The following is a 60,948-nucleotide window of genomic DNA, read 5'->3' on the forward strand; positions in this document are numbered from 1 at the left end:
GTAAAGGCAGTAACTAAATCACCATTAAGAACTCTATTGGGGTGCCATATGCTGTGGGTAGAATATTCAGACTCTGTGGTATCGGGATGCTACAGAAAGTTCAGTAATACAATGCCATGTTATCCTTTTCCTTCTCAAAGGTTTAGCTGTACATTCAGTCTCCAATGTGCTAGAGGATCCATTAATCTCACTCTCCTAGGAAAGAAAGCTTCAGGAAGTCTGGCTGGAAAGGCAGCACATAAGTAGTCCAAGCTTTTTAGGCTACAATTAATCTGAATAGCTTAATAACTTGGGTTATTCCAAGCACTGCGGCAACAAGTTCTTGCTTTAAACAGTTGTTTCCAGGCTTAGTAGCTGAAGCAATCTGAGGCAATCCAGGATAGTGTCACTGACGTTTGAGGGGACTAAAATGTTGCCAGTTGCCAGTGAAACAGGGATTAGCATTTCAGTAAGATTTCCATCTGGTAGCTCATTTTGGTTCTATCCCATGGATCTGTTGAATTATTAGGGGTTCAGGTTTCAAAGTATTTGTAAATTGCTGTAACATACAGCATGACATTCTGCCAGTCTGGACGCTCAGTTCGCACCATTTCATTGATGTCCTGTCACAGAAAACAGATTGGTCAAAATCAGGAATGATAAGCTTGTGAGAAATGTGGCAGTGTTTTTACAAATTTCTGGGAATGGTAAACCTGTAAAGTTTCCACAATTTAAAGTATTGATGAAGAAAGCTCTGTTTTCTGTCATACATCTTTGTATTACTTACAAAATATAAACAGCTGTGAATAGCGTATCTGTAGATAGTTATTTTGTTGACTTAAGATCGGAATGTGTAATGCTGTGCATACTTGAGTTGTCCCCCACTTAGTACAACTGGTATAGTAGTCAAGAATTTAGTGTTCACATACCCCTACGTCAGCCTTGCAAGTCAATGCAACCTATCCACGTACTGTGAGTCACAGAATCCAGGCCCAGATATTAATTGAAGCTAAAGCTGAAACTTCATATCTGGGCAAGAGTCAGCGTCAATAAATAATTGAATCTCATTTTACAGGAGACTACTGAACTTCAGATTACTTTATATGTATTTTTGAGCAAAGAGGCAAGGAAGAGGGAAGTTTACTACCAATTTGGGTATATACAAAAGACAAAGCAATCAGTTCCTGTCTAACTGATAGACCAGTTCACACAGTAACAGTACATCAGACTGTGAATAAGTAGGGTAAACAAAGCCTGATCTACCCTTTTCAACACATTTACAAAGGAAAACAAAATGATGTAGTTTTAAATAATTTTTGTTTACTGTAAGGGTCTATTTTGTAAGCTTTGGGTTCAGGAACCTCCAGAACTCAAGAAAATAGAAAGCAATTTTTTAAAATTCTCCACATGAAAGTAGCTGAACACTTTCTTATTCAGGGAACAAATAACTTCCCCTTACACTACCACTACTATTTACATACAGTAGTTTTCACACCCTTTTTCAGCTTCTTCCCATGCAATATGAACAAGGAAAAAAATCCACAAACATCATACACACTGCGTATGTAGGTATGTAAATAGATACTAAACCCTTAAGATGGATACAATTGCACTTGGAAGATATAATTCCATTCAATTTGCCTTTTTAGAGTATCTGTAATTAAGTACATCATAAAATGAAAGGACAGACAGCAACCATTTAGACTAAACTTGAATTACGTAAGAATTACTGCAGTCATTTTCGACAATCTAGTTCTTACATCAGCACTTGGTAAGAAACTTCCATGTTTCAAATCACTGAAAAGTCAAAGTACTAAAGCCCAACAGCTGCATTGCAATTGTCAGCAAATACAATGCTGGGGGGGGAAAGGCTCTGATAAGGATCAGGGAAAGTGTCATTTTAAAAATGTCTGATTTTGTTTTATTAGTTGCTAACTATAGCAGCTTTGTTAGAATTTAAGTTACAAAAGTATCACTTAAGCATAATTTCTGATACTGGCAATTTTAGCTTAATTTTTGTCATTATTCACAAAGGCTTGGGATTCTCCCAATTCTACACTTTCAGAAATCTTCCTTTTCTAGTAAATACTATACTATTGAAAACTAATTCTTCTAAGCTAAAATTTGTATAAGAAAGCTTAACCTTAACATAAACAATGATTTAAAACCCCCTTTCAATTATTTATAATGATGACCAATTAAAAGTCTAAACTTGAGTTAAAATCTTGACTCTCATATTATACTGAGCAAAAGAACAAATTACATAGTTTGATTTCTACATTCAGAATTCCAAAAAGCCCAAATAATTTGAAAGTAGGTCAGAAACAGGAGAGAATTAATGAATTCTTGAACATTTAATCATGTAACTATTTCTTAAATTATTCTCAAGCAAATCCATTGCCTTTATTATTATTTCTTATGATATTGGGAGATGAGTTTTGGTGAATCTTCCTTTTATAGCTTAGGAGTTTATCTGCTATAGGCTATCATGCTGTTGCCTTTGTTGCAGTGGCTGGAGTACAGGTCTGTATCTCAGTCACTATTTAATGCAAAAACCATGTAAGCTTAAGTTGTTGATGATAGTGGGTTTATTAAACAAAGCCACTAATTTATGTTTCTCAGTCAAGTATGATACATGGTCAATAGCCTCAAGCTGAGCTCATCTGCTGCTATTTTTAAGTATAAAGCACTAAAATCTTTCAAAAGTACAAAATAGGATAATTTGATTTTTATAAATGGGACATAATTAATTTAGTATGCATTTAACTTACCAGAGTAGATTTGATGCCAACACTTTCAGCTGCCTGAAAAGCCAAAGTGAAATTTCTTCTCTGCATGAGATATAAAAACATGTTAGAATCCAAGGAAATACTACTGCAAACATAATGAAGTGGTGTCAGGAATGTTCATAGTAATGCTGCTACTTTTGCTTCAAATGGAGTCTATAATTTGACCATAGTAATTTAAAAAGAGCCGTAGGAGTTAACATGTCTTAATATAATCCAAAAATATATGGAAAATTTTTATTAATTCCTCATTTAGAAGGTAATGCTGAGAAATCATTGTCAGTGAAGAATGACTGAGTTAGAAAATGCTAAAGAATAAACTATTTATTCTTTAAAAAGCATAAATAAAAAATCTCTTCATGTGTTAACGAAATTTCCCCATCTTTTTTTTTAGGAATTATCGTTAATAATACATCTCCAGATAACATGCCAGTAGGTATTAACTATAGCACACTAGAATACATACAGACTCTGCAGTCATGACATCTTCTAGTTTACCTTTATTTGATATGTATCACTTGAGAAGAGTATCACAGTCGCTTATCAGTATGAGCAAGTAGGATGAAACAACATCCTTGCGATATTGAAAAGCGATGAACAAAACATGTCAAGATACAAAATCGATGGATTGAAAATCTTTAAGCTTAAACACTCCTTGTTTCCAAAACCCAAACTGAAAACACTTCCCAGCTGTTTGGGTTAAATGCCTCACACTTAAATTTATGACCTTCTGTTATTTTAAATTTTTTTTTATATCTGTTCCAAATCCTGTTTAACCCAATGATCTCATAATATTAAAATGTTATAGTAAGAATAGCAGCAAGGTAGTTTGAAGTGTTTCAATTAAAATTCCTGGTAAGATTGGGTTTTTTTAGAACTCAAATTTGTTCATTCTTCTTTATTAACTCATATTAATTATATAGTCTCACAGTCCCAGGAATGGGATTTTTAATATCATACCTTGTCCTGGCTGTTTAGTTCTTGATAGGGAATATGGGCTGGGAGGTAAGTATGGAGGACTGCACAGAAAGCCAAGCCATCATTCCAGCTACTGCTGAAGTTTGTTATGTCTATATTCTTGAAGGGAAAAAAAACATAAAAAATACTAAAATCTTAATCTAACAAGTATTAGTTCTACCAATACGTATGGTTTTTTTGTGTTTTGTTTTTTTTCTTTTTTAATACCTTTAAAGAAATCAGCAGAGAAAGCGAGCAGCCTAATACTAGAGCTCTGTGGAAAGAAGCCAAAACCCACTACTACAGAGAACAACAGAAAAATTTAGTGAGAAGAAAGTCTGTCATCTTGTATATGAATTCCAGGTATGATTAAGCTCCATCCCCAAGTGCAAAATGTGTGTGTTAAAAGGTGTAAAATACTGTGCTAGGGATGGTAATAGTATAGATTGGGTACAACTGTACACACCAAGACAGAAAAGCAAATGAGTTAGAGATGTATGCCAAAAATCCCTGAAACAGACCATGTGGTAGTAGCTCTGTTAATGTCAGATTTTACTTTTCTGCTTCTGCTGCATTACTATCCAGATAAAATTTCCAACTGATGAGGACAAGTATTTTCTTTTCTAAACTAACCATTTCTATACAGAAACTTATGTGAACAAGATCACAAACAAAAATTAAGTTTCAGTTGGAAACAAAGATGTTCCAACAGATTTAACACTGATGGTGGCAAGGAATCGTTATCTTTGGGATTGGAACTTAAGTTGAAAAATGCAGTCTTGCACTCTTGATTTTTTAGTTCCAGTAGGAAACTCAGTGGCACTGGTAAAAGCATCTCCTGAGACTGTATATATTATTGTAAAAAGAGTCAGCCCTGTCCAAAAGAGTTATGAACAAGTCGCCTCAGTGACTTTTTAAATTACTGTACACTTGGCTGTTGGCAGTCAAACAACGGTAAAGAGGCTAAGTGGATAGCAGTCAGTTTAAACTTTAATTAAAAAACAACCAGTAACAACAACTCACAGTTTATCTTTTAGACCTTTATGGAGAAATATAAATACGCTTTAATATCTAACTCACTTAACTGGGCTTAAGCAGAAGCTAACCAGCTCCACTACTTAGTTTTAAAAATTTTAATGTAGCAGGAACTATAACCTCCAGTCACAGAGTTGCAGAAACACAATCACACAAGTCAAACTTTCACCTGACAGCAATTTAATAGTCATCACCTGCCTTTGACAAGACACTAGGACTTCTCACTCCTAATGCAGAAAAATCTACCCAGAATCAGTGTTACTGTGCCACACAGGCTGAGAACGAAGGCAGTTTTATTTCTTGTCAAACCAATGATTTGGATTACAAATGGAAAACAACTGCAATCCCTTCCAACAGAGGAAAAAACAAAACTAAAGGCAATTTCTGGAAGAATGAGAGGGAAATCTCCACTTCCTGCTCAGCTTTAGCACTTTTTATACAAAGTCCACCAAACGCAGGTTCAAGCTCTGGTGACGTAAGCGTACGTGCTCAGGCTCACAATGCCCAAGGCAGTGGTCTGAGCCTCGCCTGCCGTCCCGCTGCCTGGCTGCAAACGGAAATGTCATTGTTAGAGACCCCCAGTCTGTGGGAACATGTTCTTCACACAGCTTCCTCAAGCCACAGGGGTGGGAAAATTTAAAAGCAAATGAAAAAAAATTAAGGTCTCACTCCTTTCTCCTCAAGAGAGGCAGGAAATTGGATTTAAATTAATGCTTGGTTAAAACTTTTTCGATGTTACTTAAATTAGGCAAACAAATGCAACACAGTACAAGGCTTTAAGGAAAAAAAGGAAAAAATATCAGATTGTTAAAGGCAATAAATTCCTATTTGTGTCTGTTTACAAAGTTACTTTTTGAAAAGTTCTTTCTCCCTACCCTGTAACCAGTAATGCCTCAAATCACATCCATATCAATAAGATGGATAAAAGAAGGGAGAGGGACTTTCTCTTGTCACAGTCATCTGTGGCAAGCTAGTTACAAAAATCAAATCTGAATGATCATGTTTCCCTTGCTACAGAATCTCGAGGGAGAAAAACTCCGTCCTAGTTTTCACCCCTTGGCTGAAATATTCTCCCTCCTTCCCCAGGATGGCCAAGTGACGTGGGAAGGGGAAAAGAAAGATGTACATTGCATTATCACAGTTAAGTGAAACACAGATTTGCTCAGACATACATGCATGTATTGAGCCAGACTATTAAAAAAATTTGTATTAGTTAAAGCTACTGAAGAGCAATAGCAAATTTTTAACTCTCGGGACTATAAGGGTAGATATGACATTCCTTGTAAGGAGGAATGCTGAAGCATTGCTGAATCTGATCAACAGTGTCTAACACAGCAGTTTCCAACTTAGTGACTTACTGCTGGATATAGTTTCAATAAGAACCTGCTGAATTGGTATTATCACAGAATATACTCCATTTACCATAGACCAGGAGTCCATTAAAGCCAGCCACCAGTCACTGTACAAAGAAAATAAAGTTTGATACTACCTTGCCTCACAGAGCTTACAATCTCTTTTTTCTCTCCCAGGTTGCTCCACACATTTCAGAGGAAGCACAGCAATATTTATTTCAAAATTTAAGAGTTTGAGCCTAAACACCAGTATTACTGAAGTACAGATGAGATCTCAGTACTGAAAGAGGGATGGAAGGGTACACAGCCTTCAAAGTGAGAACAGTAAGCTTATACTGGAAATGACAGAGCAAAGAGAAAGGAGAAGCAAACAATGCAATACACTGTTAAAGCAATGAGCTGGAATAGTCATCTTTGCAACAGTCAGGATGGACATCAACAGGCAAGAATGCATTCATCAGAATTAGAAAATAGGATGCTACAGTGATGTGTATGAGATCATCTGAACCTATACCTGAGGTTTGACCCTGTGGATGAAGAAGGAAGACTTGTGCTCAGAATACATGAAGACAGAAATTGCAAGGTATCAAAACAGTCTGAATGCACTGGAAAATAGACCTATAGAACAACTGGGGCTGAAGAAAGAACTCTTCACATGATTTAAAAACCATGAGGAATGCTCACCTCCAAAATCTAGAGGCATTTTTCATCGTTTTATAAGTATATTCCCTCACCCCAACATGTGAGCAAGAAAAACAGGATAAAGTTGTACTGCAAATGGTAAATAAAACTAAAACAAGAAAAAGTCCTCTTCCCTTAAACATTACAGTTGTATAAACTAAAAATTTCACTTCGAATTTTAATAGCATCCATAGAATGTTGAATTTTTAATACAAACATTGGGAAAAAAGGGCCACTTATAAAAGTTCACCTACAAGTTTGGTTCATTCTTAAAAAGAACTTGGAATAACCTATTTTTCTAAATCTTCCTGTAGGGTCCAGCTTTTATTATTAAGACAACAAGCAGAAAACAAACCCATCATCCAAGAATCTTAATGTAGCCAGAGAAGCTGAATTAAATACAACGGAAGGAAACAATTAAAAGGGACTGGTTTCTGTTTCCAATTGCTCTGAGCATTATGAATTATTATTACCTCTCAGACTAAGAAAGTATAATATTGGTAAGACACTAAAAAACAAATCTAGAAACTGGGCAGATTGTCATGTAAACTGAAAATTTAATTTTTTATGTAGGGCTTTGAGCACATAATTGGCACATTTAAATGCAGCACAATTTTATTTCCTAAATGCTTTTAACTACTTGTGGTTTTTTGAAAAAGCTTGGTCACTGTAATGAAATCAATCCTGCTTTAAGCTCTTATTTATCAAAGAATTGACGGTAAACAGAACATCAGCCTAAAATCTCTGACATAATTTCTTCTTTGTTACTGCTTTTATTAAGTAATTGGCTCTATTAAGATAATTCTGCTGGAATCTAATCTGGAATTTTTCTTCAAGCCATTTCGGACCACAAAGTACTAAAGCAATTGAAGGACATACATTCAGATAAATTGTCAAATGAGGAATAAGGCTTTCTAGAGATAGTTGAAGTACAATGAGATTTGTCAGTCCTTGTCTATTAATGATTAATCCTTAGGGTGGGAGTGAAGTCACTTCTGGTATTTGGGAGAGATTTTTTTAAAAAAGGCAATTCTAACAAAAGGTGTTAAGCAACAGGCTATTGTCATAAAAAGATCTGTGGACGACACTTTGCAACCAGGAATAAAAACCAAGGGTTAAAAAATTTGTAAGACTTTTCTAGAGACAGAGCATAAGAATATTACATTTTACATAATCAACAGACCAAATTCTATAGTCCATTCTACAGCAATGACAAAGAGGGAGAAAAAAGATGGTAGGGGAATAACCAGGTGGATCCACAACCAAAAAGCATTTCAAGCATGACTCAAGCTCCTATTAAACTGCAAAGAGCAGAGCAGGAGCAGTCACCACAAAATTATTATTCCCTTGTGCTCCCGTAGGAAAAAAAGAGTAAGAAGATTCTTCTTGAAACAGCATTGAAATGTAATAGGAACAAAGCAATCCATCAGCTTTAGGCTGAAATACAGTAGTGGTTAAACAGCAAATGAACTGGATTTGAACATGAATCAGAAGTGCATCCTTGTAGTAAAGGTGGCAAACTATCCTGAGCTGCATCACTGAGAGTACTGCCAAGCAGTTTGAGGGATGGGACTCTTAGAGGCTACTGGGCCCTTATCCTGGAATACTGTATAGAGCTTTGGTCCCCCCAGTTCAAAGTAGTCATTGAAGAATAAAAAAGGGTCCAGCAGAGAGTTAACCAAGATGATTAGATGGTTGGAGAACTTGACAGATGAAGAAAGGTTGAAGGAATTTGATTTATTCAGCCTAAAGAAGATTCAGGAGAGATGTAATCGGAGTCTTCCAATGCCTAAAAGGCAGTTACAGAAAAGATGGAGGTACTCTCTTCACAAGGACACATGGTGACAGGACAAGACACAACAGCCACAATTTCTTTCCAGCGAAATTCTGTCTGGATTTAAGAAGAAAAGTCTTCACCAGGAAAAAATTAAGCATTGGAATAGGTTGCCCAGAGAAGTGGAGTAATCACCCTCACTAGAAACACTCTAGAGTGCTTAACAGGGCTCTGCATAACATCAGTCTATTGCCCAAGCTATGACTTTTCTAGAATTCACAAATTTAAAGTGTTTTTAACCAGTGTAGTGCTAATTTTCAAGTTGTCTTGTATTGTTTTTTGCAATAATCCTAAAGTAACTGAGGGTCCTCTATAATCAGCAAAAATACCTTTTTTAAAAAAGCAAGGAACAGATATTAACTATTATAACCCAGTGATTCCTTTCCCCACCCCACCCCCCTACAAACTCCACAGCTGAAAAAAACTGCTAACACCAAAAAAACCCAACTATAGAAACCATGGTTTCTAAATCAGAGTTACAAACTAATAACAAAGTTATTTCAACTATCTTTTCATCAGACATATCCACAGCTGTCTTCAATCTCCCTGAATTACATATATTACAATTTGAGCAGAGGAGCATACTTCATAGCAGCTATTTCTCCATCCCTTGCTCTGCACAAGGAGAGGTTCCCACATCCTCAGTTTGGCTCACAAAAGAATTAGGACATGGAGAAAATAAAAACATGTGTCTATGTGTCCGTTGTATTAGTTAATGGAATAAGTGGGCTGAGAAAGCAAAAGAATTAATATGATTCTGTACTGTAATATATTAAACCATTAAAAGAAGATTTGAGGTTTAAGTGTACAGACCTTGGCAGGCTTCTTCCCATGGCAGAAAATTACTATTAAAAAGCTTTTAAAAGCTTTTAAAGACACATACACACACAAAAGAAAAGAGTATCCATTAAAAAATTTAGAAAGGTAAACTACAAAATAACTGCTATCCATGCTCCACTGAATCAGGATTCACTAATTCTCAAATCACAGATTAAAGATGAGGCTATCAGTACTTCTGGCAGTAGGTAAGAATGTAGAAGTATTTCTGGAATACACTTAACAGCAGTTCCAACTACCACCTCTTCAATCCCAGCCTCTGAAAAGGCAGTAAATGGCAAATATAAACCATCAAAACCCTTAAATATTGACTGCTAATGTTTCTTTTCATAACAAAGAAATACTATTTTTCAGGTTTGGCACCAAAAAAACACCATAAAAGGGGCAGTCATTCCCCAAAAAACCCAATAATGGCTTCAGACATTTACATTGTAAGCACTTACAGAGATACACACAGCTTCATAATTTATTCTAAATTTTGTTGTAATTAAGTCTAACAAGTTGACATTTCTCTTGTATCAGAATCCAATCCAAACAGAAAAAGGAAGCATGTCCTTCCTTAACTAAATAATTTTTGGTTAAAGCATCACAGCTTAAACCAAGGAGAGAAGTGTTTTGGCAGCCTGACTACTTCGATGAATCAAATCAGACAGCACTAGGGAAAGCATGCACACCCTGGAATCATTATTTGAACACAGGCTTACAAAAGCACAGTCTTATTACTTGAGTACAAATGAAAGCATTGCTTGATTTCAAGGTGCAGTCAGCACTGCATTAGGTACACTTACGTTCATACTCAGTCACTAAACAATTTTATTGTTTATTACCACCACATAGATAACAAGTTTTCATTTTTTGTAAGATGTGTAGCTTTGATCTATATGGAAGGTAAATATTAGGTGGCTTTTCCGGAAAAATGCAGCATTGCATGAATTAGAGGGCAGGTACTACAAGGCTACATTAAGGAGGTCTTCCAGTGCATCTGTAACTAGGAAGCATGGAAAGCTTAAAGAAGCTTAAAAAAAAAAAAGTAGTCTATTTTTTTTTCTATCTTGTGACAATTGCTTTTTTGGTGTCAGACTTCTGGAAGTGAATTATCTCTCAGAATGCTGACAAAACATGGAAAATAAATTGAAATATTGCTGTAGATAAGAATGGGCAAGGCTGTGTGTATCCTGTTTCTTGGTCCCCTTCTTAACATGAAATATGCATGCTCACATCCTTTTTTGGACTTCTATTAGTTGTGTACTCAAAATGAAAGTAGCTGTGTTCCAGCTAGGGTAAATGCTCCATAACAGCTGGACGGGATTACTTTATGCTTTGAAGATATTTGGAATTTATGACAGTTTTATGACACTGCACATATTTTAGAGAAGCCGGGAGGATTCTCTTCTCTCTGGAAAATGCAGCACTTGGCACCGTACTCTGAATCAGTATGTCAGATCCTGAGTACATACCACATGATCAAGTTTCAACTATTTTGTGCCTGTTAATCTGAAAACTAAAGGTGATTTGCTCCTCCTTTATCTAAAAGCTTAAAAAACCCCCCTTATCTTAAGAGAGCAGCTCTCCTCTTTCATGGCTTAGGGATCTGTTCAGCCTTGAATATAATTAAACTCAGTAACTCAGTGAGTGCAATACTGTCTAGACTGAACAGGCTCTAGATGAAAGTTAATACAGAATCTGCCTGCTGCTAGTTCTGCAATGACCTTCTGCAGATTGCCATTCTCCAAACCAGAGCTTCAAGGAGAAATTCTACTTGCAACCAATATTCAAACAGCATGTATATTAAAAGTAACAATAAAGGAAGAGAAAAAGCCATACAGTTTTTTTACATCAGTAAGAATTTATCTTATTTTTATTGGCTATTTAAACCTCTCTTCTTTTTTTGAGGTACTCTTTAAAAAATACCAGAATTGGAACACAGCTATATATTGTTCCACAACTACATTTCAAGAAATCTGTTCATTTATTCTGTCCCAAATATGCCTGAGTAAATCAAGAAAACTGTACAATGAAGTAATTTATCATAGTTTTTTTAACAGGGTTAGTTACTAGCTTGTTTATCATAATGCACTGACAAAAGAGAAAGTCTTAAGATTCCTTTAAAAATTCTGCTATATGGAACTACATATTTGTCAAAGGTGGAAAGCGCGGTTTGGTGTAAATGTCTGTGAATGTGTGTGCAGGACTTTAAAATCCTTCCACTATAAGGGGCTGGAATTAGAGCTTCACCACACTATCATCTTTGAATTATTTATCATTCAAAAATTGTAAGCTTCTAAAGCAGAGATAGTTAAGACTTTTAATCAAAAGCTTGCAAGTTACTTCCTAGAGAGGGTAGGAGAGCAGAAGTTGTTCTCCCATTTTATTTGAGCAGACAAAAAAACCCCACAAAAAAACCTACTTGTAGCCAGTGATTAAGTAGCACTGTATTCTCCACAAGGATCATGTGAATAAAGGAAACCTTCTCTCTGCAAAACAGTACAGACCTTGGTGTGTTGGGTTTTTTTCTTCTTTAGTATTTTCAACACATGGAATAAAAAGCAGCTCAAGAACTATAGGTGGCCTCCAAGGAGAATAACAGTCAATCCTAGGCTGCTGCTCATTATTGTGGGCAAGCCAACAATATCATACCTTGTTTTTAATATTTTAACCCACTAGCAGCTTACCTTTAACTCTGTACACTTTAAATAAATTTTTTGAAATTAAGATTTGTATCTGACTATTTGTGTGATTACTATTTATTAGTCTACACATAAACCAGAAATTCAACTATTCTCCAATACCCAGTGCAAAATAGAATCCCAGAAATGAAAGGTAAAGCAATGCCAGGAGCAAACATGGGTCTGTTAGAAATGGGGCTTTAGCTGAATGTGCATGGTTCCATCTTCTCTAGGAAATTATTTCAGCTGTTGATATTTCATATAAATATTTTACATACAATCTTCTATAAATATTTATGTATGTATAAAAAGCTACAGCTGTGAGTAGTTTTTTATAAACTCCAGGTGAGAGGGAGAAAACAAGACCAAAAAAGTAATTGTTATTGGCAACTGATGAAGAAGTAAACATCTTTCCATGTTGGCAGACATACTTGAATAATACTGTCTTATAGTGCTTAGTTTTACTTAGATATTGGTAGTTTAATTAGATTTGCATTAGAAAAATTTATATAATATCAATAGGACAAAATTTGACAAAATAATTATTCTGAAACAAAAGCCTTCTAAGACTTCCTTTTTCTTTTCCTTGTTTCCAAATCATGGTTAAACTCTTCCAGGTCCTTTAGAACTTATTACAGAATCAATTGGCACGTATTTTTCCTTTAACCTGCTGTGTTTGTAACTAAAAAAAAATAATAGCTAACATCTTATTTAAATACATAACGGGACAGACATTGGTGACTAGATAGAAGGCGGACCTACTGCTATTCCTGCAGTGGAAAAGGCTGGGATATTTAGAACTCCTCTGCTCTATGTGGCTCATGCAGCAGCTCAGAGACAGCGGACTGCTGGCCAGTCTGCATGTGGCTAGTTTTAAAAAAAGCACGTGCTGGCTCTTGCCCAGACGCTAAGCCAAACAAAAGAAAACAGTGGTATAGAAGAAAAGTATAAGTTATAATGATGGGAAATGCTGGGGATAAAAGGGAACTGTGTCAGAGTATAAGACACTAGGAGGAACTGGAGGTAAGAAAAGGTATCCTATCAATATTTGGGTGAAAGGGAAGTAGGAAGTGAGCTAGAATACCTTAAGTAGGATTCAATGAGGAAGGGAAAGGTTCATTATTCTGATGCTTGTTTACTGTTTGTCAGTTTTAAATCCATGTAGTTTTAAAATAAAACTAAAACTAACCAAAGCTTCAATTAAAAAAAAAAAAGAAAATCAATCCTTATCTGGTATCGATAACGTTGTTGAGATGCCAGAAAGCTGGATAAGCACTATTCACAATGAATACAATGCTAAATCTATTTAAAACATTAAAACACAACTAACATGGTCTTCTACCAGAACTGAATTTCAGGGGATGCTGAAAATAATCAAATTCTGTATAGTGAACAAATGAAAAATGAGCGTGCCTAAAGCAAAAGGCATTCTTCTCCAAAAACTAACTTTAAACATAACCTCCTGTTATTATCTTACTCTTTCAAAAGAAGGCAGGCTCTTTCAAAAGAAGTTCTACAGACGCTGTATGGTATCGTTTCTCAGTAGCAACACAAGCAGAGAACCATACTACAGTTGTTGAAGCAAGTAAAATAAGTCTCAAAACCTCCTCTTCTACTAGTGTTTATAAAACTCAAGCAATTATGAGCAGCAATCTATATAAACAAAAGCATGCTCTTGCATGTGTATACAACTACAGAATGAAAGGTTTGGAATATTTTCTATTACTTTTCCTAACCACATAAGGAAGCTGTCAAATTCATCTTTCATTTCAAGACAATATGGGAAAACATTTTTGCATACAGTTTTAGAGGATTTATAAAGAAATATAACATCCTGCCCTTTTCAAAATGTGGGGAAGGAGAAAGGCTCTTTCCACAACGAAGCTTATGCTCAGAAATAGCACAATTTAGTACTAGACGTGCCACAGGAAGAGGGGGGAGGGCTTATATCACAAGCCTGTCCATTGTACTGAAGGACAACTTTTCCTATGGATGGGCGATCATCCTGTTATGCAGCTCTCAACTTCCTCCTGCATTGTGAGTCTCAAGTCATGGAAAGAGTAAAGTTCTTAAACTGAGGATTGTGTTGGGAACTCCAAACACTTTCAATACAAGTTAACCAAACAAATACCTCATGGTCAGACCATTAACATCCTGGTTTAGTTTGCTGAAGCCACTATTCTTTGGAAAAAATAATGTAATCAGGAGAACTCTGGATAGTTATCTTGTTAGTTCTTTTGGCTTCTGATAACATTTGGGCTAAGTGAAAACAAAAAACAAAAAAAAAAAGTCTGGAACTGCAGTAGAAAGCCAAGTTCAAAATGCAAGACAATGCACCTTCACAAAACAAACTGTCCGTAAATACAGAACTAAATGGGAGCACATTGAAAGATCCAAATAAAACTACACTAATTACCTATTAAAAAATCTCTGAAATCCCAGAAATGGTACTTTAACTGCATTTGGGAAACATTAATTTAAACCTTAAGTTGCAAAAGTTTCAGTTAGAGTTTCAAAAGTGCAATCTGTAAAAGGCTGTTTTAAAGTGCCTCCACAGGAGGTCAGCTGCCCCCCTTAAGAAAAGAAAAAAACCACAACTATTATCAACATGGAGCAAAGTGACTAAAGAGCTATTAATGTTAGGTTAGGACTTGTAGCGTGTGTTCCAAGAAGAGAGTACAGTACATACCAGTGCCATTGCAATCTATGCAGTCAACTGTGGAGCAGCCTGGTTTATGCCATTGGCAGATTCTGATATGTTGCAGCTAGAAGTACGCTACGTTAAACAGCTCTACAGTTACCTGATATCCTTCTGTTTTTTTCTGGCACCACTTCAGCAAGGCATTTCTCTTGGATCCTCCATATTCTCTTGCTAGGGCAGACAAGGGATCTTTCCTCTCTTCCCTAGGAACAAGGAAGAAGTGCAACTTCGAGCTTGTAACATATCTTTTGCAACAGAAGTACGTATTGTAAAAGCTTAAAAAAAGGACAAATTATTGTCCCAGTGAAAGTAGTAGTGTATAGCACTACTGACCGAAAAATAGAATGCACACAAATGCCTGCAGAGACTTAAGAGTTATTTCAGAGTAATTCTTTCATTAGCAAATTAGCCTTCTTTTTACTTTAAATCAAACTTTTCTCCTAGGTCTTTCAACCTCCATGACATTTTTTCTAAGAGTTCAGAAAATTAAACTCACAACATGGTAAGTTCCAGCTTGAACCATTAAGCTAACTCAAGTGACTTTATTTTGTATTTAGAGAAAGAATAAACTGATGCTATCTCTTTTGCATCTCATGGCTGACTACAAATGTCACCTTGAAACACCAAGCGTGCATATTAGCAGCATGCTGTTATTAACAGACATTTGCCTGAGATCTGGAGTTCCTGAAAAAGACAGGGGAGATCTAACTAGGTTGACCTGCCATTTGCTATAATGGCACAATAATGATTCAGTCTTTTCAAATAAGAATGTTCAATTGTCAATGAAAGCTATCAACTTCACTTCCAGTCTGTCAAGCTATCAAGACATTTTTTGTTTAAGGAAAAATTGGGGAAGAAAAGAACGAACGTATCCAGATTGGCCAGTTTTTCCACGTGAGTCTTGCATTACAAGCACCTCTTTACCAGGCTTCAGAAATGAGCGCTTCGATTAAAAAATATGTATTATAGAGGTTAATACTTTTGTAGTGGCCCTATTACATGATTCAATATTTCAATAGATACTGTGGTGAACAGTCTCTGACAAAAAGACTAAGTATTACACCATGATGGCGCTTAGTTACTGGAAATAAAGTGTGCTGGCAGTTGTTCTTATTTTTTATAATTTCCATTTGGAAAACTAAAATAACATAGCTATCAGTGAATCCATACTGCAGAGATTCTCTCATCTGCTATTTTTTAAAGAGTTGTATGCAGATGTAAGCAAGATTCTCATAACATCCACAGAGATGATACCCTAAGTTACTCCTTTTGGATATTTCCAAGACGACATATACATTGTATACATTCACTCTCAAATCTTCAACTCTTTGTTCTTTACAACCCATTTGGTGATGGGAAAGAGGGGTGGAATGTGGAAATACATAATATTTTAACTGGATTTTTTGCTGCAGATTTACAGGTAGCAATTTTCCAGGTCCTGCGAGGGGAAAAGAAAGCATCCAGAGAATGTGGATTTCTTCATGCCTGTGTGCTATGAACAGAAGACCAGAGACTGTTCCATGTATCAGCATCTGTCACTCAACGTGTAAAAGAAGAGAACTTGTGCCAACATACAACGAAACATACTAGAGCACTAATCTTAAGTATATGTATTGCAATTTGCTTGGCCAGTCTTCACTGAAATACAGATAGCAAGGTCTCAAAGTTACTTAGAACGAGATAACATTTGAAACATCCATGAAAAATATGCACAGCAGAATAATAAAAAGGAAACAGTAAGTGCCTTTCAGCACAAAAGATAGTAGTATGAGCCTTCAAACCTAACTGCTAATCTCAGAGATTTGACATGACAAGGAAGTTGCTAATTGTGTATTTTAAATATGAAATAAGTTATCAGAGGTTACTGTATCTAAACTTCGTAGGTACCACACAGCCAGAATGATGCTTCAAGAAATTCTGTAGTTTAGTTCTTAAACTGTTACATATTTCAGCAACCCAAATTGGTGTATTTTTTTTCCACTGGTGATTGAGAAATGGTTTGGCATATAAATCTTACAAGTTAGTATATTAGGTCAACTGTATTCCAAAACAAAGAGCCAATGAAGTTTCAACTAGAACAGGGAACAGTAAACTGCAAATATTTGTTTTAGTGAATTATAGCAATAACTGTTTATTTTACAACAACTTTCAGAAAAAGGCAAGGGTAAAAAGTGAAACCTGATCACATAACAAATTGAAGTCCAGCAGCCACATTCTGAGGACTGTTCCAAAGAGCATGCTCATCACTGCACACCCACTGCTGCCTATTCCATTGCTAAATCTTCTTGTAGTGCTTAGCATTGCAGTCAATGGTCAGGCAGTATAGTAATGATTAGCATAATTATAACTGTACAATTTTACCATGAAATGCCAAGCTATTTGCTACAGTCTGCAGGCTGTCATCAATGCAATTTTATACATTACCAGTTCAAAGTTCATATACATGTGTTTTAGTCTATTTTTTATTATTTCTGGATGTACTCAGTCTAAATTTAGGTGCTAACACACACAATATTAATTGCTGCTGGTAAAGTAGTCACAGATCCAAACTCAGTTTAACTTCTGCACAGTGAAAGAAGAGCAGCCCTGAGGCATGCCTCAGCTGATTTCAGGGAAATAATTTTCAATGGCACCCACAGCTGTAATTAACTACACAATGTTATAATGTAATTATTACATTTGGCAAATGTCTCAGAATATTAAGGGTTCAATACTTCTGCTGTACGAAAGCTTTGTCAGGAAGCTCTGTATTAAATGGTCTTGAGAAAGTCATTTAACCTTTCCCTGCCATGTTCCCAATCTATGAAGCAGGGCTAAGTACATACTTCACTTGCATAACATGAGGCTTAAATACTTTGAAGTCCTTTGACTGATAACACTACAGATAGGAAAAGTTTTAAATTTATCACAGACTTGTCTTTTTATCTTACTAATGAAAGGGGGTTGCCTGGCCATTTTTTACTTAGACTTGCATTATGATTTCATCTGTGGGACAAATAACCCAGGCCCATTCACTCATGGCTATTTAGAAGATTTGACAGTGTCTGGAATTAAGACCTAGCCATGCTGCTTTTTTTCTTCAGCTGCAATTACAAAAGTTAAGGTTTATCATGCTGTCTCCCTGGGTCCAAGCTACTCTGAAAGATTTGTTCAACATACTGTAAGCTCATTTCTTGAATTTGGCTTCATGGTCTTTTGAACTGATATATGATGCTATTATTTAGTGACATGACTTAGCTTGGTTTTCTAGTGGAACATAAAGTTTTGGTATTGACCTCATAATCTCTAAAAAGCCTAACTTCTGGTCTGACTTTTAAAACACATACTGAGCTGCAGAAAAGACTTTCTGAAGCTCTCAAAGATTATTGAAGATCATTATTGTATGGGTAGCAGTAGAATCTGCAGTCTTAGTGCCAACATTGCACACTAGATATATGCAGACAGATATCTATGAAATTAATACATTTCAGTGCACCACAAAAAAGGGGTTTTACCTTATTCGACTCCTGGTTGTAGGAGTGACTGATGCTGTCGGAGAAGATGAGAGTGACAGCTGTGGTGAGGTGGTACCCATTGCCATGAGAGATGCTGGAGATGCTCCATCAGGTGCACTGATATCCCGTTTGATTTCTTCACTACTTCTTCGAGACACTAAGTGGGAAAAACGCCCATATATCTATCATTTACAAACATAAAATCTTTCATTCTTGCTTTCTGACAAGCATTAGTTCAGAAACCATGCATGGAAACCCATATAGAGTACTAGACTTCAATATATTGTTTTTATACTTTCCACTTAGGCAATATCAAGGATTTAGATTGCACTACCAACATTTATGATCAAGCCTGTATCTTGAAGCAAAGAAAATTTGATGAATGTATCTTAATGGAATATTGCTACTTCCATTTGAAGGATTTTATGAATGAGAAGGAATTTTAACACCAAACTATTTCATTTTTCTCTACTCCATGTAGTTATGTTGCTAAGCTTTGAGTAGTTAAAAAAGAAAAACAAAACCAAAACAATTTAGAGATGACAGCTGCTTTATTTCCACTTAATTTCAATCAAGAATTGGCATCTATGTGATACTCTGGACATTAATTAAATATCATCAGCAAGCAAAACAAAGATTGACCTGAGAACCTTCAGCGACATTCCACAGAGCTTGTTTCATTTTATCAAAGGACAAACAATTTTTCTTTCGAATGAAAGCACAAGCATTATACTCTGTAAAACCAAATTTGGAATGGTTATGTTTTCTCTACATGGAAGAGTTGCCAGTTAAAAGTATGAGGTTTGCCTTTCATGCCTAAATAGCTACCATTGTTTACATTTATGCAAATCAAAGCTATAACTCTCCACATAAATCAGAGACTTATTTTCTAGTGACTTGGGGCAAATACATTACTTTATGAATACCAGACACAAGAAGATGGGAAAAAACACTTTTGGGTGGATTTTTTTTTTCTTTAAGGACAAATCAAAATTATCTAAAAAACCTTTTCTTCTTGAAACCATTTACTCAAATAAAGGTGTTTTTAAAAAATATTTACCTCAAATTAGTTCTGCCTAGTTTATAAAAAGTATCATTTTCACAGTATCATACTATTTGTGCTATAAATCTTAAAGATTTGATTTTAGAAGCTCCTGCTGATACTGAGACGTCAGCTTGATAGTAATCTAACACTACATAAACTGCTGTTTATTAACTCTATTTTTTAAAAATCCAAAGTTAACATCAAATGTGCAGTAACCACTATGAGTAATACTGAAAAAATATTTGTAGGATATGCCAGTCACAAAATGGGCTTTTTTAAAATGATTCACTGCAAACATTCTTTTGTCCTACAGACTGGGTAGAGGTTTTGCTAGATAATGTGCAAACACATTTATATGCATTAGATAATGTACAATGATGCATTTGTTACCTAAAAAGAACAATCCTCCTATTTTAAACCATTGACAATAATTCTTTCCACAAACAAAATGTAATTGCTTAATTAGAGAAGGGTAATATGCTTCTCTGCCTCACTTAAAAAACCTAATCCTACATGCAAGCAGTAAAAAGTAACAGCCAGGAACAATTTCTTTCCTCACATACACCTTGCACACCAAAATTATTTTTAATACAAGAAAAGATGACATAGACATCAGCTGTTACATGCATGATTCACAGTCATCCATCTGATACATTGGTGCAAGTTTGTATATGCAACAATAAGGACACTAGATGAGCAATCAAAATAAAATCTCTCCAGTTCCACTTGTTGCAATAAAATGGAATATTGTTTTACCATGGGACTTTAGGTTCTTTTCCCAAATACTTCAGTAACTCGAACACTGAAAAATATGTTATTTCAAATATCCAAATAGAGTTTTTTTAATAAGAGCTTGATGGTCTGAAGACCAAAGTTCTCTCTTGAAAAAGTAAAGTAGATCTGCAAGTACAGTGTTGAAACGAGCGTTCCTAATTTTACTAATAATCTAAAAAACGTGATGTTACCAGAAATAGATTTGGCACTTTCCATAGCAGGTACTCTTGGCAAAGATGCTGGCCTGCTAGTAGAAGATGTTCTCAACAAATGTTCTGGACAAAGAAAAAGAAAAGAGAACATAATTAATGAAGATTCCAGCTACACTTAAGACACTTAGGTATGAGTTGTAAATATTATCTACCAGTACCTGAATTTGGCTGCAATCAGTGCAACTGATTTTATCTATATGAAAGAGAAGGCCTAAATTTGCTCATTACCGATAATGAGCACTATGAATACATCATGACCTTCTTAATCCTTTTTCCCTAAGGCCTCTTACTAATCCACTTGTCCTGGTCTAGAAAAAATTAATTGTTAAATCAAAAGGCTGAGCAAGGAATCCCCATTTAGCACATGGCCAAAAATATTCAATATGCCACTCAATGAAGATTGGTAAAGCAGATTGCTTTGTCCCTCGTGTTTTTTTAAATAACAATGTGCTTTTTTTTTTTTTTTACCTCCCCCATGCAGTGAAATCAAAAAGGTGCCTTTATATATTGTAGTGAAAGAATAGTTCTGCCTACTGCCAATGAGTAAAATCAAACTACAACAAAAATAATTTTCTGTAGCATCAAATCAAAACTATTTCCTATTATTGAAATCTTCCTTCAAATAAAACCTTTAGAGGTTTACATACTCCTCAAAAGGTTTATGTACTCCTGTGTAGAAACACTTAGAAGGCAGTAATTTGAAAACAAAAAAACATGACAATGAAGAATTGGGATTAAAAAAGTGAAACCCCATTCAGTAGCTGAAAACGTGACATAAGAAACATACATTGCTACAAAGGTAATTTAAAAATATATACAGTTGTAAACAGGAATTCTGTCTGGCACATTCTCTATTGGAATGCAGTCCTGCTCCTGCATTAACGGTCTATAATGAAAACAGAAAAACTTTATAAAGCATTTTGTGTTTAAGCTTATGTCGACCCATGAACTCTGTAACAATTAAAGAATCCTAAACTATCTTCTTGGAAAGGCATTTCAATATTCCTAAAAATATAAAAGTTTCTAAAATTAAAACTCCAGCTGCATTGTACAAATAACCTCAACATGCATTCAACAAAAGCAAGAAGGAAATCTAGCACATACAGACTATTATGAAGTGCTAAAAAAAAAAAAAAAAAAGAAGACACAAACCAAAACCCAACCCTTTAGAAAGCATCAGACCTCGGGAATACCAAATTAAGAGGAAATATTCAGCCTGGAGTCATATGGGGATTATCTTGAGAAACATCTACAAAAAAACCCTCCCTAAAACAGGCATAAATCAGAGACCTACACCCAACACATGATAGCCATTCATTCTCACAGGAAGAGCACATTGTGAACAGCGTTTTGAGAGACAAAACAAAGTTCACGGGACAGGGAAATGTTGGGAAACAGATAAATCAACACTCAATTCCATTCAATTTTTTAATGTGGCTCCTGAAGATTCAATACTTAAGTTTATATTTTGTTATTCATATGCAATGCAATGCCAGCCATCACCCTTGTTTCATTTTGGGGAGGGAAAAAAACCCCAACCACAGAATACATAATGTAACCCCAGAGATGTGTATTTTTAGTGTCTGGAAGAAAGTTGCAAGACATGACCCCGAAATCATCTTGTCTTGATTTTACAAGTGATCTCAGTTTACATACACATTAAAAACTGTCAGAATAATGCCGAGTTATCAGGATTCAATCACGGGTTTTTTGAAAATTCAAAAAAGTCTCTTTATGATATGCCACCATGTGTGATGGAACACAAGTAATAAAAACTTGAACTTGAAATATTATATGATTCTACGAAAATATTGTGGTAACAAAAAGTATATAATATGACTAACACTTTGGATACTAAATGATATAAAATACCAAAAAATGTATTAATTTTAGCATTATTAAAAAAAAGTTTAAATGAACTTGAATCAATACCTTGAACAGGTATTTCAGCATAGCTTGGTCTTTTGTCTGTCAGTGTAGCAAGGGGTTTTGAAGCTGAGATTGGTCCACTTATAGAATGCCTCTGAAATGGAAAAAATACTTGTGTCAAACATAATCTGAAGATAAAAAAACAAATATGGAATTGCAGAATCAGTTTTAGAAACTCAGATATGACATTATTAGTGATTTAAAAGAACTAAGAAAAAAAATAAAAACCTTCAAAAATACTTAAGTTAAAAAGTCATCTTTACCTATTGCTTTTGCCAATCTGAATGTATATACATATTAAGCATTGATATTGTAACATTTACTTCTTTAAACTTAAACCTGTTCCTCAAACCAATGTTGCAGATGAAGGTTGAGAATTCTCTTGCAGTTTTTGTATTAATTTTCACCTTCATTTATATTCTGTTTGTACAAACCTGTTCTGTTTAAACTTGATGTGTTTTTTTACATTAGTACAATCTCCTCTATGTAGCCAAGATTTTAGTGCTTGATTTGTGTTACTAACATATGCCTTCAGAGTTTTGTGGCTTTTCCTGGAAAATTAGGATAATGGTATATTAGGTGTAGTGACACGAACTACCCTTTGCTAAGAAAAACCCTACTGAAAAAAATATTTTTTATTCAAAATGTCAACAGCTTTTGTTACCACCTATTTAACTGAGATGCTCTGTGAACAACTGAGGAGAGAGAATTTGTTAAGTATTTGTCAAATATGTAACAAAATACAAATACAATTATTTTTTCTTTACAATGTCACCTTAATTTCTGTTCTGCTCTAAACTAGTTACAACATTTTTTTTCAAGTTTTATGTAAAAAATTTAGCAATGCATAGCTTCGAGCAGCTTGAAGTGTAAGTACATGATCACAGATGCGTTAAGTCTTGCACACAATAATTAACCACTAGACAGCACTGAATTAAGCATTTTAGTATCACACAAATGAACTGTACAAAGTAATAATTATCCTTACACTTACTGAAACTTGTATTCAGTTGCTGAAGACTCAGGGAAGACCATTCATAATTATTCTTTTTTAAATTAATCATTTCAAAGAGGCTATTGCAAATTATAGTACATTCTTTATTCACTGTCCTTTTTATTGGATTCCTATATTTAATCACAATCAGTCCAGTAATGTGTTTATCCTGAAAACTCTTTCAGCTTTCCATCTGGCCCAAGATTAGATGAGAAGGTTAAATGAGCCTTATCTTCGTAAGATAATAAAGGTCGGATGTTTCTCATGCCAAATCATGTAGGCAAGACAGACAAATCCAAAAATCGTGATTAAAAAAAGTTAACAGTATATGCCTTGCAGCATTCTGTAGCACAAGCAGGATTACAGGGCTACTTATTCATCATTTAGAGTCAAACTAGAGTAACACTTTTGTGCTAAAAATCAAATGGACAAAAAAATTGCCAACCATCTAAGAATCTAACTCCAAAATGCAGCATGAAGAATTTCATCACTTTATATATCAAGGGTATCAAGCATGTACACTACAAAGATTATTCCTTTAAACATGCAGACGGAAGTGACTGCAACTGTGAGCCATACACAGAAGTGCCTACAAGAGCTTGCCATAAGAGCTGGCATTTCAAACTTGTATTAACTTTACAGTTGATTTCACCCACTTAGGAATTTTGGTTTTGTTTTTTTTTTTTTAAATAAAGGACAAGGACGCTATCAAAGTGAGAGTCTCCCCCCAAAAAAGGAAACCATTATAATAGAGTTAGATAATGAGACTAAAAGAGAAACATTTCATTTTGTAATTTTCTCTACTCTGGGATTGTCGTTACAAAGACAGCGTAGTACAGAACTTCAGCCAGGGAACAAAGGTATGTACAGAGCAGGCACAGTGCTGGATAACCATATACCTTTATCACTTTCTCAGCTTACAGGTACCACTTAAAACCAAACATTCTTTAAGAATATTATCAGAAAGTGGTCATATTACTCAACTGATAACTTGCTGTGGTCTTGTCTCTTTGTTATAAAATGAACTGTTTTGACTTTTTGCTCCTGTTGACACTGCAGACAGGGCTTACCTTCACTGTTGCTAGTTCCTTATTACATATCTTACTATTACAACTACCACTAGTAACGTAGTGACTAATACACAGCAAATTAGAGGAAAATGAACCAACTAATGTTTATCTAGTTCCACTTGGCAACATCTATATAGTAGTAATAGTGCACAAATCTCTTGGAGAATAATTTTTCCTGAAACATTTTACAAGCGTTAGAAACTTTTCTGCTTGACTGAGCTTTTGTTGAATTTGCAAATCAGCCATTCCTCATTTCACTTACAAAACAAAACAGTTTTAATGTGCAGTCAGACACTTATGGATCCTATCAATCCCTTTATAAATACCATTTGTCCTTTACACTAGTGTTCAAACTCCTCAACATGAAATGAAAGGATCAAAAATTCGGAGGACTTGCATGCTTTTGAGGCTATTCATGGACACTGCTAATAGGACATAAATTACTAAAGACGTTTTGCAATCTGTGATCCTTTTATTCATCCTACATTGAGGTCTAGCAGAAGAAAATGCTAGAAACTTTAAGGACTACTTTTGACGGCATGTATAAAGAAAGTTGTTCACAGAGTCAAATAATATGTTTTTATGTAGTAGTCTCTGTATAACATAATTACAGTAACAGATAAAGTTCAAAATGCTAAGATCAACAGTTACTTTCTCACAGCCATTCCTAATGTGAAAATAAAGATTCTGCTAGCTACCTATTACTCTTTCCAGGGTTTTTTTGTTTGGTTTGGTTTTTGTTTGTAAGATGAGTAACAACTCCAGAAGAGTAACCAGCACACAGGTGAGATAAAAAAGTAAGAGGACAAACATCTGACACGTCAAACTTGAGGCAGAACTACAACAGGATGAACTAATCCCTTAAACTCCAAATATTTCGCTTCTGACTCTTCATCCTTGTGTCTGTTGTTGGCTATGGAAGGAAACATGACCTGCAACCACTACCAAGTACCTATTCTTGATCACTTTGCACTTCAGTATGTACTTCAGTGAAGTACTTCACGCCAATGCACCGACACATGGCAGTTTCAAAACACAGTTCTTCACATATTAAGTAGTTAAGATATGCACGTCTCTGACACTGAATTGCTTGGAGCCTGAACGTTTATATGCTCAAAGCAAATCAGGATATTCAGTGGTGACCAGTGAACCTGAAACCACATCTACTTCAGGGAGTCCTCCAGCTATGAAACAGAAAAAGAAAGTACTCAGAAAGTACTCGGCAGATATGCTTCCTTGTCCTTATATTCCTCCCTAGCCATCTGCTTTGGTCACTCCCAGTGGCATACCAGACCGACTAAGCTTTGAGCTAATCCAGCAGGGTTGTTTTTACATTCTGAAGAGCATTCTCTTCATACCTCTCTTCCTAAATTGTTTTGCAGTATTGCTAAGCGCTATGGTAAATAACAGATAGGTTCCACTGCAGGCTTGGACCTGAAGCCAGAGACGAGGTTGGTTGTTTCATTTGTTTTCAGTTGCAAAAATGTATCCAAGAATGCAACTCCTTATACATACACGTATTACTGTAAAGAAAAACAAACAAAGCAAACAAAAACTCCGCGAGACTGAGGGAATTCATGACACAGTCCAACACAAAAATGAAGCGATATGCATCATTCAGAGAGGGCACATGCTGATGCATCTATACTTAGAGAATCGTTTTTGCAACCAATCCATCTTATCATGATATCAAAGTTGTGCCAGTTTCTCAGTAGGTGCCCATGTAAATATTTCTCCTGTGATAGCATTTAAAAGGAACTGTGATTAATGGTAATAAGCACTGCAACACCCATGCAGAGATCAACCCTTCCACCTTTACTCAAGATCTAAAACCACGGATGACTTCTATGAGGTGGGAGCTGATAGGTCAACTCACATAGTGACTATTTATTAAAATCTTGCTTTTCCATTGCAAGAGGGCAAAAACCACAGACAAAAAATATTAAGAAAATGCTTAGAACACAACAGTAGAAAACAAGGTAGTAATATGAAAATAAAGAAAAGACAATGAAAATTGGTTTTGAACCCGAAACCCTTCTCTCTTGAGCAGAAAATATTCTTTAAGTACAATTTACATAACTGAGGTCAAAAAACCCCATTGTCTTCTGGATAATTACAGATACGTTCAAGAAAACCACTTATCTTCAAAAAGACAATAGAAGCTGTTTTCATTTACATGCCCTCCCCTTTCTTTTTCAGGCAATGTTTCCCACTAATGAGTATCCAGCTGTTAATGACTTGGTTTTATACCAGAAGTTGAATTCAAAATTCAAGTAATTCTGGCAGATCGAGAACGTCAAACAAGAGCTGTAAACCTGAGCAGGTTTGCAGTATTCTAAGAGATTACTTTGGTTCACGGTTAATTTACAGGTAAATAAAGTGAAATAAGCCCTCGGCTTCATCAGAAAGTCTTCTGTCTGCCAATGCTCTGGTCTAGCCTTTTAGAACATGAGATTAAGTCTGCCTCTTCCTACAAGAGTACAGAAATAAACAGAAATGTAGAGATAGATCAATAGGAAAAAAGCACCTGTAAGAGAACTTGTCACATTTAACTACGTTAGAAAACTGCTGTCAAGAGTGACTGAGCCACAGGAAGTAGCAGAAGGTCTCATAAAAAACATTTCAGTCTTTCTCCTTGCTTTGAGGCTATCTATTTTTTTTTTTTTTTTTTTTTCCACGAAATTCACTTTAAATGGATAAAAGCTGCACTGGTCTGAGCACAGGAGAACAGTCAGTCTATACCAGGTATTGTTCTTTGAGCATTAAAAGCCAATATGAATACAGATTCTTCAGTTCACACACAGAAGATTTATTACCAAAACATTATGCTAACCTATAGTAAAAATCAAGTTTTGGTGACTTCTGTTTAGCAATATCTTGAAGGCAACCAGAAAATTACTGATATTAAAGGAGTAAAACATACAGTACATTCTTTGATTTTCCTTTGCGATTCTGGTCCCATCTGTTTTGTCCTTAAACTTGTTGGCTTTTGCTGAAATCTCACTTAATGCAGCTAGTGAGATAACAGAACCAGCAATGATCGATACAGCTGAGCATTAGAGTATTGATGATGCCTAGTGTACTTAGGGTCCTGTAGCAGTTGAACAAATGGACAAAGCCTCAGAGGGGACAGGACAAAATACACAGTACAATCACCAACGGGCCAAACTCTCAGCCAGTACAAAATGAACAAAGATAATCAATCACAGTTATTTCATTCCTCTCTGGTCAGGTCTGATATCAAAAGCCCATACAACATGGGATAAATTTATACTGATGACTGCTGACAGATTCTGCACAGATCTCAGTCCATTGCTCAAAGGGGATTACTGCTGTTTCTGTGCCAGGCACAGGACTAAGAACTGACAAACAGCAACTCTAAAACTAAGGAATGCAGATAGAGTTCTTCTCCCATGCTTCTCAGTAGCACAGGAATAGCAATGGTTGGAAATATTTAACAAGAACTTCCAAATTATGCCAAATCTTGTATTTACAACATGGTTCTCAGTGAAAGACTCTTTTGTTAGCCTGGACATTTCAGTAATTACTTACTCGAGGCAACATTTTATCATTATTTCCCCACAAAGTCAACCAATATTTGTATATTACCACCTGTAGTTTCACATGCTCTTCTTTACAAAGAAGGATTAAGTGCAGTCATAAAACACCTACCTGCATAGGGGATACAGCAGCAGCTGGGGGAGTTTTCATGGGACTTGGGCTCAGGGGAGTGCGAGGAATTGTGGCGGCAGCAGGGCTTGGAACTAGCAGAAACACAGAAAGGAAGAATTGCGCTGTTTTGCAGTGAAACAGGAGACTGGTTGTTATAGCAAACTCTCGCCTTGTACTTTACATTACTAGCTTTACCGGAGCACATCTTTCAGAATTTCAGTAGTAACTGACTGCAAAAATAATTTAAAAGTATGCCTACACATTTAACTCCTCTGTAATTACATTAATTTTCTGTATTGAATATATCACCCATGGTAAAAACATAAGTTTACTGGGAGCGGACACGGATGAGGTGCAGGATACTATTACCGTGGCAGATATAAATGATGGCATTACTAGCAGGCTCCTAGGTCTTCCAGTAAGACAAGAAAGATAACCTATATGACCTTCTGCTTTCTAGTTTTTAATCAAAGTCCACAGGTACTAGGTATTATATATCCCTGAAATTTTGGGATTAAATAACATGTTTAGAAATGTACAAAAACCTAACAAATACTGAATTGGTAAATCAGTCATCTGATTATTTAACAGAATGATTAGTCATGAATGCTGAGGGAAGAAGGTAGGTATTAGCATGAAATAAGACATTAAAAAGAAAAGGGAGGGTATTTATCATTTTACCAAACTAACTCTGGCAAGAAAGCACCTTTGTCCAATAACAGATTAAAAAAACCCTTCTAAATTAACACTAGGAAACACTAGTAAATACCTGTGAACAAAGAGAACAAGTGTGGAAATACAACCATTTACAGAATTGCCAAATACTATGGACATGCTTCTATACCTTAAAAAATTTTCAGGTTATAAATAATTAAAAGTAAATTTGCCATGCACAGTACAGTACAGTAAGTCTCTCTGGTAACATAGTCTACTTCAGGTCAAGCGTTTTTACATCAGAGACTTATGGTGACATTGCTGAAATGAAATTCAAGACCCAAAAACCTGGCAAGGGAAATATTTTAATCCATAGAAGGTCTCACATGCAGTCAAAGCTAAAACCCAAGTGTTTCTCATTTCAGGATAATTACCAGGATTCCTTTTTCTGCTCATCTATAGAGAAGGACAACAGCACCTCTTTCCACAATCAGAATTATAGTAAAGTCCATTGTCTCAACAGAGAGATCCCTTTCATTTCAGAAAATATTCCCTGTATCTTTTAATAGGTGATACTGGCTGGACTTTATTTTTGACTTTCATCAGCACTTTGACTCTAAGAATATAAGTTATTAAAAGAAACAAACTCAGCTCTAGCTATTACATGGCTTTTAGAATGCTTAGTTTGGCACATTAAGTTGACATTTTAACAGTCAGGCTGAAATCAGCTGTGCTTCCAGCTATAATTATGTGTGTAATATGTGTTTATGTATTTCTAATATACGGGAGCATTGAATCAAAGCATCTAGCATATGAGTCATTGCTAATGCAACAGTAAAGAAAAAAATAAAGACAAGACCAAAAAAAGGATGCTTGCGCTTAACCACAGTGAACAATCTGTTGTGCAATCTAGTTCAGGTTGGTTTGTTCCAGCCATTGCTTATAAGTCAGGACAGTACAATAAAATAACTTACCTTTGAATTAGCTAAGCCATTAGAAGTGTCCATGTCAACATATGCAAAATCGTAACGTGATACAGCTACTACACTGGTTGAAAATAATTACCTTGGGAGGCACTGTCAAATGACTTGATGAGCGTTTTTACAGTAGGAGTTGGCTCTGAGGAGGTCGATGATCTGCGACTCAGGCCCATTCCTTGTCTCAGAGCTGCCAAATCTCTCTCTACAGCATTCATGTAATTGTACACTCGACCACGTTCCTCTTCCTGCCTAAAATCAATATGCAGCCTATTTAAGGCATTTAAACATGTAAAGTCTTTAAAAAATCAACACAAATTTGAAGCCAAATTAAAATCTGTGGTCCAAGCTGGTAATTACATTAACCTAGCTTGCTTTCCACAGTAGTTTAGAAATAGATTATCAACCTAAATTATCACTCTAAGTTCTTACTATTTATCAGCAAGAGAGCTTAAGCACTAGCTGAAAAGTCTATCAGATCAATATTTGATTTAAGGTTTAATTCCTGCTCCTCTCATGCACACATGTGTACACATCGATGGAAAAAACCTGAGCCTTAAGGATTTCAACCATTACATATGAAAATAATCGTCTCAGAGGGGAGAATTTTTTTCCACCTGCATAAACAGAAAACAATTTAAATGAATACTAAGGAGGTAAGAATGCATTTCTGGCATACATCTTCAGGCAGCATATGAATCCGTTTTAAAAATTAATTTTTAGTACAGAGTATTTACGGTGGTTATTGTATTCAGTGTCATTCACAAGACAAGAATTGTTTGAAACAATCTATTTTCTACTGTCTGCAATAATTAAACATTGACTGACTTTTGCTTCAGACAGTGTAACAGATTTTCCTAACACCTCCCCTAATACAGTACCTCTTCCAAGGAATCTGATTGCCTCTTTGTTCTTTGTCTGCACTGAATCAAATGTCAAAAGGTGCTTGTGTATAGATAATAATGAATACACTGACTGGAATCAGCACGCCAGTTCTACCTTCAAAAGTGCAGCTCTAACCTCAAAGGTTCACTTGCAAGCAGTAATTGAACAATTAGAATTCTAGCGGAAATGTTTTAGCAAGAATTGCTCATATTACTTAGTTTGGTGATCTTAGGTCAGACAAGATGCCTTATGCCCAGCATTCATCCATCCAGATAATTTTCCGTTTTCAGTGTAACCAGTGTGCTCTTCCTACAATCAGCTTTTCCAAGTTCCATAGCCTGCATTATCTCATACCCTACTGGATGCTGGGTTAAGTGTAATGTATCCTATAAAATGCCTATCCACGTGGAAAAAAAATGTTTAATATATACACATCACAAACATCAATACTGTAATTCTAAGCTATACACGTATTCAATCCCTAGAGACAATGTAGTCAGGACTCAAATGGTACTGTCCAAGACGTTCCTATTCTATGGATTTGAGGACTTTAATACTTCTGAAAGACATACAACTCAGCTTCTGAATAACTGTAAGCAACTAATTCAAACCACAATACATCACAGTTTGAATTATTTTTATGAAAAAAATTTTTCATACGCAAAGCATCTTTAATTATTCCCAGAAACAATTATTAGTGGAAAGAAAACAGTACAAGATATATGAAGAATTAGATGAAGGTTTCTTTTCAGGTAAAAATCCAGCTGTATTTTTAACCATACCAAAAGCTTTGGCTGCTACTAAGTATTAATGATGGTACAGAAAAGCCAACACTGCTTGTTTTTCTCACTGAGGGAAGTTAAATCACGTCCAGCTGTTAAATACCAAAAATCCTCCACTTCAACCTGGTTTTGCAAAAGCACCAAACTGAATATTCTTGGATGGATTAAGTATACAGCATAAAGAAACAAATATTGTTCTTATAAGTTTCCCTATTTTGACCCCTGACAGCTTACGTAAAGGAGCTTGTTGAAATACAGATCCTTACAGTGAGAGGATGTATGAACTTCTGGAGTCTCAATAACAGTTAAGAAACTGAATTTCCAAAATTGTACCCCTTACAAAAGAGACAATATCCCTGTTGTCTTTTGCATACTTGCGTGACTTTATTTCCTCCAACTCTTTAGTGAGCTTCTCGTTTTTCTCCTGAGCTTCATGTAATCTACGCTTCAGGTCTCCTATCTCTTCCTGGGCCTCAGACTTGATATCATTTGCTATAACCACTGCAGTCTGTAGATCAGCCTGGAACTGACGCCATTCTGCTGACTCTTCCTATAAGTAAATAAAACTTTAAATTGAAAGCAGCAGCAAGAATTTTGAATTTAAAAATAAAAGTTATTCTTATTATTCATAGTTTGTTCATGCTGTTACAGGATTTACAAAGGTAGTCATCTCTGGCATCAGGCACAATCTAACTTACAAGTTAAATTGAAGAAGGTTTGATGGAAATAACTAGATTTATTTTCTAGAAACAAAGAAAATGTTCAAAGTGGAGGGGAAAAAAAAAAAAGAATATTAAACTATACATCAGAAGACACAGGAACATTTTCTCCTAATCCCAATGCCGTATCTTTTTGTGACACTGAGAATTTTTCTGAAGTTGATTCTTTAGTGTCTGTAGATTAGTAAATACATTGCCATGTGACACCTGTCTCTCAGAAATAATTATTTTAATGGTATTACATCTAATTATATTACCTTGTTACAATTCCACATGCACATCCTATGACATTCTAAGTTTACAATTTATTGAGTTTTTAGGTTTTAACCTACCCGGAGTCTCCTGTGAAGATTCTTTATCTCTCTTTCCATGTCATGTTTTTGGTCCTGAAGTTTTTTAACTGTATCTGGAAAGAAAGTAAAATTCTCTGTAAGATCTTACGGATCTATTTACTTTAAAAAAGAGTAACTCAAAAAACCTGCAAACGTTTTTAAAAACTTACTCAGAGAATAAATTTTTATCACCAAAGCCATCTGGAAAAAAATAGTATGAGCTGAAATAATTTGACAGAAAGCGTCAATAAGTACATACTTCTCTATGACTGGTGAGGGGGACAGCATAAGCAAACTCAGTTCTTACACAAAACCCTGTCTCTTCTCTACCCTTCACAATACTAAAATGACAAAGCAGTAACAAACAGCAAATAAACAAGGTATGTAATTTAACATGGAAGGATCCTAAAAACATGGATGTCTGGGGGTTTTCCCTCTTCAAACGTAAGCTGCAGCTACGCGAAGCCTTTGATTGGCAATCTACTCCCTGCCGCAAAGCAGCTGACATAACACTCACAACCATGCCTTCAACAGGGATAAAATTCTACTCATGTCGTCAAGAATCTTACATTCTTGTCTATCAAGCTACTATTTGAAGTTGAAGCAAGCTATATTTACAGCAAAGGGACAAACAGTCTATGAGATCATGTCATGAAAGAGATGGTCCCCTAAATCTGTCAGCAGCTATACAAAAGGGTATGCAGCTTGATCACCACCAACTCCTCATGTGGCGTCTGACAGACTGGCTACTGCAATTATTATTCATTTCTTGTTTTATTCAATACACAAAGACAATGTGATTGATTACTCCATTATTATAACTAAGCAGCTAATGAAGAAGAACATAGCATAAATTTTTGATTAGTGTGTCACTCACTGATCCTTAGATTCTAGGATGTTTTATTTCTATAGTACAGTGTAGCTATTTCCAAACTGTAAAAATGATGGGCCCAATGACCAAATACATTTTTTTGTTCAGGTTCATTGTTCCAAGACCTGCTGAAAATAAATATTTTTCCTGTATACTAGCAATGCTCTTTCCACAAAAAGATTGAAGGTGCCTAATACTGTTCAAAATACAAAACCTTGGCAAAAATCTATGGAACTGCATAATAAATATTTGAATAGTCAAAAGATAGGTATATATGATCATACAAACAGATTGATAAAGTGAAGTTTTGTGGCTCTCATTTTCTAACATGAAAGAAAACTTTTCAGTGCATTTATTTGGGTATCAGGTCTGAGGCAAACCATTAAATCAGGGTTTATTCAAAGTCACTTGTTCTACAAATACCTACCAATGTCCTCCCAAGTAAGCCTATAGCTTCAGTACTCCTGGTGTTTTGTCAAGGACTTTTCTTAACACTAAAAATGAGGCTATGGCAGGCTAAACGGAAAACAGTAAGAATTTCAAAAATTTTTAAATCAGATGTAACAAAGACTAAGAACAGATTTAAGCTGATTTACGCTGACGTGTATATTCAGAAGCCTCAACTATGCTCATAAAAACATTTCAATATTTTAGTGATGGAATTACTTTTGGTTTCTTCATCAGAAGAAATTGAGTTTTGCCTCAAGTACAGAGGCTTTTAGTGCCATAGCTAATTTCTTTACAAGAATGTTATAAACCTCAGCTGGCCTGAAAATATGATAACCTTTCAGGTTTGGAAAAGTTGAAACACTAAAACTATACAGATATTTCTGTATTTATCTCCTCCTTAAAAGACTGCACATTTTAAGATGCATCCAACTGAGCTTTAAGCTTTGAAGATAAACCTAACACAGAGTGGGCCACTCAAATCTCATGCTACCATGATAATATTTAAGCAAAGCCCTCCAACTTTTAGCTTGTCTCTGTATACACAAGTTTTTTGAGCTAAAGTCAGCACTGAGATGCCAGCTTTAGGTCAAAGTTATAAAAGCCGCTCTCGCTCCACCTCCCCACCCCTTTTTCCTTTAAACACATGCTAAAAAAGCCCGCTGCAAATTAGATAACTTTCAACAGTGACAGCAAGTCAACATGCCCTAAAGAGCTTCCAGTAGCATTTTGAAACAAAATCTAGTAGATGATCATTTTCTCTTTTAATGACAGTTCAAAGAAAATGTGTTTTTAAAAATAAAATTTGTTCTACTACTAAAAGCAAGCTATAGTTCATCTAAAAATAACCACAAACCAGAAACTATAAATGCATCCAGAGTTAAAGTTTGTGTAATGCCATTGTTTTGAGCTTTTGTGAGATATGAAACGCACCATTAAGTTTTAGTATATTTATGCTTTGAAGTAAAACACAATGGTCTGAATATTCTGCAGTTACTATAAACAATACAGAGCACTTTACAGCAGCTGTTGGAAACAGTCTTCTCCCAATCAATCAAAGAGATGATAAAAAAAAAAACCCACAACAAAAAAGCCCCACCTTAAAAGAGCTACCAAATTGCAACTGAATTTGAAATGTAGTGAGAAATTAAGACTAAGGTAAGTGATTTCACCTCTCACAGCCTGAACTCCATTGTTTGCATTGTGTCACCAATTACAGCCTGAAAATTCAAGTAGTCAAAATAGGTACATGGGCAGCAATTCTCTGTACAGCTGCCTTGTGGTATCCTTCTCTTCTGCATCCTCACAACCTCCACGAGTCCTCTCTAATACACACAAATCCTTTCCACCTATATGTGCTGCAATTTTCATTATGGTAGGACAGGTAATTCTCTTCTACCATTATCCAGTCTGTGCCTTTTAAGGAGCATAGACAAGAAAGAGGATTGAGATAAAAGGAAAAGTGACTATTGGTTAGGGTAAGTGAAGAACAAGGAGACCATTCTGATGAATGAATAGGATAATAAAAAATGACAAATGAGCAAGCTGCTTGTGTTTTACTCCAGGATTCAATTATGTCTACATTTTACAAAATGCTATTGATTTAAATCACAGTTTGACAAGGCCTTGCTTTTTAAAAGGTAGAAAAATAAATTATGGGAAATGCAGACTACAAATGGTAAAGAAAAACATTACAGGTAGGACTGGAGGTGGGAGGAAGAAACTAAGATATCATCTGAATTTTGTAATGCTGCCACAGAAAAAGTTTCACTATATTCTGTATCTGTAACTCTTACTAATTGTAATTAGCAGTTAGAATTTACCACTATAAAATAAAAATGAATATCAATAGTCAGTTGTTTAATTTCAATAGTCTCTGGTTAAAAAAAAAAAAAAAAGGAAAAAGAAGGAAAAAAAGACAATATTCAGCTATGCATATTAGTTTCAAAACATGACATTACAATTCCTGATAAGCAACATTAAATCAAGTAATACCGACGCAGGGAAATCCACAATGGGCATTCTTGCAGTTTTTGTACTAGTGACATTGGTTTGCCTTATACTAGGATAGCACTTCAATTTTTTAGCATAGAAATGGCTAACCCAGTACAATCACATCTACACAGAGTAGTGCAGCATTACAGTTAATTTAAGAATGATGGCTTCCTTATATCAGGAAGAGGCACTAGTTACAAATACACCAAAGCTCAGGCAATATGCGTATCAGTCTTGCTTTTGAGCACACCATTGTCAGACAATAGGTCCATACAGCAAAAAAGCTGATTTTTTTAAGGGTCTAACGTTAGCAAAATAAAAAGTGCTAACAATTAGAAAACTAACATCCAATTGACTTTTCCAACAGTATGGCAGAAAAGGGGTAAATATGGTAATGTAAAAACTTAGTTTCACAACTGGTGTCAAGATCCTTTTCAAAATGAGATACAGCAGAATTAAAAACTAATGGTCAGCTCCATAAAAGAACTATTTATTCACTGAACATTAACTATATCACCAGTCTTGCACACCTACCCTTGCCCAAAAAATTTACTGCCTTAAATAGTTACAGACTAAGAGAACGGGTATGTTCAGCATATGTATCTCGTTCTAAGTGAACATGCAATGAGTATTTTCAGGCTTCAGAAGAAACATCTGACAACTGATGTTGCTAACCTACGAATATAATTTTCTGCAAATCAGGGGACAAAGCTCTCTGAAAAAGTTTCCCCACAAACTCTTATTAACTGCTTGGAAGAATAATAGGTTTCTTTTTTTCCCCCTTAGTCATCACAGATGACTAATGTGACAGGTTAGCTACCTGACTACTGAAAGTTTTTCCGAAGCCAGAAATGAAAACCAGAGGAAACACGCCATCTAGCGCAACGCCCGCCTCCCCTGCGCGCTTCCAGCCTGCCCTCTCCCAGGCCCTCAACTCCACTCCAGTACCTACAGACTCATCGCACTAGTGAGGATATAGAACATACAGGTTATTTTAATATTTCTTAGACTTTTTAGATACAATACAGAAGCACTATGCTTAAGACTCCTCATCTCACCAGTAACAAGTTCAGCTGTGACTGACTACAGTTCCTGCCGCATCTAGATGGACATCAGGAACATACTGTATGTTTTTAATCAATGCAATTCACATCCGACTGTCCACATCAAAGGAATCCCAGTTTTTGTGGGCAGACACATTAACAGCTAAAAGGTGACAGTTCAATATTCAGATTACTGTGAAAAATGTTTCATTATATGTTCATTATGCTTCTTTTTGGTGTTTGGAAAGCCCACAGTGAAGCGTGCCCTAAGTACCAGTGCTAGAGCATTTCACATTCCTACATTGCTATTTAGTGTTGATTAACCGTTAAATTCAATGAACACTCACCACCTCACCTATGAAGCATCTTTCCCCTAACTGTAAAGTCTGTCTTTTGCGAATTCTTTAAGTGATAATTTTCCATCACTTATCACTTGTCATTTATCAGTTGTCTTGCCATCACTTTCATTCACCCAGTAAGTTTTCCGTTAGACAAATTCTCTCCTTAAGGGGTGGCTTCGATTTCCTTGTATTTTCAAATCTGAAATAAAAGTTCACTAAAGAAAACCTTTATGGATTTTTATTACACTTGGTTATTTAAGGTGAAAAACCACCACCCTTCTAACTAGTGCTTTATAATACCTAAACCTATACTAAATTCTCCACATTTAAAAGCACAGGCATTATACATTTGGCTGACAGAATACCAGAACTGACCAAAAGTCTGATCAGCATAAGACAACTTACTACCACAAAGATGTGCTTTTCTGTCACTTTAATACAAATTACTAAATTTCTGTCCTTTATATGTTGTATGTACTACCTCCAAGTCCCAGATTTTTCTGAGATGCTGTTCTTTGCTGTCACTACTTAGAGGATACCACTGAGAAACTCCTGTACGTGGTTTAATTATGAATCCCTAATGAACAGCATTTTAAAGTGGTCAGAGAAAAATATTTTTAAGTTTATACTATTCTTTGTGTGCCATCTTTCTTACTGCCACTAGATGACACTCTCCTTCCTGCCTGTAACTAAAGTGCTGATTTTCTTCCCTAAAGGATCACACCAGACCATCAGCTAGGACAGTTTTATTTTCCAAACTCTGGGACGAGTAAAAAAGACCGTCACATTTTTTGCTGAAAATTTCTGCCCAACCAGAGGTTTGTCTGCTTGAATTTTTACCAGTTTAAGTGAAATATATGACAGCTGTCACCCCCAAAAGCATCTAAAAATTAGAGCTGTCTTGTAATCAGGTATTACTAGTCAGATAACCACGTTTACTTGGCTACAGTGATATTTTCCATATGAATGTACTTCAGTTAATGGACAAAACAAGGCAAGTAGAAAAGTGTCCAACTTTTTTAAGACTTCGCTACAAAATTACTTCAGGAACAAAGTCAGAGCCACTGACCGCGTGCCTCAGTTCCTGCTCCCAAGTAAACATCTGTCTGTGGTTTTGGAACATAAAGAGCAAAAAAAATTGCAGAATAAAACCTAAAGCAATTTTGTAAAGAGAAACAGTGATTATCTCTTAAGAAGGGTTGCTTAGGGAAACCAAGCTGACCGCCACATGTCTGAAGACACTGAGCTTCAGCTGAATAAACAGTTTAGCTTGCTTAAGACACTACCTTTTCTTGATGGCAGACCAATTTAAAATCCCTTCTATGACTATTTCCCTTGCTGTTAAAAGGGATCATGCTTTGTTTTTTTGCTGTCTTGTTGAATCTTTGTATACCATGGAAGAATGGCAGATATTTGAATTCTGTAAGTAGCACTGTGCAAAGACAGCTTGCCAGGGTACAGTTGCCCCAGTTCTTATTTAGGTGGAGACTAATTGCAGAATTCCAGCCTGTGTAGGAATGTCCAAGCAGGTCTTGCAGATCAGAGAGGGAACTAAGTCACAGAGAGCTAGACAAGTACACAGTAAACATGAGTTTCATTATAAGCCCCAACCATTTCTTGCATAGTGGCAAGAGTCAACAGCTAAAGTTTTATTCTAACTTGCTTGAAATTTGTCAGATTCATTTTTAGGTTCACAGATCAGTTCCATGACTTGAGCAAATCTACACAGAAAGAGATATAGGATACATCCATATTGCCAAGTCAGCGCTAACATTTCTAACTTTCAGGGCCCACATTCACCCATTTCTCCACTAAAACCACCTTTCTTCAGGTGGGAGAAATCATTAATTATAAACATTCTCAAGCTACCTGGTAAACTCCTAATATTTGGGCACTTGAAAGAGAGAGTATTCTTAAAAAAACAACGCCACCAAAACATCAATTGATCAATCACCCAGTCTTCAAAATGCACAAGGAGCACACTATGATTAAGCCTGTAATTACACATCCTTCTACTTTGAAAAACAACTTGAAAACAACATTATCAGATGTGATATTTATTCTCAATTCACAGGTTTTTCACTCCCACACCAACTACTACTGGGACTGGAAAAGCAAAACCAACTTCATTTTTTCCCCCTAGTGTATAAGGGTTCTGCAAAGCCCAGTCTAACTTGAATTCACACATACCAAAGTCAAGTGAAAATATTTTCACTATTACAGCGTTCTACTACAGCTGTTCTTAAATTATCATTTCTCTCACAAGAGAAACTCATAACACTTACTCTCCAAATCAGATATTATGAGATTGTCATGAAGCTTCACAGCACGATGCTGCTCTACTTCATCCTCCAACTCAAAGATAGTTTCTTTCATGTCACTTCTCTCAGTTTCTTTTTCATCTAGTTCTGTCCGAAGTTTTTCTAGAGTCACATTAAGATCCTCAATTTGTTTCTTTGCTTCTTCTTGGAACACTCTGTATTCATCTTCAACCTGAAAAAGAATGTATCTTATCATAACTAAGATTTTGCATTTTAAAACACACTTTCAGTTTCATAACTACCACACTTAACAATATATTTCTGCAACCACAAAATAGTATGGGACAAGTCAAATATAAGCCTTTAAAAATGTATTGTTCTACTGCAACTATTTTCCTGAGCCAGACTTAAACTCTTATTTCCAAGCCGACTATACGAGCATTCCCCAGCTACCCTAACAGCAGTATCCTATATTCAAGTGAAGCAACAATACTGTAGTACCAAGGCTGTGACTTCATGAGTAGCTGATCCAATTTAACATCTAGCTGCCATGGTAAAGGGCTGGCAGGGAACTCTTTACCCTTTCTTTCTCTTGCCAAAAAAAACCAACCTACTCTCTTCTGTGCATCCATTTTAGTGCTTGGTGGACCTGTGAGACGATTAATTTCCCGAACCAAGTAGCAGGATTCACATTTGTGTGTGAGATGTGTTAGTGAGTCCCCAGAGGCACCTTACAAGCTATTGAACTGAATTTAAAAATACAGGGGAAGGAAGAGGTAGTAGACTTCTCCCTTTCAGAAGCAGCGAGGCTATTTTGTCCTGCCTCATGAAACTGCAACGTAAGCAACAAGCTGGGATCAGAGGCACAGTTACATTAACCTTACAGCAAAAAAAGGGTGTCAGAAAAACAAGAGAAATTAGGTCATGGCATAGTGTGGGTCAACACAGTCAGGCACCAGTCTTAATAGACAAAATGTCCTGCTTTAAATTATGTTTCAGTATTTTTTTATTTTAATAGCACTACCCAACTTTAATTACTAATTTTTTTTTCCCCTCCCAAATTAAGGTTGATTCTAACTGACTGGTGATCATGATTAACATGTTGATTTGTGACTAACATATAGTTCACACATTAAATTTGGCATAAATTTTCTCATCAGGAAGATATACCTTTATACTTTAAGTTAAAGTTATTTAATAAATGTTATGATTCTTATTTTTATATGAAATTATGAAAAAGATAAATTAGTTATATTTGAGTCAAAATAGCTGTTCTAGAACTAGAAATTCACATTTCAATCCAAACCCCAGTCAACATACAAGCTGCTCCTGGACAGATCATTAATAAAACCACTATGTGTATTTGACATATTTAATAATAATTGTTTAAAAGCTTATAAAAATGCTTGGTTTTTTTCTCATTTAAACTAAAATATGTATTCAGTAAATTAAATTACATTTGGTAAAATCTCTGTCTACCTCAAAATTAGTCATTTCTTGATTGCAGAAAGACACTTTTCTGCTTGCTTTATCATTTGTTTATTCTAAGTTAGCTGATCCAACTTGAATAAGATGAAACTTCAAAATATTCCCTCATCATCTGTGAAAAGTCCTACAGGTCATCAACAGCTGGGTTATCACTTCAAACTTTGACTCCCACAACTTTTTCAGTGACCTCTCCCACCAGTTTGGCACTAACTGCTCGAAACTCCTGCAGAAGGCATGCAATTTAAGCACAAAATTCATACTGTACCTTAAACACTGTTCAAGTTTGGCCCTTGAAATAGTTTGAATAGCAGTATTTTTAAAAAGTAAAACGACAGTTACTCTGTGGCTGAATGTGTCCATATAATTTTTAAAAAGGCCTCTGTCATTTTCATAACAAAAGTTAGGAGAAAGTAAGCAATCCTAACACTACTGCAATCCGATTAACCTCAGAATTAATCCTTTACTTCTAAAAGAACTGCAGTGATCAACAGTAAGTCATGGTGTACATGGGATGTTGAAACACAACAGTTTGTTTTAAACACTACCTTAGCAATGGCATCTTGCAGTCGATTGGCATCATTGCGAGTGTGTGCCAGCTCTTCTTGCAGACTACTGGCCAATGTCTCTGCTTTTTCTTTATCCAGCCTGACACTCTCCAGCAAATCTTGTATATCTGATTTATCTCCAGAGTTGTGTATAGAATACAGCTCGGCAACTTTCTGCTTTTCATGCTCTAACTGAGCTTTCAGCCTGTTCATCTCAATCTGGTCACTGGCTACTGTAGCTTTGTACTCCTCTAAGGTAGATGCTATCGCTGTTTTGCTTTTCTGCTCTGACTCAATAATCCGTTCCATGTGGTGATTTCGTTCTTTTAATGCCCCTATCATTTCTTGGGCCTCCTTATTGTCTTGTTCTGCCATCTTCAAAGTGTTGCTCAAGTGCTGCTGAACACCTAACAGCTGCTCTCGCTCAAACCGAGCATTCTCTGCAAGGTCCATATAACGTTGCTCTAACTCCATGTAGCGACCACTTTTCATATCTTCATCAATTACATATGAAATATGGTGTTCATCTAAGAGGGATCGAAAATACTCAATCTGACGGCTGAAGTGTTCTAACTTGTCACTTTGCTGGCACAAAGATTCCATAAGGATTACTTTTTCCTCTCCAAGTCTTTCATTCTCACTGTTTAGCTCTTGTGTTATTTGTTGCAAATCTGCAAGCTCTTGAAGTGTGGCTTGCAGCTCTTCAGCTGTACTGTGTTGATTCTCCTCCATCTGATGTATCCGTTCTGTCAGACAAGCTACGGACACTTCGCTTGCATTGCCACTGCTCCCCTTCCTAGATCTTTCTATACTCGGTACGCCTTCAGACTCCGAAGATGATGGAGCATCTAAGGCATCATCACTTGATGTCAGTGGCTGATAAACTTCACTGCACTCACTGTCTAAATTATCCATGGAATTACTATGTTGGTTGTCCATCAAAGTGTTTTCATCCTGACTTAACAAGTCTTCCATTGATCCAGGAGCAGAACCTTCCACTGAAGATGTCAGAGTACCACCACCATCACTGTGGTTGCCAGCTGTAATCTCTGGACTCAAAGACTGATAGCCAAAGAGTTTTTCAGAGTTGTCCAGCCTTTGTTCCAAAGAAAAGCCTAATGCATTTAATCTGTCTTTTAACATTCTATTCTCATTCTTCAGCTGGTTGAGCTCTTCTCGGATGGCAGTGTTTTGTTCCTGTAACTGTAGTAATGTAGACTCTACATCAGTTGGCTGATGGACAACAATGGCCTCTTTTTCTTCAGATTTTTCATCACCTTCAAGTTGATCTTCATTAAGTCCCAGTTGAGCACGCATATCCCTTAGTTCATTCCTCAGGTGCAAGATTTCCACATCTTTAGTTTTTGCTAGTGTCAAAAGATCATTCACCTTTGCTTCCAGTGCAGCTTTGTCACTGATTTGATTGTCTGATTTGGACTTGCTCATTCGAATATCTGATTCTGGATTGGTGCGACTACGGGAGCGTTTTGCCAGTACTGTATCGTTGGTCCCCTGTCCAGTCAAAGGCAGCTTTTTGCTCTGGCTTAAACGAGAACGATCACGTATTCTTTCTCTAGAAGAGCTTGACTCTTTATTTCCAGAAGAAGTGCTACGCTTCGTTGTGGAACTTGTACCTGTATGTTTTTTGAAAGTTGAGAGCATTAATTTAAAATACAGTATGTGTAATAGAAGACCGTGTGTTTTGTATAAGCAATTCAGTGGTTGATTTTCTGATTCAAACTGGTAAATATATTTCATAAAAATACATTTAGATTAAACATTTATTCAACCCTAATCGTGAATCAGTGCAGTTATATTTTAACTGATACATGCCTTACCAATTGCTATGCTTTACCAGTATTTTGAAAATAAGTTAGACCTTGAAGTTTAACATTTGAAAGCTTCTTTTTTTCTGTCTTCACCAGCTTCTGATAAATTGTACAAAAACTGCAGCAGTGCTATTCCTGCAAGTTCAAATTTGTCTCTCTCTTCAGTAGATTTGAATGTAAACTTTTAAGTGACGAATTGCATATTATGATTCCCCAACATTAAAATTAAGGGTTTTTATATTTTTATCTCATTTCATAAAGACAAGGATAGATTATTACTACTTTATTTCCAGATGCTTTACAGCTTTGCAAGCATTTCCAAATCCAAAACATAGCAATGGAAGGCAAGACATACTTCCATCCATATTGACAACACACTAAATAATTTCACTTTTCTGAAGAGCTTCTGGAAAGCTCCTTTATTTCTATAAAGCAATATAGAATGTCCAAAATGTTGATTGCAACAAGTGATCACTTTTAATGCTTGTGGCATGGATTTTTTTAGACAAATTAAATGATTTTAGACAAATCTACGATTCTCTAGATTAATTACATTATCTGGTTTTATATAGTAGTTGCATAATCAGTACTGAAAAAATTAAAAGGAACACCCTCCAAAACGGTAATTGCATTATTGAAAAATGGGAAAAGAGCATAGGAGGAGTTTGATTTGACCGTGGCCTTAACTGACCACTTCATCAGGCAACCTGGATACTCAACATAATAGGAAAACAAAAAGCCACGCAACTACCATTTTTAAGGATCAATATATCCATTTACCTGCAATAGTTTTGGGTTTATTTTCCAGACTGTTCATGGTCGTCCCTGAAGCTGAAGATGCTGTTGATACACAAGTGCTCTTCTTTGACTTGACACCATTGGTCATTGTCACTCCACCGCCACCAGCCATCCCTGCTAAGAGGTCATCATTACTTTTAGTCTGAAAGAAAGGGAAGAAGCAGCTTTAAGACAGCTGGCTGAGAAGTCTGCGTAGCCAACATTTCTTCTGTTAAAGATTCCATCAATTTAAAAAGTACATATTTCACTGGTCATGTGTCTATGCAAGAATGTTAAAAACTATAAACGCACTGCACTGTGCAGAGTTGGTAAGTTGAAATTGAACTTCAACTCCTTACATATGATTGTCCATAGAAACCGAGTCTTCTCTCTCCCAAAATGATCAATGTTTCAATGCCAAGGAGAAAAAAAATTAAAATTAAAGAAACCACAGTAACACAACACAGTACAACACTTCTCAATTTTGAAAGTTTGCTTAAGCATAAAAATGAAGACAATTCTTAGATAATTAAATTATGAATTTAATAGATTAAGACAATTCTTAGATAATTAAACCACCAAATACTATGAAGTTAGTATAATGTCCTTCAATAGAGCATGATCAAGTGTTTTCTGGTGGATGTTCACAACAAAAAGATCTAACCAAACAACAACAAAAATCAATCCAACATTAATAAAATACCCTTCCTAGCTCAAAATACTAAGCTACAACTCACTAGAGAATAGGACAGTATTCAAAGGGGGGAAAAAAGCCACCCTCACCATATACCCTTGCCTTGTTTTCACGCTCTTTACGAGGCACTCTCAGAGACGGGACATTTGTTTGATGGACTTTTTGTCTGACCTTGTGTCATCATTCCTGAAAGTACTGTTAACCACAAAAGCTGCCTGGAGTGTGACAAAGTGGTAAGTACAGAAGTCTTAAGAACCAGATTCCCAGAGAATACCTCTTTCAGAATAAAGAAAACTCTAGAAATACTAAGCTCTTAAGTATTAATTGGCAGATGTTACAACTCTTTAAAATGCAATTTTTCAAATGGCAAAACAACCAAAATATGCTAAACATTTTTCCCATTGTAAGGGCAAGAAAAATAAAACAAAACAGCTGTGTTAGCAGCATTCCTTGAGTAACTGTATTACTCAGCTGGACAACACATCTGAAGTCTCAACCAGCATCCAGGCTAAAAGGTAGTGCTTAAGACTTAAGCAGTTGCTTTACTTCATAACTTTCAAATTCTGCAGGTTTATAACTTCTAGCTCTCACATATATTCATGTTAAGAACTATATGCCAGCCGTTACGATTCTATACATTAAGAATGAAAGTACCCTTGTTTAATTAAAAAGAAGTTGCATCTCATTCCATTCTATACAGTTTCTTTTTGCAAGTGCGAATTTCAGAACAGTTAGGAACACTGACCACAATATTGTAGAAAGGGCACGGATGGGATTTGTGCCATTTACAAAGTAGAGCAGCTGCAAAGCAAAAGAGAGCTTGGGGAATAGAACATATTTGTTCCGCTTGCAGGTATTAGAAATACAGATAATTTACAGATAGAAACAGGTATTTGTAGGGGTAAAATCCTCTAGGACAAGAATGTTTTTATTGAATCATGTAGGAAATGGTACAGCCTTCTAAAAAGGTTTATAAAAGGCTGGAAGAAAACACATTACTCCGAGGCTCCAGTTTGATGTGCATCTAAGCTGGCTTTTCTGCTACGAAAAAGCCACTGTTGTTCTATCCAGCTCTTCTCCACGTGCTTACACACTGTGCTGTGTAAACTGAAGCCTTTTCAAAGGGCTCCTTCCTCCCAGGAGCCAGATCAGTTCCTTGATCTGCTATGTCACACAGCCGTGCAAAACAGCAGATGCAATATAAGTACCAATGGGAAAATAAAAACATTGGAAGGCTACAAAATCAACAAGGCCCACACTACTTGTGCGGGGGGGAAGAGCTGAGCACAAACTACTACTGTACGACGATCCTCTGTTAACCTGTAATCTAATCAGATTTCATATCTAATCTAAACTCATTTTGTGGGCATAGGGTAGAGGGGGAGGGAAACAATCTTGTGATGCAACTATCACCTAAAACATGGTATTACAAAAAGGCATAGAACAGTGATTTTCTATTTTGCTCCTGAATCTGCCAGACAGTTGGCAAATGTGATAGTTCAAACAGACTATTAGCTGTCAGCATTTTTACCCTGTTGAAAGAATGGAGAAATTAGATTAAGCTTTTAGACATTTATAGTACAAGTACATGTTATCAAGCCAAATAGGTCAAGATGTGACTCAGCTTGAAGAAAAAAAAAAAAATCTCTAAGTAAAATACACACTTTCTGACATTAGTCATCTCCAGCCCTTGCTGAACAAAGGAATTTAAGACAGCCATTCTTCTTCTGACTTACCCATAAACTATTTCAAGTCTAGGTTGGAAGGCACTGCCTCCTCTGCAGCCAATTAGTAAACAGTTACTCAAAACTGTAACACTATACTCTTGGCAAAGAAAACTATTTAGCAAAGCTTTGGAAAAATTACAAACCAGCAGCTCTCTTTTCTGAACGCTGCATAATGGCAATCATTCTTGACTTTAAAAATCAAAGGATATTTTTAGCATGAATTTTTAATGGAAGCAAAATCAATGGCTTATGTTTATTAAACAGCTTTTCCCTCAAGAACAGTTTTTCCCGTTTACTGAAAACAGTGCAACCCCTACATTAGAATACAAAATATTAAAAAATATAACAATTAGAAATGCTCATCCAGAACTATTTTGATTTTCTATATAAAAAACCCACTTTATAATTATACAATTCATATTCTATTTTCCCCCACATCTTTCAGTGCAATGAAACTTGAATGATCACCTCTACAATTCATTTCATCTTAGTTTCTCAACATGTATATCCTATTTACTGCACCTCATTCAAATCCATTCTTATATATATAATTATTCCTACCTGGGATTTTCTTTGATGCTTGCTGTTGCTGCATTTGAGTGCATTGAAACATCAAACTTCACAACAATCTGTAATTAAGTTAATGCATTTTGCAAACAAAATACTGAAGCCTAGACACATGAATACTGAAAACATATTATAATTTTTAATATTCAAATGTTGGCATGCAAGTCCTGGCTTTTCAGGGACACTGGATTTTGCAATTCATTTGTATGACATACAACTGCCATCTAATTACAGTTGTGAGTGTTAGCATGATCACGAGATCAGTAGCTAAAGTAGTAAAAAAAATCACGATCTTAAAAATAAGAACATACTGTTATTTGCAGAGTATTTTTTGACAGATTAAAAACTAGAAGTGGCTGGCAGTTAACCTTCTGCTGTAATAATGAGTGTGGGGTGGTTGCAGGGTGCTAAACATTGACAAAAGTCTTGGGCAAAGTGGGAGCCAAAAACCTACAAAGAAGTAACTGACAAAAAGGCATTCTGAAGCAGGCAGACACGCCGACCTCTGGAACGCTGTTCAGCTCTACAGAAGGGTGGGTCTCACAGCTTCTTACTGTGCTCATTGTCCACACACTATGAAAACTCAACAAAAAAGGACAAATGTATGGAATAATGCATAGTGAAAGAAGCCCACCCAAAGCTGAACACTGGCCTATGGTTATATCATGAAGGGGATAGGGAAAAAAAGCCAGACAATAATTACAAATTAATTTTCAATTTTGCAACATTATTACTGACTGAATTAAGATTGGTATAGTACTGTGTGTATTTCTACTCCTTAATAGTGGCCTTTCATTCAATATCCAACTCAAAGTTTTCTGTATCTATACGGACACATACTTTGAGGACTAAATAAATCAGTAAGCTGCTGCAATTAAAGTTATTCAATGCCAGCTCTTTTTTTTTGTCAAGGAATATTAAATATAATTCATAATACACACACCAGTTCATCAGTCTCAGAGAAGATCTTACAACCACTATGAGGAAAACAATGTGCCAAATGCTTCATCAATAAGATCAAATATAAAACTATACAAAAAATTATTTTAAAAATAATATAACTTGTTATTGATACTTCTTTCAAGCCAGTAACTATAAATGTGATTTACTAGTATCAGTAAGTCAAAAAAATACAAACAACTAACTTTCTTGTTTAAGTATGGAACACTCAAAGAAGATAAGAGTCATCATTACTATTAAGTCACATAGCTGGCACAACAGCAGCTTAACAAGTAAAAGACATCCAACTGTATGAGTAAGCCTGGCTGTAACATAAAGCTGAGACAAGTCTTAGTAATTAAGTGAAAAATTTTCATTGTGCTTCAAACATACAATTGTCATAAATTCTAATCCTACACCCAAACATAGCCAGAAGTGTTACTAACATAGGTAAAGTTACAGAATCACAGAATTGTGAAAGCATACTGGGTCAAATTTCTTCTGTGTTAGATCATCTTCCTCCTTTATCTCACTGAGAGATATGACATAAGAAACTTGGTAAGTAAACTACAAAGGACTTCTGTTTCCATATTCTTTGAGAGGTTTCTAGAAATACAAAGTAAGTAGTGTCAACAAGCATCAAAAGATTATTTCAAGTTAAGAAAACTGCAAGATATGTTGGGCGGCAGAGGAAAGGGAGGGGGCACTGGGAGAAAATCTAGCCGAAACCTGGCTTGCAAGTTCATCAGCAAAAGTATAACTGCTCTTCCATAAAAGAAAACCAAGAAGACAGAAAGGGAACACACCTTTTGACTTCAGTAATCCTGCATAGCTATTACAAAGAGACCTCAACCCTTACCACTTCTTTAATTTCAGGTCTTTATTTGCCAGTTATTTAAATGGATTCCTGTAGGTGACAGGTTCAGGTCCCAGTTGCAGACACCAGGCCTTTTCCTTGTTCTGTTCATTTGCTCCAGGGCAGCAGCAGCAGCGCCACAGCTCTGCACACTGGACTGCAGAAAGGCAAAAGGAGGTGTGTCCACCCATGTTTCCACGCCAGGAGAGAGAGGCAGACCAGGCAGGCTCATACCATCCCTCCAACCCAGATGTGTTGGCTCCCAGGTGAAAACTCCACACTAGCACACCCCAGTATGTCTTATTTTTCTTGGTTGTTGAAAACCAAGCCCCTAAATCTACTGCCCTGTTTTGCTAATATAAGAGAAAGCCTCTACCTTTGAACTTGTTCTAAGAGCAAGAATCAACTTGTGAAAATTCAGCTCAAGCAGTACTTCACACAAAGCAAAGGCCAAAACAGCTAGAAGAATGCAGCTGCACTGACCTGACACAGATCACTGATATCAAAAAGTTTCTTATGTTAGATACCTCATTAGTTCTTTTTTCAGAATTTGTAAATAGCTCTTAGCAAATCCCATTAGTCATTGACACACCATTCAAGCCTGACACATGACACTACTAATAACATTCATCAGAATGCAACTTCCACTCTGCTCCTTTTGCAGAATAGCCAAGTTCTGCAAAGTATATTGCTTTCCATCACATCACACATTGCAACATGAAAAACAGAGCACAAATGGCACACAAGGTCCTATTACCCTGGCCAGTGCTCTGTAACTATCCAAATTCCCTTCAGTTCTAGTGTAAGCTGCATTAAAGACATGTCTTAAAATTCTACTCTTTTTAAAGCTTTATTGTAAAAAATATAAATAATCAGAACATTCTATTGGTTATTACCTTCAAAAGAGATGCTGATGTCCCAGTTTTGGAGAGTTTTGTTACTGCAGACACTGAGGAGCCGTTTTCTGGTTTGGCTTTTTCAGCTGTTTGAGTTTTATTTACTCCAGGCACTTTGGGCACTGAGCCAACACTCCTGCTTGCTTTCTTCATTCTGGGCTGTCTGTTTATGATGCATTTACAAACAAATCTACAAGCAGAAAGAAATTTTAAATATAAAATACAAATGAGCAACAATGTCTTTTTTTATAATGTTCTATTTAAGACCAGAAGTCCAGAATTGGACTTGTAAAGACCACAAATTATAGCGAAACAGAATGCATGTGACTGACCAATGTTTTTTGCTTTTGTTAAAAGGAATTTTAACCAAGAACTAAGAGCTTCCTACAGCTCCACTGCAAATTATAATTTTTTTCCCAGTTCTCTTTCCACAAATGGCACTGAACCGAGGTGATTTTATAAGTGACCCATGTTGCCGCGTTCATTCGTTAGTTAGCAAAAGAAAGGCTTATTAGGACAGCAATGTTCTTTACTTCTGATTGTGGGAAGGAAAATACCGTGGGAGTATTCAGGCAACAGCCTGACTACCAACAACACTGGATCTGAGAAAAGATTACCACCAACTTGGTAACTAAAGTACTGAAAGAGTAACCGCAGTTGCAGAGAAAAAAAAAATATATAAAAATTGAAAAATATATAAAAGTTGAAAAATTCAGATTCCCTGAAACCATTTATTATTAAAAGTCATGTTAATAAACACATGGGATTTTTTAAAAAATAATACTAGTCATATGAATGCGAGGATTATCTCCAAGAATAAACCAGAATAACCCACCACCTTCCATAGTGCACACTCAAGACATTTCAGCATCTTTATTTTGCTTTCACATTTTCTCAAACGGCAGACCACAAACAAATAAACACAACCCAGAAAACAAAGCTGACTTTACTCAAACCAGGAGCAGCTGCAGCAGACCCCAACACAGCAGTTACCACAAGAACTGCTAATTCTGGAAGACAACCTAAGAAAGGGTAGACTGACCAACTGCCATAACTTGAAGCACGGACTACCAGAAGGACTAGTCACATTGGGACCTTCTTCCCTCTTGCAAGAGTGGGATAGTTGGCAGCTGTTTACTTCATCTCCCCTGAGTCAGAAGACATGGGATGGAAGATTTAGAGGAGGAAACTTCTGCTCTCCTTTCAGTCTTACAGATCCTGGGTGGAAGTAAGGGCTCAGGTTTATCTGAGCCCAATATCCTGTGGCTGATTAGAAACATGAAACACACCTAGTTGTTTCCGTCTCTTAAAAAGTGAAGCACTTCAAAGGCACATAAAGTAAACCGATGGCTGAGTGCATGAGATGTGCTACACAAAAACACGGTGATCAGGAGTACTAATTCATTTTATCTAAAGAGATTAACACCATACACCAACACACACTCCTTCCTCCCCATCACCACTTCAGCTGCACACAAGTATATTTCAAGTCTGATTTTTATTAAAGTCAGTAAAATTCCAGGAGTTTTGCATCCTCAGACCCCTAAGTGCTGTTATCAGAAGCAACAGGAAGTTTCACTTTAAGAAACTGAAAATATTTGTTTATAGCTTCCAGATTCCCTTTAGCTCTGAAAGCTGGCATGAACAGACACAGAAAACTTTGTTTGCTGTTGCAGTTTCATCATCAGAATGTCAAAAATGCACCAGTCCTGCCATACAGCTACTAGTAATCAGAACGCCTTCACAGAAGATTAAATAACTGAAAGATAATTTGAAATAAGACACTCCTAAGAAAACCAAAACCCAAACCAGAAAAGCCCCATGAAGGTAATACGTTTGCTATACACACGTAATTTTAAGTGGTACAACTGCCTACTAGCTTCCAGAAGCAGATGCTAATATTTACAGGTAGGACCAAGTTGCCACACTTAGATTTCTTGCCTTTTTCATGTTTATGAGTTGAACACTTATTTGTGCTTTTGATCTTATTAAATTGAAAACTAAAACTGAGAAGACCAAAGAGGATAGAGTTGTTTAGTAAAACTGGCATCATTATTATTGAATGATATTTTGATCTTCTACAGACTACATAAAAAAGTTGCCCATACCATGCTTGCACAGCTTGTTGTGAAGCTGACTGCATTAAAACAATTACGTCGAAGAAAAAAAAATATACTCTTGGAATAAATCCAGTAAATCAGAACCATAGCTTTTTGACAGCTCATAGAGCTAGAAAACCAGGGCTATAATTAAGGTTAGGGTACTGGCAACAACATGACTACCATGCATTTGGGCAGAGCTTGACAACCTTGTCTTGCAATCTAGATAAAGCGGTAGTTCCAGCTGGCCTGCAGACATCCAGCAATGGCCATTTGCGATACACATTTATCAAGTCTACAGAGCACATTAATCCAGTCTGACAAATCCTACAATATGCCAGACAAACATTGCATACATGATTTTTGTGTGCACAGTAAAAGATCAATACAATACAATCAATACAATACAATCAATAAGCAATAATCAATTGCTTATTACAGCAAGTAATACAGTAACATAACCTACTGTATGTATAATCTTAAAAAGAAATACAGACTAACATTTGCTTTTACAATACAAACCATTTATACTCTTATTAATGTATCACAGAGGTCATCAGTGACAAAAGACTGTGTAAAGTCAAGTGTTTCTCATCCATAATGGATTGTTTTAAAAAATGCATGGTTTAGAAGTGTTCCTGAAAACATGCAACAGCATTTGCTTCAAGAACAGCAACTACATAGCAAAGTGATATAAATAAGTGATACTAAACGAAGTAACTAAGTATAATCCTCATGTTTCATTACAGCATTACTTTAAAATATCCATAAATCGTACACTGAAAAACACTATTTCTGATTTACTGAAACTCAAAGGTAGAAACTTCAAAGATACTTAGAGAACAGGGAGGGTTAGGTATTGCTGCTCCCATTTTTCTTCCAGCAAAACTAAGCTCTAGTAGTTATTTTCTTACTGAAAGAAGATTGTGTAATTATAGTTTAAAAGCGGAGGAAAAGATACAAATGAGTCCAGCTTAACTTCAAATAAGGACAAGACATGAATTAGTAGTTTAAGTTCTAAAAGCAGCTGCTCACTCAGGCTCCCAAAGTGAATTTATGATCTCTCAGTGCCAATTTGTCCCTTCCTGCCTTCTCCAGGAAGGAAAAAAGAGGATGGGGTTTCAGCACTGAAAACAGAAGACATCAGTATTGTTGAATTGTAAGTGGAAAAAGCCATACTTCACCCAGTTTCTCAAAAGGTAGATATCACAGATAAAGCCTAACTTTATACTTCTAAATAAGAGCACCACATTCCTTAGGAAGACACAGCATTAGGAACCAACAATAAATTTGTCTCTGCCCAACACAAAATTTTAAAATAAGAAATAAAATGCTCACTAGCCAAATGAAGCTTTCTGAAGATTAAAGCAAATACTGCATATAAAACTATAGTTTATATTTTGTCCTAGGGAGAAAGAAGGAAGTACTGAAGACTTGCTTTCCCTTTACACACAATTCCTCCCAACTCAAAAAAAAAAAAAGGGGGGGGGGGGGGGAGGCGGGGAAAAAGAGTGAAGTAGAAGCCTAACACTAAAAGGTTGCAGTGGAATTAAGAGTTGCAACTCCATGACACAGTCAAGAAAGACTTCTGGAGGTCTCTCATATCACCCTATTAAACAAAACATTCATTGATCAACAGACACAAGACATTACTGGAAAACATTTGATTAATGCTAGCACTACAGTATCAATTATAAAATTAATCACGATGGAAAAAAGCCAAAACAAGCCCAAAATATCAGATAGAAAGACTGCATTCCTAAACTCAGATGTAACTATTCGCTGTAACCTGTATCCTTTCCCAGACGTCTCTCTCTCCACAGCACACATAGTACAGGAAACGAAAGGGAATCTTGCTTGGGAGCGTGCTCTCGTTGCTCTGGTGGAGGCATGTGAAACCAGTCCTGCATTTTATACCAACTGCAAATTCAACTCCATAAATAATAATTTAAAAGTGTTTTGCCCAATAGCATGGCTCTGCTCTTTGCTGTAAACTGATATGACACATCCACCCATGCAACATGAAATGCTTTCAGGGTTACTCTTATGTACTCTTTAGAAACCTGAAAACTAAAGGGGGGTTATGATTTCTTACTGTGTTTATTTTAATCTCATCCATTATTTAATATGCTTACTTATGCTAACATTGCTGCCATAAAAGTAAGGCTCAGATATAAGAGTACAAAAAATAATTTCCTGTGCCTGTAAGGTGAGAGAGGGTTAAACACCAAAGAAGGTATTAGTCTTTTGCCTTTGGTTGAAAATACAAGGTATCAGGAGGTATTAAGCAGTTTTATCTATTAAAAAATTGTGAATTAAGAAAATTATAAATAATCTTAGAATTATCTTTTAAGAGTTCCATAAAAAGTTCCATAAAAAGTGCCTCTATTAGGCAACTGATCCCTGCAATTTGAGAATATTGAGCATTTTTGAAAAAATCAAACACCCAAATTACAGAGGAAAATAGAAATATTCACATCTAACAGCAATGGAGTCAGTACACTTTCATTATATATTTGTACAAGTTCTTTGGTTTTGATATATTTAGGCTGACAACTTTTGACCAAATAATTAGGGAATGACATTTTTAGGTCACTTAGAGAGTCCCAAAATGCAGAACTGTGAAGAAAAGATTATGAAATACAGCCTCTTCAACCCCCTGTAAAACACAGATTCAGAACCTCCCAAAGTCTCTGCAGACAAGACAGCATAGCCACCAACAACTTAATGTCTGGGATATGAAATAAGCTGTATATTAAGAGACAGAGTTCTCTACATTTATAATGTCCACAGCTCTCCTTCAGCCTGCAAGCTGGACAAGCACTCTACAATGATGTCTCTTGCTCACTAATTCCAAAAACATCATTCTGGATCCCAGAAGCCCAGAGCAAGCAATGCATTTGTTTTATTGCTTAAGATCAAGTCATCAGTTTTAGCAACTTGAAAGTTTGCTGATGCTAGAGGGTTATTTAAGACACCAAGGATAACAGGAAACTGCTGGACAATAAAAACAGCAAATAAAATTAAATGTAGGTAAACACAAAGCAATCTGTCGCTTGGGGGAAAGCAACTTCAGCTTCATACATAAATGTGGTCTCAACGCATCTTTATTATTCAGCAAGACTTCAGTGTTTTAAGTCACAGCTTTATTAAACTATCAGTAGTGCTTGGAATAAGGCAAAAAAAAAAGCAAAGCAATTCCAAGAATTATTAAAGAAAGGAACAGAGAACAAACCATAAAACACAAATATTGCACTCAACAAATCAATTTTCTGCCCATCTGCCCAGACTTTAATTGGTATGTGCAGTTTGGGTCTCTCAACCTCAAAAAAAATTATTTCTTATAGACCTGAGAAAGGTTCAGGAAGGGGCAAAAATAAGATTAGAGGTATATAATAGCTCCCATGAGACATCTCACAGGGAATATGACAAAAGCCTATCAAACCTTGAAAGGCATCAAGAAGGCCGACTGGGACTGGCTGGTAATCATCTCTTCCAGTACTAAAACTAAGAACCAACAAATGAAGCTAGAGCCAGGTTAAAAAGAAAAAAAAAAAAAAGCACCATATCTTTAATGCAGATTAAACGAACGCTGTGGCTGCATGAAGCACGAGTGGAAGGGGAGAGCGGACATGCACAAGGCAGAGAAATTCCCTAATGGATGCTAAATAGCTAAGCAGAAAGGGCTCAGAAACCCCTCTGAGCCAAAAGTAATTGCAGGGTGGGAAAGCAGTCAGGCTAGGAGGGAAGACTTCACTTTTGGGGTTTTTTTTTCTGAGGCATCTGCTCACAGCCATGGCTGGACCCAGAGCACCAGGTGGGATGGATCCCTGCTCCAGTCAGGACGGTGTCTGCTACGTTCTTATGCTGTGAGGAGAATATACAGATGTCAATGATTTATGGCTGCTGCAATTTTGGGACAATTGCTGCAGGTAGTTATTTAGAGAAGAAAGACTTTCCTACTACTCTCTATCCTAAAAATTCAAAAGGGCCTTTACAGTTTTCCATTACATTTCCATTTCCATTGCAAAAATAGCAACTCTGCCTTTAAGTTAGGTTATCCATCCACTGTTTTCAAGCCACATTTGCTATTGCTACCTCTCTTTTAAACAGATGGGAGGACAGACCAGAGCTTTGGGCAAGAACTGGCCGTTATACACCTAAATTTCTCTACTCCTTCTTTGGAGAAAACTTCAGAGCTGTAACTACTGTGAGCAATGTGTAACTGTTGCAATACTTAACATTCCAGACAAGTGACAGGAACATTTACAGAAGAACTCCTAAACTTATGAACTGTGCTCTAAAAGCCTTTTCATAACAAAATTAAATAATGTGGTCTTGTTTTCAAGCTCCTACTTCAAATAACCGCTATTTCAAACCACTGCCGAGGAAAGAAAAAACAACTGTTCATCAACTAAATCCAACTGATTCTTCCTAGCGTGGGGAATCTGTTCCACAAGGAAGGGGAGCACTGTCCATAACTCCGTCTCAGCACTAACTTCTACATTGACTGCACCTTCAGAAGCTTTTTTTTTTTTAATTACAGTTTTGGAAACAAACAAACAAACAAAAAAACAAGACCAGCTACTTCTATACCTTATCAGTATCCATCCTAGAGCTGATTAAAAAATATTCTAGAGTGGGCTAAGTACCCTGTAGCATGACCATGCTCACACTATAGACAAGAATACCAGCCATATTACTATTATATAGGTTTTGTTTCATTGGTGTTGATAATACACATAACAAAAAATATCCTTATATCTGAAGGCAGTCTGTGTGTCCCTTACAGTGCAAGCTGAGATAAACCTTAACCAGCAGCACATGATAAAGGAAACAGAAGAGGGAATACAATATGTAGAATATTAGTATGATAAACATGGAGGGACACTAAAGTCTGGGTTTGGCTATGTTGTAATTTTTCACTCCTTTCAATAAATTTCACAGTTGCATCCAAATTTTAAGCCATGCACTAACAGTTGATGTAATATATACCTATTTCCTGTACATTAACTAGACCTTTATGTCAGAGTTTAAAGGTTTAAAAAAACTTAGCAGAAATATCAAACTTCTTTGTAAAACCCCGAGGTTAATATTCCAATAAAATCGAACCAATTCTTATTTTGGCACTGTAGGTTTTCTGGGGGGAAAAAAAAAAATAACACAATAAATTTCCCAGCCAAAGGATTGTCCAGCTTTAACTATAAAAGCAGCTAGTCTAAAAAGTGATACTTGGTCAATTAACAATGTTAACTGAAAGTGGTGTTATGCATCATCATTCCAAGCATGTTCTAAAGTAAGCATTATTACAAAAATCAATAACCCTCCAGTTACAAAGGTGTATTTAGTGTCATATAACCCTTAGTATATACTGTATTCTTTAACGAACAATCAGATTCGACTGCACATGGGAACTTTCCTTGCACTGCTAGCGAAGTACTTTCAAGACCAGCAATGTACAATTTTAAGACCAGTGAATTTGGCAGAATAGCACAACAAAAGGTGCAGGATTAACACAACAGCTTCCTTTTGTTTCAAACCGACTAGCTTAGTAGATAACATTTCATTGCAATGTACTCTGTCTCTAGCACAGCTGTTCCCAAAAGTGCAGCTACAGCAGGTGACCAGTGGTGATCTTTTCCCCTTTGCCCATTCGAAACATAGTCAGCTGAACTCTTCTATCAAAAACTGCAGCAAAGGCTTCTGCAGAATTAAGTTCACAGGGAGAAGAAAGGCAGGCAGTAGCCTAGCTCCCGTCAGAAAGAGGGACAGAAAGAAGGGGACAGACATGCTGTTTTCAGGAGCTAGACCAGCAGCTCCCAACACACGTGTGTTACACCTAAAACCTGTGAGGTAAGTGGGTAACTTCAGCCAGGTCCCATGTTCATCCAAAAACACTCTATCAGACCTTCAGTTTGTGCAAAACCCAAGAACCTCAAATACTGTCTCCAGCATGCTTACAGTGACAAAGCTGTTCTACCAGCTGTTGACTAATGTATCCTCAACTTGAGGACTTTCTATTGCCTGGATTTCTGGAACTGGGTGGTGACTACTGGGTGCTCACTATGTCCACTTTGCCACTGACCTGGTCTGGCAAGATTCCTGAAGGCATTGCACCAGGGAAGGACAGAAGGACAGAAGGACAGAAAAAAAGAGAGAACAGTAGAAGCATAGAGATACATCCCCCAAGGACCTTCCCAGCCCCCAGGTACTTAGGATCTGGGATTCCCATCCCCAGAAGGCCCATCCTGGTCTCAGCTGGTCCATGGGAATGGCCCATCCACAAGCCAGCCTTGCTAAGACTGGGGGAGGGAAGTGCCTGCTGGGGATTGCTTAAGCTAGTCATGAAAATAATTTAATTCTACCCTGCCACCAAAAGAGGCAGTCCCACCCCTTCCTCAGTCCTCACCCGTCTTTCAATTCTAGAGATCATAGCTCATTTTTTGATGAGTTGGTTTTTCAGTCAGATCAGGACTGATCTGACTCACCCTATAATTGCTAGATACTATGCAAAGGAAGCAGCGGGACTGTGAAGGGGGAACAAGAAGGAAGGCGCACCCTTTCAGAGGTCCAAATTTGTTTGAATTCAGTCTCAGGCTATTGGACACTCAGCAACAGCTCTGATTTAAATGAGCCTCTTATTGCCACCCAACCGCCACCACTTTCCAAGCCACACTATTCTGTGGAGCCATGTGGTAAGATAGAGGAGGAAGCAGATGAACTGTGCTATTTTTAAGCAATCAACACAAGACAAAACAGGGCACTGTGTACCGCAAAGGGTCTGAAGATTGTCTATCTATTGGTTTGAATTCTGTGCTCTGACCCACATCTTCCTTCACTTCCAAGACTTGTCAGCAGCACACTCATTACTTAGTTTAAAATCCTTCAGATTTGGTAGACAGAGAAGAGACGGAACTGCATGCACATCTTTCCTAAATACCCTGGTATCACTAGGGGAGAAAAGCATTTACCTAGTCCAGTGTGGAAGCCTGGGGACACGCATTTGAGTCACAAAGGAGAGAAGTCCTTGAGACAGGACGGAGAGGCTCCTGTCTGCAGCCACTATTTTTTTTTTTCCTCCCCAGGAAAAAGCAATATGATACTGTTTCTCTTCCACATTATTATTCCAAGCGTTCTGGAAAAGACTGAATCACTAACCAGTTTATGGGGTCCCTGTTTCCTTGGACAGTTTGGTTGTTGGAGCAATGCAGGACTCTACATGGGACGGAGCCTAGGAAAGCACTAAAAGCCCAGGACAAGTACAACATCCCTACCTGATGTGACCGCTGATGTCCTGCTATCACCATGGAATACCAACTGCCTAACACTTTGGGACCTTCCATTGTGAAACACTTTTACTCTATTTGTTTGAGAAGTTCCTATACTTCCAGGGATCATGCCGAGCCTTTGACACTTGGCTGAAGGCCTCAGAATAGTTTTCCCATTCCCTCCAGAAAAATGTAATCTTTCTACTGAAAAGGCAATACTGAAGTCTTTAGAGTTATTTTCTCCTCCAAATATCCTTCACTTACAACACTAATGTCCATAAGTTATAGGCGTAATGGAATTTTCTTCTGTAGGTAGATACTATTTATTTTGTATAGGTATATATCAGAAACGTTTTTGGAAAACTGTCAATAAGTTCTTGTAAGGCATATTTGTATAGTTTTATGTTTTTAATATAGCAAATTTACTTCTGAACGTAAAATGCAAGTAGACAGAAAGCTCATGTGCACACTTGGAACTATAATCTTTAAAATGCTTTTAATATTTTTCCTGAGTGAGCTTTCACAAACAGAATTTGTACTGTTTACTGTGGATTTGAAAGTGTTGGGTACCTTTCAATCAGACACATAGGGTTAAAATGCAAAAAGAAATAGGTATAAAGCCTAGCATATCAGCATATAGAAGATCAAACCTTGAAACCATAATAATATAATAATAATATAGAGTTTAGAAGCACATAGTATAAACAGCAGTTTTTGTTTCTTTGTGACAATTGATGCATAAATGCAACAAATCAATACCTGCCATTAATGACAAGCTTTTGGGATGAAAATACTGATAACTTTATATGTGAGAAACAAAAGGAAGTTAGGAGAGCCACCCAAGATACATGAAAAGCTAGCAGTCCAGAGATATGGGACCAAGCCCTCTATTTTGAGTCCACAAGAATGAAAGGCTGGCAGTATCACAGAGTGGCACAAGCCATGGGGACCTCCATCAGCTTCACTCTCCTTTCCATTTGCCTTAGTGAAGAAAAAAAAGACCAATGACCACAGCACTGAAGAAAGGGGGATAGGCCATCCTTGAAAATGCATAATGGTCACTTAATTAAGCAAATTTATATTGGTAAAGGATGTTACTTGCCATGAGACAAGGATACTTTGCTATTAAATCAGGATTCTGGGTTCTATTCCTACATCTGCCCATTTTCCTCTATGGCTTTGAGATAACCAGCACCTTGTGCCCAAGCCTGGTTGTAAATCACAGTAGTACCTGTCATGGCAAACTACCAAAACCTTTGGAGAATGGCAAGACAGCACCCTTAAACATTTTCAAAGTCATCAGGATGCCCATACTTACAGGTTGAGGACACCCTCTCCTGTGGTTTTGTGTAAGGCTAGAAAAAAGAATAGCAACAGTTGTGGGGGAAAAGTTTATGTTAGAAACTGTTCATTTTAACAGCTTAATTCTTGCTGTAAAGTTCTCAGCATAGTCAAACCTGGTGATATTGCCATGGTCAAGGATGCAACTCATATTTACAAATCATAAGTCAGGAATAATTTGCTGACAACAACTTCCATCAACTGTAGCTGTTTAAGTTGTTCATCATTTCCAGATGAAACATGTAATTGTCCATTTGATATAAGTAAGTGTAGATTAAAAAGTGGCCTTGAATGATTCTGTCATTGCAAGGAAAAATCTTTTTTGTCACAGAAAAAAGTAAAAGCAAAACTAGAACTTCAAGTGAGCAGAGTTACACAGTCAGATTTGTGGTAGGAATTGCATCTATAAAGAAGAGTTTTAATTTTTTTTTTCTTTTCCTCCAGAAAAGCCCATATTCCTTCAGGGACTTGAAGGAGATATTTGCCATTAACTATTTACAATGCTGGTTACTTCTTAGGGACTAGCAAACTGAAACGGACAAGACCGTTGTTTGTAAAGAAAGAAAGATTTTTCACTGCACAACAGATGCTACTTTA

The 60,948-nt window shown here is 36.4% G+C and overlaps 1 protein-coding gene across 2 annotated transcripts; it reads right to left on the reverse strand.

Annotated features, from left to right (window-relative positions):
• Positions 1-512: 512 nt before the first annotated feature.
• SPECC1L (sperm antigen with calponin homology and coiled-coil domains 1 like) lies at positions 513-49,829 on the reverse strand (the record flags this gene model as incomplete). Of its 2 annotated transcripts, XM_082007711.1 has the most annotated exons (15): positions 513-602; positions 2,751-2,810; positions 3,726-3,842; positions 14,929-15,031; positions 18,323-18,479; positions 20,333-20,416; positions 22,286-22,376; positions 28,019-28,110; positions 29,738-29,901; positions 31,691-31,866; positions 32,368-32,441; positions 39,350-39,557; positions 41,359-42,992; positions 43,968-44,127; positions 49,644-49,829. In XM_082007711.1, 15 exons carry the CDS (start codon positions 49,794-49,796, stop codon positions 513-515), a joined length of 3,363 nt encoding a protein of 1,120 aa, XP_081863837.1. The 2 variants fall into 2 exon arrangements, with proteins under 2 accessions (XP_081863837.1, XP_081863836.1); XM_082007710.1 differs by lacking the exon at positions 3,726-3,842 and having other exon boundaries at positions 49,644-49,796.
• Between the last annotated feature and the right edge of the window lie 11,119 nt (positions 49,830-60,948).

Source organism: Phaethon aethereus (genome assembly GCF_964289735.1).
Source record: "Phaethon aethereus genome assembly, chromosome: 17".
Lineage (NCBI taxonomy): Eukaryota > Metazoa > Chordata > Aves > Phaethontiformes > Phaethontidae > Phaethon > Phaethon aethereus.